Source organism: Herpailurus yagouaroundi, unplaced genomic scaffold (genome assembly GCF_014898765.1).
Source record: "Herpailurus yagouaroundi ecotype Mexico unplaced genomic scaffold, PumYag 67700, whole genome shotgun sequence".
In the NCBI taxonomy this organism is placed as follows: domain Eukaryota; kingdom Metazoa; phylum Chordata; class Mammalia; order Carnivora; family Felidae; genus Herpailurus; species Herpailurus yagouaroundi.
The window spans coordinates 2,859,449-2,931,537 of record NW_024420499.1 but is presented as its reverse complement, the minus strand read 5'-3'; positions in this window follow the sequence as shown (position 1 = coordinate 2,931,537).

The window sequence follows — 72,089 nt, the reverse complement described above, 5'->3', positions numbered from 1 at the left end:
TCTACCTGGCAAACATACTTAAAGTTGCAAAAGAAAAATGCAGCTGGTCATCATGTGTTTGATTGTTATCAGTAGTGAGGAGCATTTAGCCCCCAGAGGGGAAAGGTCACCTATGCAACTTATTTTACATTCAGCCCGCAGGTCAGACTTTAGAAGATGATCCTATTTATGTGTGTAGTTGGGAGCACACACGTGACATTTCAAGTATTTTGTGGATTTATTTGAAAAACAAGAAGAGAGGAGTGGTTTCCCGTTGAAGTTCTTTATCTTGGCAAAATGTAAGGATGATGATGACAGCTGCGGTGTAGACTACGATGACGTAGGGCATCATCTGCTCATTCTTACCTTTTCTTTCACCCTCCTCTTCTTCCTCCTTCCTTCGGTGGCCACGTGTAGAAAGATTAAAGACATTCTTTGTTTGTGGCGTGGGCCCTGTTGATATCCTTCGAAAACATTACTGCACATCAGGCCACTTGAAAACTTACTAAGGGAATTTTCCAACGTTCACAATGTTTGAAGTAAATTAATTAAGTCTTGATCCAACCAAGTTTTATGTAAGTTTAGTTTTGACTATTGTTGACTATTCTTCACACCTACATAGATAATATATAACGTGTGGGGGGTGTATGTGTTAGCATCAAGGGTAAAAGATTAGAAATGACTCCATATCGACCTTGCAGGCTGGCAGTCGCTTCTAAAAGATTGATAGCCATAACCCCCGGTCTCTATCCCTCAGATACCCGGTGGTAATGAGCTGGGATGAAATAGCTTTTCATTTTAAAGCAGATATACAGCTTTATTTTTAAAAGTGCCCCAATGCCTAAGAGAAAAACAGGTACACTTCGATTTCAAAGGATTTACTTGGTGAAGTTGTAAAGCATTCTAATAAAAAATGTGGCTTTGAACCTTATGAAAATGAGCTACACTGAAGCATGGAAGGTGAGTATCAACCTGAGGCCGCCCGGAGAGACAGATCAATCTCTAAGCTCTCTGCCATTTGAGCTCTGGGAGATAATTTAAGTGGAACTTTTTCCATGGTATCAGCTGCTTCCCTCTTTGTCATAAAGATAAACAACATCGCTAGGTGCAATGAAATCCACCTAAAATGAACCGAGTTTAAAATAAACTGATTCATACCATCTTACATGGCCCAAGCTTTTCCAGGCGTCCTACAAAGGGTCACGTCATTAAATAAAAGGGAGCAATTAAAACAGAAGAAGAAGCTTTCTCCTAAGCTGTGAGCTCATTATTCTCTAAGCTCAATCTCATAACAAGTACCTGCTATGCTAACATGAGCTTGGGGAGTGTTTGCTCTATAACCTCCAATGTCAGGTTGATTATTGAAATAACAGGTAGTGTCTATTGTGAACTATTCTATTTGGAGAGACAGAGACGGTGAGAGAGAGGCTGTGTGTATGCGTCTATCGGTGTGTGAACATGGAGGGTGGAGCCTGTGCACTGCAAAATTATGTAGTAAGTAAAGTTTATAATTAGCATACTCTAAACTCCAACAGTTGCGGGTGCCCAGTTTTTCCTGCTGGTTCTGTCCTGTAGCTGCCCGAGTCCTTTGGCTATAGTGCCCCTGCCAGACTTGGCTGGCTCCAGGCAGTGTCTCCTTCTCGTACATTTCTCTGTCCCTGTCCATTATCACAATTTACTATTCTGACCCCGTTAATTAGCTAGCTCTTCCTAGCTGATAGTAAGTGCCTTAGGGGGTTAAAGAAACATAGGAACATAGAAAATCAGAGCTGGATGAGATGTGGCCTAAAGCTCTCATCTTTGACCTTGGGGATCCCGGACCCCAGAGACAGAAATTACTGCAACCAAAGTCATACAGCTGGTTATTGAGGGCTAACAGGTTATCCTTCCCATGTCCTGTTTTATGTACGCTTCAGCCCAAAAGAGTGACTCTAATGGTGGAATTAACTCCATGCTTGATGTGGAAAAATAGATATGAAAGGGTTTTGAGCCATTTTGAGGTTTTCAACGGGAAGTCGTTCCTTCTTCTCTGCTATCGATTTGGCTTCTGTCTCTTGAGGTGCAAAGCATGGGTCCCTGTGCTAGGTGAGCATATATCTAGCTGGTTGCACCTGTGCTGTTTGCCGGAGAAACTACCTCTGGTACCTTCTCTGAAGGTGTCAGAAAAGTGGCTTCTGGGCAAGAGGTGAGCCTATCGCAAATAGTTTTCACCATTTCATTGAGCTTATTTCCATTCTCTCTCTTTTTGCAAATTACTGATATGACTTGCCCACAGAAATAGAAAGAAGCAGCTCTGCTTAAAAATGCCTGGGGCTGTTCCCTAAGAATTTCACAATGGGAAGCCATCCAGGAACACTTAAGAAATCACAGTCATCTTTCTGCTTTCCTTGCTAGATTTTGCTCGGAACTTAATAGGCTAGAACCAAAAAGGCAAAATGGGCTGGTATCAGGGTCCTGTGGGAAACTCACAGGGGTGGAGCTCCTTTCGTCCTAGGCTTGCTTTCTCTTTAAGTGTTCACAAACATAAGATACAGGTTTTGGCTCTCCTCTTCTTGACTAGGCCTTGGTTTTGACCCCTGCCCTGTCTTTAGCCTACTCAGCTTAGTCTTAGGAAAGAATCCTGCTAAGTAAGTAATCCTCCCACTCTTGATATCTAATTACCGTTGAGATCTGATCATCCCTCATTCTTGACGTGTAAGCCCTTGGCCTGCCTTAATCAAGAATCTTGTAAGGCCAATTTAGTAAGAACCCCCTACCCTTGATATTCCTTCTTAGTATTTTTCCATCCATTGATCCCTTCACCCTGCCCATTGGCTACAAACACCCAGCTGTCTTTGCTGTGGCCAGAATTTAGCCCAATCTTTCTCCCCTATTGCAGTAACTCGATCGCAATACTCTTTTTTTTTTTTTAATTTTTTTTTCAACGTTTTTTATTTATTTTTGGGACAGAGAGAGACAGAGCATGAACGGGGGAGGGGCAGAGAGAGAGGGAGACACAGAATCGGAAACAGGCTCCAGGCTCCGAGCCATCAGCCCAGAGCCTGACGCGGGGCTCGAACTCACGGACCGCGAGATCGTGACCTGGCTGAAGTCGGACGCTTAACCGACTGTGCCACCCAGGCGCCCCGATCGCAATACTCTTTGAATAAAGTCTTCATTGCTGTTTTAACAAATGTCAGAATATTTTTTTTTTACTTAACAATCTCAATGCCAGAATTCGACCATACTATATCCCTAATGAGGTGACAACCCAGGCTCAACTTGAATACTTCCAGTGACAGGGAGTTCATTACTTTGAGGTAGATCACTTACATGATGTGCAAGAGGCAAAAGACAGCAACCTATTGGAAAAAACAACAGCTTTGGTGTCAGGCAGGCCTGGGTTGGTTGGCTGCTTTCTTCCTTCTAACCCTCCTGTGGCTTTCGTTCAACAGATATCTTATGAACCCTTCACCAGCAACAGAGGAAAATGGGATAAGGAGTCTATTCTAGATAGAAGGAACAGACTGTGTGAAGGCCACCAGGCAAGAAATAGGCAAGGAAGGAGAGGGCATGGCATATGTTAAAAAATACTTTTCAGAAAAAGGTAAAATCATGATGCTTGTGCAGGTATAAAAATGGATATGTGTTAAAGAATTTATTTTACATATGATACGAGCAAATCAGGCAGATGTTGTAACTGGTATCTAAACAGCACAGATATATATGGAGTAAAGGAATACTGAGATGAACTGCAAATAGAGAAAACCGGTGATTTCACAGGGGTAGAGAGGATCAGCTAAATCACTGCTGGGTAGGACATAACTTACATGTGTCTCCATTATCTACAACTAGCAATGAATTGCAAAATGGCTCAAAGACAACAAATGGGGATAGAATCTGATAACCCAGAAAACTATATTGTAGAGGATGCATAGTTTTCCACTAAAACACATTAAAAAAAAAAAAAAACTTTCTATGCTTACTCATTTTTGAAAGACAGAGAGAGACAGAGCACAAGCTGGGGTGGGGCGGAGAGAGAGGGGGACACAGAATCTCAAGCAGACTCCAGGCTCTGAGCTGTCTGCACAGAGCCCGATGCGGGGCTCGAACTCACGTACCGCCAGATCATGACCTGAGCCGAAGTGGGACGCTTAACCCGCTGAGCCACCCAGGCACCCCAACACATTTTTTTTCCCCTTTGTGTACTTAAGTAATTCAAAGATATTCTGTGTGGCTACATTGCAGTTCCAAGTAGTAAGTGGTTAGAGTGTGGTAAGCAAGGACCAGATCACGAAGGGCCTTTTAAGTGAAGCCAAGAAAATTAAGCAGGGAAGTAACAGAATCCGGTTTATGTCTTAAAGAGAGCATTCTGGCTTCGTTGTTATTGGAAGGACAGGATGAGATATATGCACCAAGTTAGGAGCGTGTTGTAACGCTGGACTCGAATCCTTGCCCTGCTGCTACTAGCCGTACGGTCTTAGGTGAGGTTACTCAACCTTTCTGAGACTCCATTTTCTCTTCTGGAAAATGGATAATAATGCCTTCCTAGTCTAACCCCTCTTGCCTTCTCATATTTGTAGATAGATCTCTTATTTCCCTTAAGTCTTCCTTTCTGAAACTAATCCTTCTCAGCTATTTTATGGTTCCTTCTCTCTCTCCTGGATACTCTCCCCTAGATGAAGTGAGAATCTCTCTTCACTTACAGAGATGAAATGAGCATAGTACTCCAGGTATGGTTGAAATAGTATATAGTAAAGTAGAACCATCAGTTCTCTTGATCTGGATAATAAAACTATTTTGTGGCCTACACTGCATTAGCCTTTTTAGCAACCATGCCATATGATCGGTTCATTTTAGCCTATAGTTAATGAACGTGCCCGAGTGTTTTTCACATGAATTGCTGCTTAAGGGAATTTCCCTTCATTCAGAACACATGCAATGGCATTGTTAACTTATAGACAGGATTTCATTTTGCTTGTATCAGGCTAGCTTTTGTGTGTGTGTGTGTGTGTGTGTGTGTGTGTGTGTGTGTGTGTTTAGTATATACTCATCTAAACATCACAAAATTTTTAACAATGACCAATAAATTTCCCTCCATGGATATATTATGTCTTTTATCACCCTTACGGTGAAGCAATCACTGTTGCCACTTTCTTGTAAATCCCTTGAAAAATATTCTATTTCTGTATAAGTGAATGTACAGCTAAAAATACAAATGATAGCATACCATATACACTTGTCTGTACTTTGTCCTTCACATGTAATAATGCCAATGGGATGTAAGCTCTAGGAAGGAAGGCAGTTTTACTTGTTTTTTAGCACCTAAAAAATGACACATGCTGGAGACTCTATACATATTTGTGAATGCTGATCAACATATTTGAAGATTTTCCATATCGGTATGTTCCAGGGATCAGCAACCTTTCTGTAAAGGACCAAATAGTAAATGTTTTAAGTTGCAGGCCATATGGTCTGTGTCACAACTATTCAGTTCTGCTGTTGTAGCATGAAATCAGCCATAGACAGACAATAAAAAACAAACAGGCATGACTGTGTTCCAATAAATTTTTATTTATGAAAACTGCGTGAAGCCAGGTATGTCCTATGGGCTGTACTTTGCCGACCCCTGCTATATACAAGTCAATCTGGCATTTTTTAAATAGTTGCAGACTATTCTATCACATGAGTGAAAGAAATATAAATTCTTTTTCAGACCTCTGTTTTAAATTTTTTAATCAGATCCCCGTTTTATGCTCATCTAGGTTAGCAATCTTTTGCTGTTATAATCAATGCTGCAGCAGTGTTTCAATGAGCAACCTTTTTCTTTGTGCACCTGTCTGAAAAATATCCCCTAAAATGTAATGGCCAGGTGAAAGAGAGCAGGCACTCGTAATTAAACAGATACTGCAAAACTGCTGTTTCAAGAAGTTGCATTAATCTGTGCTCCCACCTCCAATGTGTGACATTGCCTGTTTCTTCACACCCTCTCAGTGCTGTGCATTATTAAATTTTCATTTCTGCTAGTGTAGAGAGTGGAAACTAGGTGATCATTCATTTTCATTTTTACTTTTGAAAAATTCAAGCACACAGAAAACACAGAAAATAGTATTATAGGTACAGTAACAATTAAATAGATGCTAATATTTTACCTTATTTGCTGCACATCTCTCCTTTCTATTTTTTTAATTAAAATTTTTTTAATGTTTATTTATTTTTGAAAAAGAGAGAGACAGAGTGCAGGAAGGGAAGGAGCAGAGAGAGAGGGAGACACAGAATCCAAAGCAGGGTCCAGGCTCCCAGCTATCAGCACAAGACCCACGCGGGGCTCGAACTCAAGAAACCTGAGATCATGACCTGAACCGAAGTTGGACACTTCCTGAGCCACCCAGGCCCCCTTCTCCTTCTTTCTTTTCAAAGAGGAAATAAAATGTTACAGATATAACTAGAATCACTCTTCCTAGTTATATCTAGGATGCATATATATAAAGGGAGAGGAACCGTTCATCTTCAGAGATAAAGATATATGTCACTACCTCAAAATTGACGTATATCACTACCCATATATATTATAATGTATATTGTATAATAATATATAATATGCATTACAAATACATATAAGGGAATGATATATAATAATATATAACAAATATATCATGTATATCATTCTATATGTGTGTATATGCATATATATGATGTATACACCCACATTAATATGTAGTATCTCTGTGTGTTTTTAAGCTTTATATAGTGGTATCATATTGTCTGCAACTTGTTTTTTTAGTTCAAAATTATTTTTGAGGTTTATGAAACTTGCTTTTATTTATTCAAAATTATGTTTGAGGTTTATGTGGACATATGCACATCAAGTTCATTCATTTTAGCTACTCTGTGGTACTCCATTGTACGAGGAAACCATAGTTTATTTATCCATTTTCGTCCTGTGGGACAGTTAGGTGCTGTAAAGGATCAACAAAGCTGAAAACTAATTAAAGTGGTAGGTATGGACTTTAATCAATAATATACTATTGCAATAGGAAAAAGAGTCCAATGTGAAGTGAACACAACTTCGATTTGTACTGAGGGAATAGGGAAGAGTATAAGGGCTCAAGAGAGTCAGGGAGGTGAAAGATTAAAAAGTGGGAGAGGGACACCTGGGTGGCTCAATCGGTTAAGCCTCCAACTCTTGATTTTGTCTCAGGTCATGATTCCAGGGTCATGGGATGGAGCCTGCATCAGGCTGTGCACTGAGCGTGGAGCCTGCTTGGGATTCTTTCGCCACCCCCCTGTGCCTCGCCCTGTGCACGCCCGTGCTCTCTCTCTCTCTCAATAAATAAATAAACATTTTTTAAAAAGTGGGAGGGATGTTTGTCCCTGTAAAATCCATCTAGATTTGCTACCTGGCACTTACTGAACTTAGGTTTCTATCATCCCACAGAGACTGGGAGACAGGGACCCTATCTTCCGATGTTGGCTGGAATAGTCATTTCTTTAGACAGACTTGATTTTTGCCAAGAAGGAACTTTAAGGGAACATCATCTTAGGCATGTGGCTTTGAGCTCTTAGAAACTATGTTAATGTTTTTGTTCAGGCAACCCTTTATAGGTCAAGGTTGAGCCCTAGTCGAGAAGGGGCTCAGAGGAGCCTGGCTAGAGTTTGGCCAAGGAGAGGATCTTTGTCGAGGATTGTCACATTTTTTTTTTCCCCTGTTAACAGTGCCACAGAGCACACCTTTGTACACATGTGCTCTGGTGTCACAGTTTCTTTAAGATAGAATCTTAGAACTGGAATTACTGTGAAAGAAGGTGTGGCATCTTCAGGATTATCAAATCACTCTCCAGAATAGTTGCACAAATTCGTGTTCCTGTCAGAAATACGTAAGACGTCCAATTTTCCCAAATCCTTAGCAGTCCTTGATCCACCAGACCAGCATTAGGGTTAAGGCAAATGAAATGAGTCATGCAAGTTCATGGTCAGATCCTGTCTTCATTTGAAAGTTTGATACTTTGTTCATCATTGGAATTCTTTTCTCATTAATTTTTTTTTAATTTTTTTTTAACGTTTATTAATTTTTGAGACAGAGACAGAGCATGAACGGGGGAGGGGCAGAGAGAGAGGGAGACACAGAATCGGAAGCAGGCTCCAGGCTCTGAGCCATCAGCCCAGAGCCCGACGTGGGGCTCGAACTCACGGACCGCGAGATCGTGGTGACCTGGCTGAAGTCGGATGCGCAACCGACTGAGCCACCCAGGCGCCCCTTTTCTCATTAATTTTGAGTTTCTAAAATCTTACCTTGACTAGTGAGTTTTTTTGTGTGTTCTCTTATATTTTGTGCCTGAGGAGAGTGCCTCACTTGCCTCACCCTAGTCCCACCCCCACTAGATATTAATTAAATTTATTCCTTTTTGTCATTCTAAGGAGAATAAAATGGTCCTTCATTATCCTAACTTGCATTTTCTGATTGTTACTGAGATCAAGTATGTTTTACCACACTTACTAACCATCTGGGTTTCTTCTGTGAAATACGTGTACATATTCTTTAACTATTTCCTTTGGGGTGGTTTGCCCTCTCTGTAGTAATTTATTAAACTTATTTATATACTCTGCATTAAAAAAAAAAAAAACCTTCATTGGCTATATTCATTAGAAATATTTTCTCCCAGTTTGTGTCCGGCCTCTTAATTTTGTTTATGGTGTCTTTTGTTATGTAGAAAATTTCCCTCTATTTTTTTTAAACCATAAAAGACTCTTAACTTGAGAGACTTTAGAGAACATAACCTAACTTTAGAGAACAAACAGGGTTGATGGAGGGAGGTTGGTAGGAGATGTAGTAGGGGAGTGATGGGTATTAAGGAGGGCACTTATGATGAGCATTGGGTGTTGTATGTAAGTGATGAATCACTAAATAAATTCTACTTCTGAAACCTATATTGCACTATATGTTAACTAACTAGAATTTAAATAAAAATTTGAAAAGCAAAAAAAAAAAAGAAAAATTTAATTTCATTATAGTCAAATTTATCAGTCTTTTCATTTATGACCTGCATTTTTCATGAGTTTTTAAGATATTTTCTCTACCCCAAATCTCAAAACTTTTCCTTCTTTCCTTTGGGAAGTTTTAAGGTTTTGCCTTTCATATTCAACTCTAATTCAGCAAGATGAAGTAGAAATTTAATTTTATCTTTTTTCATATAGATAGCTTGTTGCCTGACAAAATTTATTGACTCATTTATCCCATCTTTCCTTAATTAAATTCTAATGGAATCTATGTCATATGCAAAGCTCAGATATGTAAAGTTGGTCTGTTTCTGAGTTTTCTGTTACATTGTATTGTTCTATATGTCTATTCTTGTACCAATGCACAAAAAATAATGATTTTTTTTCTCATGGCTGAATAATATCCCATTGTGTATATACAGCACATATTTTTTAGCCATTTATGTGTTGATGGGCATTTAGGTTGTTTCTGTACATATATCTTTTGCGAATAGTGTCGCAATAATCATGGGGATGCAGATATCTCTTCAAAATTCTGTTTTTATTTTCTTTGGGTATATATCCAGAAGTGGAATTGTTGGATCATATGATGGATCTATTTTTAATTTTTTGAGGAAACTCCATGTTTTGGGTTTTTGTGTGTGTGTGTGTGTGTGTGTGTGTGTGTGTGTGTGTGTGGTTGGACCAATTTGTATTCCGAACCCACAGTGTATAAGCATTCCCTTATCACCACATCCTCACCAGCACCTGCTGTCTCTTATCTTCTTGAACACAACCATTCTAATAGATGTGAGGAGATATCTCATTGTGATTTTGGTTTGCATTTCCCTGATGATTAGTCATGTTGATCATCTTTTGACGTGCCTGTTGGCCATTTTGATGTCCTCTTTAGAAAAATGCCTATAGAAAAAGAGAGTAAAATAACAGTTACCAGGAGATGAGGTGGGAAAATGAGATTGATACTGTTTAAGGGTACAAACTTGCAAAGAGTAGTAAATGAGCCAAAGAGATCTAATGCACAGTACACTGAATACAGACAACCATACTTTACTCTAATTATGTAATGTGATAAATATTGCTACAACAGCAATCATGTTACAATGTATAAATATAACAAAGTAACATGTTGTACACTTTAAATTTACACATTGATGGAAACAATACGCAAAACTAAAAGTCAACCAACTGAATGGGAGAAGATATTTACAAACGACATGTCCAAAAAGGGTTGGTATACAAAATATATGAAGAACTTATAAAATCCAACACCCAAAAAACAAATAATCCAATTTAAAACAATGAGCAGAAGAAATGAGCAGACATTTCTCCAGAGAAGACATCCATACGGCCAACAGACACATGAAAAGATGTTCAACATCACTCATCATCAGGGAAATGCAAATGAAATATCATCTCACACCTGTCAGAATGGCTAAAATGAACAACACAGTAAACAAGTGTTGGTGAAGATGTAGGGAAAAAGAAACCCTTTTGCACTGTTGGTGGGAATGCCAACTTATGTAGCCATTGTGGAAAACAGTATTGAGATTGCTCAAAAATTTAGAAATAGAACTAGCCTATGATCCAATAATCACACTATTGGATATTTACCAAACAACAACAACAACAACAACAACAACACTAATTCGATGGGATACATGCACCCCTATGTTTATTGTAGACTTATTTACAATAACCAAATTATGGAAGCAACCCAAATGTCCATCAATCGATAGATGAATGGATAAGTAAAAAGTGGTATATATATTTATAATGGAATATTATTCAGCCATAAAAAGAACAAAATCTTGACTTTTGTAATAACATGGATAGAGCTAGAGAGTAAAATGCCAAGTGAAATAAGTCAATCAGAGAAAGATAAATACCATATGATTTCACTCATATGGGGAATTTAAGAAATTTAAAAGATAAGCAAAGAAAAAAAGAGAGGGACAAGTTAAGAAACAGACTCTTCACTATAGAGAGCAAACTGATGTTTTCAGAGGGGAGGTGGGTGAGGGTTGGATGAAATAGGCGATGGGGATTAAGGAGGGCACTTGTCATGATGAGCACTGATGATGTATAGAATTGCTGAATCACTATATTGTACACCTGAAACCAATATAACCCTGTATGTTAACTATACTGGAATTTAAAATGAAATGAAATAAAATAAAAATAAGTTTATACAACATCATGTCAAATCTATTCAATAAAAATTAAAAATAATTATAGCTTAATAAGTTGATTTTGTGGAGGATAAGTCCTCCATTTACGATGATGATGATGATGCAGCATTATCCTGGCTCCTGTTGGCCTTTTATTCTTTAGTATAAATTTTACGATTAGCTTTTGAAGGAAAAATTTTGTTGGAATTGTATTGGATTTATGAAATAACTTGGAAAAAATTATAATCTTTGTGATACTGATTTTCCTATCCATGAATATGTCACATGGACATTGACATTTCTTTATATATTTATCTCATTTTATGCTTTTAATATTTTATAATTTTCTCCATAAAAGCCTTATATTTCTATTGTTAGATTTATTCTTTAATCCTTGTAGTATTTTTCTATTGTAAATAATATCTAGAGTTATTTTATTTTTAAATTAATTGTTGCTGGTGTTTAAGAACATAGTCTTTATACATTAACTCTATATGCGACAACATTATAGTTTTTCTTGGGTTTTCTGTGTAGACAAACATTATGTCCAAATAATGTCAGTTTTATTTTTTTCTTTCCCATATTGAAATAGTTGATTTCTTTTTCTGGCTTAGTTGTGTTGGCCAGATTTCCCAGTATAATATTGACTAAAAACAGTGGCAGTAAGCATTCTTCACTTGTTCTTGATGTTAAAGCAAATATTTCAAAGGTATCACCAATTATAGTTGTTATATATTTTCCAGTAGCTAGCCTTTATTAAGTTAAGGAAATCAACTTTTTAAGAAGACTTTACTTTTTTCGAGTAGTTTTAATGTACAACAAAATTGAGAGGGAGATACAGAGATTTCTGATATACCCCCACACCCACACTTGCATCACATCCCCCATTGTCAACATTCCTCACCAGAATGGTGCAATTTTTACAAAGGATGGACCTCCACTGGCACATCATAATCACTCAAAGTCCATAGTTTACCTGAGGGATTCGCTCTTGGTGTTGTACATTTTATGGGTGTGGATAAATGTATAGTGACACCCATCCATCATTATGATATCATAGAGTAATATGATATCATTGACCCTCCCCAATTCTCTGTGCTCTGCCTATTCATTTCCTCCCAGTAATGAAGTATTTTGTCATTTATTTTTGAGACAGAGAGAGACAGAGCATGAACGGGGGAGGGGCAGAGAGAGAGGGAGACACAGAATCCGAAGCAGGCTCCAGGCTCTGAGCTGTCAGCACAGAGCATAGTTCTGCCTTTTAGGAAATTAACTTCTTTTTTCAGTTTTCTGACAGTTTTTATCCTGAAAATGTGTTGGTATTTATCAAAAACTTTTCCTGCATTTCATCAAATTATTTTTCTGTTTGATCTTGTAATGTTAAAAGACATAGAATATGTTTCTTTCTTGAATGCAAAACCATCACTGTAGTCTGCAGAGATACCAAACTTGGTCATGATGTGGTGTATAGATGGATTGGTTTTGTAATATTTTATTTAGTGTTTTTGTGTTTATGTTCATAATTGAGCTTGGCCTGTAATTGTTCCTTTTTGCTTTGTCCTTTTCTGCTTTTGATGTCAAAACTAAACTAGGCTCATTAAAGCACTGAATGCCTTTTTTCTGGAACATTTATGTAAATTAGATATTATATGTTCTTTGAAAGTTTACTTTTTGAAATTTAGTGGAGGGAGATTTTTAACTATTTATTCAATTTTTAAACAATAATCGTAGAGCTTTTCAGGTTTTCTGTTTCTCTCTGGGTTGGTTTGGAGACAATTTTCCCTAAGATTAATTAGCATAAAGCTCTTTGTAGTCTTCTCTTTTGATGGTTAAAAATATCATCCCTAAAAAATTCATTTAATTACAGTGGTGGGTATCTGTCATTATACATCTGTATAACGCAAAGGCATATTGTATAACGAAAAGGCAAAACTATAGAGACAGTAAACAGATCAATGTTTGCTAGGAGTTGGGGGGTGGGGAGAAAGGATGAACAGGTGAAGCACAGAGGATTTTTAGGGCAGTGAAAATACTCTCTATGGCACCATAATGATGGATACATGTCATTATGCATTTGTCCGAACCCATAGGTTGTACAAACGAAGAGTGAAACCTAATGTAAACTTTGAATGTTGAGTGATTATGATGTACCCATGTAGTCTCATTGACTGTAACAAACGTACCACTGTGGTGCAGGATGTCAATAGTGGGGGAGACTGTGCATGTATAGGGACGGGGGATATGTAGGAACTTTCTGTATCTTCCGCTCAATTTTGTTTGGATCCTAAAACTGCTCTCGAAAATGGAATCCATTACTTAAAAATCTACATTTTATTATGGGTGAAGTTAACTACTTATAAATTTAAAAGCCATTTAAAAATTATTCTGTGAACCGCATGTCCATGTTGTTGGTTCATTTTTATTTGAGCTGTTACTTTTTATTATAGTTTTTAAAGAACTCTTTATATATAAATGATATTAGGTCTTTATGCTATGCTGTAAATATCGACTCATTTTTCTTCAAATGTTTAGAATAATTTTTGCAGTCAGAAATTAAAATTTTCTCAGTATTGAAATTTATCAGTCTTTTCCTGCATGACTTTCCATTTTATGTGTTGCTTGGAAAGGCCTTCCTCAAACGTTAGATTAATTTATAAATATCCTGTCGTATTTTCACTTAGTATTTTTGTCATTTTATTTTTTATATTTAAATCATTTACTATCTATCTGGTATATATTTTTGGGTAGGGAGTCATCCAATTTCATAACAATTGATAACATCAGTTATTAATCAGTCATCAATTCAGTAACATCAGGTATTGAATAGTTAATTTCCTGACAGATTTTAAATACCATCTATATAGCACAAAACACCTATCTGTATAGCTGCCCTTTCTGGACACTTTGTTCTGTTTCATTGATCAGTTTGTTTTCTTATTAGCCAGTGTATAATTACCATAACTTTATAATATATTTTTGAGCACTTTTCTGGCTATTCTTACATGTTTATTTTTTCTCCATGAACTTAATATCTGCATATCTAAATCCCCAAAGTCCTGTTGGTATTTTCATTTGGATCACAAATGAATAGACTAAATTTTAGACTAATCTGTGAGCTGTTATCCTACAACATTCAGTTTTCATATTCAAGAGCAGTGTATCTTTCTAGATGTGCAAGTTTTCTTTTATACCTCTCAGTGATACTTTAAAGCTTAAAGTCCTCTTCATAGGAATCTTACTGGGTTTTGTTTGGTCCTGTTCTAAATAGAATCTTTACTTCCATTAGAGTTTCTAATAAGATGAAAGTCAATGGTTTCCTCATTTGTAAACTGATAATGATAATAATAGCCACTACTTCCTAGAGATATTTCAAGGATTGAAGAAAATAATGTATTAAAGCTCTTGGCACAGTGCCTGACACCCAATAGCCATTTCATATTCATTGGAGAACTTATTCTTAGACATTATGTCATGAACCTACCAGGGGTATACAATACATTGTCACTCAGATATCTGACTCTTCGCCGTAACATCTAGACTCTGTATGCCTTAGAATCCCTATTGGAACATAGGACAAGCAATTCCAATCGCCATTTCAAGAAACAAGTGGTAGTAACAATGAGAATGACTCATTTTTTTTTTTTTTTTTTTTACCATTGGCAATTAAAGCAATTCTCAGGGGCTCTTTCCTCTGTTTCTGTCTTTCTATCTGGAGTACTTAAACAGATCATGGTATATTTTCTCCATAGCCACGCAGGACTTTCTTGATTACGGAGAATATAGTAACATGGAATCTCTCGCTATGATTGGGAAACATTTTCTAAGGTGACTAGTATTGGATTATTATGAAATGAATTTTGGTGGGCTAGACAGATGCTTTCTGCTTTGGAACACCTGTTTGATTTTTCCTCATGATCTGAGCTTTTAATCCTGATAAGACTAATTTTTGAAGTTTGAGGTAGAAAGAATCCTGTCTTCGACTCCCCTGGGTGGAAAGATCTGAGCTTTTTTTCTGGTAGGGTACAAAATCTTAGCTGGCTGGAAAGAACAATTTATCAAGGGCTGTTGGCTATAGTATCTAACTCATCCATGCATATCAGCACCCGCTCACAGGAGCCCTTGAAGGAAATGGATCTGGGTCTTGGAAGCAAGTACAGCTTTTAAGACTGGTCCATCTTTTATGATATTTGGAATTCCAAGGAGACCCCACTGTCCTTTTCAGTTATTCTCTGTCAGCTCATGGAGGCCTTTTAGCCTGCAATTGAGAAATAAGTACACAGGAAAAGGATTGCAGAAATGTGCAGTTAATTCAGAAGGAAAGATGTGTATTAGCTGCCTACATTTTAAAAGAGGAAGGTCTTGAATGTCTGGAGGTGGGGGTATTATATTGGGGAACTGTTACAACAGAGTATTGATAATATTTCTGAAAGGGACAGTTTGGTCCTGTAAAGGCAAATTTCTTTAACACCAAACTTGAATACACACATAGCCAAATTAACGCAGTCACAATCCTTTTTTATATCCTGTCGTTGTTGTTACTGTCTTTACATATCTAGGCAAATGACTCTATAAGGCTGAAGGAAATGAGCATATAAACATAAGGCCTCTCTTTTCCCATCCACTGAAGCCCCATCTTTGTTGCCTCAATCTAGCTATACATAATACATCATCTTACTGAGTCTAAACACAATCGCAGTGAGTTCTTACAGATTGCGGTCTCGGGATCATAAAGAACCCTGTGAATATCTACTTTGAACTAAGCAACTTTGCCTTGACACATAGGCAGGCTAAGGGGCTTATCTAGCCTCGTTCAGAACAAATACTGAGTATTTACTTGATGTAAAGTATAAATTGTAAACCTGGCAACAGCTCCTGGGGGACTCCCGATTTGGTAAAGCCTAACCTAGGTCAAACCTTAGCTTTAAGTCATTTATGAAACAAATTGATGGAATGTCCATAACATACCAGGCACTGTGCAAGGCACTGAGAATATAAGACTGAACAGGTCATGGTCTCTGATATCAAGGACATTATAGACAGATAGGAAGACAATTCTGAAACAGGGGGCTCAATGCAGTGATAGAGAGAAGCATAGGCTTCTGAGGCCTTGGGTTCAGAGATGATCACCCAGGGAGGTCAAAGGTGGAAGTCTTGGAGCACAACAATAGTTGAGGTTTGAGCAGGGCAAGAGGATCTAGAATAGAAATCTAAGGATGAGTGGCCAGAAAAGGAGCAAAAGTAGGAGAGAATGATTTCATAGAAATCAAAAGAGGGGAGAGATGTTTAAGGGTGGAGTAAGCAATAATATCAAATGGAACAGAGAGATCAATTAAGAAAATGACAGATGAGTATCAGTTGAACTTGGAATTAGGAAGATCATTGGTGACCTCAGGGAGAGCAGTGTTAGTGGCACTGTGAGAGATGAAGCCAGTTTGCAATTAGTTGAGGTATTGATGGGAAATCAGAATATTAGAATCGTGAGTGTAGGGGCGCCTGGGTGGCGCAGTCGGTTGAGCGTCCGACTTCAGCCAGGTCACGATCTCGCGGTCCGGGAGTTCGAGCCCCGCGTCGGGCTCTGGGCTGATGGCTCAGAGCCTGGAGCCTTGTTTCCGATTCGGTGTCTCCCTCTCTCTCTGCCCCTCCCCCGTTCATGCCCTGTCTCTCTCTGTCCCCAAAATAAATAAACGTTGAAAAAAAAAATTTTAGAATCGTGAGTGTAGACTGTTATTTCAAAGAGTTTAGCTGGGAAAGAATGGAAAGCAAGAGGATGCCAGCTAGAAGGGGTTGTAGGTTAAGGAGGGTTTTCAATATTGCTTCATGTGGAAGAGACTCGAGCATGCCATGAGGCTGTGGAAAAAGAGTCAGCAGGAGAGGGACAACAGGATCCAAGCGGTGAGTCAGTCTTGGACAGGAGGCATGATAGCTTATTCTTTGGGACTAGAGAAAAGGAGGAAAGTCTCCCTTGATGACCTTGATTTTCTCAGTGAAGCAAGAGGTTTGAACATCTGTAGATAGTGAAGGAAGAGGTGGCGGGAAAATAAAGACGACCAACAACAATAACAGCAATATAATAATAATAATAATAATGATGATAATAATAATAAATATTTGGAAATTCAGCAGTTTGGTAGTTTTAGGCTAGTGTGTACAGCAGTTTCTTTAGCTCCGGGTCCCTACTGGGTTATTGAGGGAAATCAAATTCTTGCTTGGAGCCTTCCCGCCTTCTTCTGGAAACAACTCCACACACACTGAAGGTACCCAAACTTTGAAATATATCTGCTGATAATAATGAGGAGGAGGAGAAGGAGGAATCATTAACATTCAGCCAGTGTTTTCTAAGTGCCGGACAATGTTATAAGCTCTTCACATGCATTAGGATCAGCTAAGTGAGTTAATCCATGGAAATGGATTGATTGCGTGTGTGTGTGTGTGTATGTGTGTGTACATATGTGTATTACAAACATAGAGGTGATATACATATAACCTATGTACTCTACACTATGCCCGACACTTAGCAGTAACTCTTGCTTTTCCTTTCTTTACCCATCTTCCCATCCTGCATCATTCTTAGCCCTCACTACCCATCCCCCCCGCCCAGGACTGGGGTAGGAGAAAGGTGAATACAGAACTTGTCATTTCCTTGAGGAGAGGGGCTATGCTATACCCCGTTTGAGGTCCCCGTGAGCGCTGGCATGGTAGCAGACCCATGGCAGGCTCTAAATAAGCTCTTAGGCTGAGGCAGTTTTTGGCAACCATGACTGGCAGGTTCTCATGAGCACAGAGTTCAGCCACCCAGTAACAGCCCTTTAGGCAGCTCCCTGCTGGGGACAGGGTACCAGGCCTGGAGGCTGAGGACCTGCATTCCAGATGCAGCTCTGCCTCCAGAACCAACCGCGTGACTCTGTGCAAATCCCTGCTTTCCTGGGCCTCAGGGTCCTCACCTGTGAAGTGAAGGGTATAATCTTTTCTCTGCCCACGAGGTTCTGTGTGGATCCAGTTTGGCTGACAGTCATGGAAGTTCTTTGCAAAGGAAAAAGTTTACAGATGCGAAGCGATGTTAAACTCCCAGGGCCACGGCTTGACTCAGAAGAAGAGAGGAAGGGAGAGTCCCTGTGTAACTTGCACATATGGGGGTTTTAATTTGCTTTCCTCCTGTTTAACCAACATCCGTGATTCAAGCTCATACCGCATTGGAACACCGTATCCTTTGAGATCCTCAGGGACAGGATAATTTGTAAAGCAGGGAGGCAGCAACCAGCTCATGGCATAGTGAAAAGCAGATGAAATATGGTGGGGTCCATATCTGTATTTTTTCAAACGTTGCCAGTATAGTCAGACTCTCCAGCTCGGTCCTGAGCCCTCTTCTTTCCATTTTTCCTCCCTTCCTTCCCGCATAATGCCATGCGTTCTCTTAGCTTTGAGAACCAACTCCCAAATCTGTGCCTACAGCCCAGAGCTCTGACCCGAGCCCCAGATCTGAAACCACTTGGATGTCCTAGAGGCGCCCCAGGTTTTCCCTCTCCAAAATCTAACTTCCCACTTCAAACCGGCTGCTTCTCCTTGAGCGTCAGCTATGCGGAAGAGATCCCCTCAGAGGCAAAAAGGGAGATGGTTTGGATTTGAGGACACAGTCCAGGCCCCCTTTGTTGTGCGATTGAGCAGAAATGAATAGGGGTGAAGTCTAGGGAGCTGGATGGAATACAGATGAAGCCTTGTGTTAATGAAGTTCTCTTTATTTTCATGACCGTTCATCTCAGCTGGACCCCTGGTGCTGACAGCCACTCCATTTCCTTGGTCCGTTCATTCACTCTCTCACTCTTTTTACTTTCCCCTCCTCCTCAAACCCTTAACCCCTCCTCCCTAACACCCCCTCCACACCTGCTGACCTTCCGAAGCAGTCAAAATAGAGTTCCCAGAGACTCCCACATCTCCCCACCTACTGCAAATATACCCGTATTCTTTCTCTTCTCTCGTCATTATGAAAGAACCATCTCAGCTCCTAAGACCAACTCCTCTCTGTGTGTACGGCATGCCAACAGCCTCAAGGCTATTGCACTAGTAATTCTCCCCTTGATCTCCCACATCAGTGATTTTCACTCTTTACTGGACCATTCCTACCTCTATATAGACATAGTGTTACTGTTTATATCTCAAAACAAAACAAAAAACCTCCTCTTAACTCCACCTGCCCTGCATCTGTGGCCTCAGTTCTCAGCTCACTTTCTTAGCACAACTCCTTTAAAAAGTTGTCTTTACTTGCTGTCCCCACTTCTCTTATGTGCTCACTCTAATCCGGATTTTTGCTCCATCACTGTGACAAAATTGTTCTTTTTAAAAAAAAAAATTTAAATATTTATTTTTGAGAGACAGACAGACAGACAGACAGAGCACGAGGTGGGGGGGCAGACATAGAGGGAGACACAGAATCCGATGCAGGCTCCAGGGTCTGAGCTGTCAGCACAGTGTCCGACACAGAGCTCAAACCCTTGAACCGTGAGATCATGACCTGAGCAGAAGTCAGATGCTTAACTGACTGAGCCACCCAGGCGCCCCTGTACCAAAATTGTTCTTTGTAAAAGTCACCCATGACCCCCACTTTGTTACTTAAGTGATCAGTTCCTATTCCTTATCTTGCTAGACCTATCAGCAGCAATGAACAGAGCTAATATGCTCCTTGAAATACTTTCTTTGCTCGGTTTCCAGGATTTGGCCCTCCTCTGGTCCTCCTCCTACCTTGCTGGCTGCTCCTGGTCAGTCTCCTTTGTTAATTCTTCTTCCTCTCTGCGTCCTCTGATCCCTGTGATCCCCAGGGTTCCATCTCTTTTTCATCTGTACTCATTGCCTCAGTGATCTTATCCAGATTCATGGCTTTAAATAGTAACTGTACAATCATGACCCCTAATTTGAAATCCCCAGCCTGGACCTCTTCTCGAAGTAGTAGCCTCATACTTCCAAAATGGAATTTTTAATCTTCACCGCCAAACCTGCTTCTCCCATAGTCTTTCCCATCTCGGGAAATGGCAATTCCATCCTTGAATTTCCTCCCCCTCTCTCTCTCTTAATATTCCCCCCCCCCCAACCTGTCCCCACGCTTGTATAAGGAAATCATGTTGGTATTACCTTCAAAATGTATCCAGAATTTAATCAATTCTCACCATTTTTATTGCCAAAACCCTGGTCTAGGCAACACGATTTCACATCTAGCTCATTACAGTAACCTCTTCCACTAGGCTCCCCCTGCCAGCCTTATACCCCTACGTTATATTTTCCATACAGAACCATGAGTGAACCTTTTGAGGCATAAGTCATGTCACTCTTCCATTCAAAACCCTCCAATGGCTCCTATTTGACTTAGAGGAAAAGCAAAGTCCTTACAGCAGCCTGCAAGATCCTGTCTAATTGGGCACTGATCCTCATCTTTTACCTACTTTGACCTCATCTCCCATCACTTTCCCCTTTTGCTCACTTTGTTCTAGCCACACTAGCCTCCTGGCTCCTTCTAGAACAAGCTAGTCATATTCCTGCTTGTGGGTATTTTTCCTTGTTGTTGTTATCTCTGCCCGGAAGGATTTTTCTCCCATGTACACACATAACTTCTTCTTTCAGCGAATGAAAGAAGCAAAACAATGAGAGAATGATAAACAACGTCTTGAAATCTTCAAGACACCTAAGCCCATTAAGGCTGTTCTTTTTTGTCTTTCTATATACTCTCTTTGGGAAGTTTCAACTCTTACCTATAAACTCATGACTCCCAAACCTCTATTTCCAGTCCAGATATCTCTTCTGAACTCCAGATCCACATCTCCAACTGGCTACTGACAGAGCAATTGCCAGTTGCTAGTTCTGGAGGAAACAGTGGTAGCTGGAATCTAGCTGGTACTCTGCTCACCAAGCCTTGCACCAGGCGGCACCATGCAGACTGGATAAAGTGGTGGTACTCTTTTCTTCCCAGGAATGTGCCAGCTGTCTGTCCACTGACCAAGTCTTATGCTCAGGGCTGTCTACCTGGAGAAAGCATCTTGTCCATTGTTAACACAAAATCTCCAAGGAGGTTAGCTCTAACTCTGCCCCCTGGGCATTACTGCTTGAATGTCCCATTGCAACCTCAAACATGATGTGTCCAAAAATGAACTCATCCTCTTCTCTGATATCCACTGTGAATCTACTCTTGTTCTTTACTTCCAAATGTCTGTTAATAAAGTCATCATTTTCCCATTCAAGCTCCAAACTTTATTTTTTTTAATTTTTTTAACGTTTATTTATTTTTGAGAGAGAGACAGACAGAGACAGAAAAAGAGTGCAAGCGGGGGAGGAGCAGAGTGAGAGGGAGACACAGAATCCGAAGCAGGCTCCAGGCTCTGAGCTGTTAGCACAGAGCCCAGTGTGGGGCTCAAACTCATGAACCATGAGATCATGACCTGAGCTGAAGTCGGACACTCAACCGACTGAGCCACCCAGGTGCCCCCCTTTTTTAAAAAAAATTTTTAACGTTTATTTTTGAGAGAGAGAGAGACAAAGAGAGGGAGAGATAGAGAGACAGAGTGCAAGCAGGGGAGGAGCAGAGAGAGAGAAGGAGACACAGAATCCAAAGCAGGCATCCAAACTTTAGACATCTTTCTCCCACTACCTTCTGCCACATTTAGGCAGAGTTTCAGGTTTTGTCAGTTCGACCTGCATGTCATTTCTTATCTGAGGAATCCTAGGATCTCATTGAATCCACTTGACTATAATCACATCCTACCTAATTCTGAGAGCTGTTTAGGAAACTATCTCAGCAAATAGCTGTGGAAGTTGTTGGCCACAGGTGGGTAATTGTCCATTTAAACTACAAAGCTGGGGGCGCCTGGGTGGCTCAGACGGTTAAGCGGCCGACTTCGGCTCAGGTCATGATCTCGTGGTCCGTGAGTTCGAGCCCCGCGTCGGGCTCTGTGCTGACAGCTCAGAGCCTGGAGCCTGTTTCCGATTCTGTGTCTCCCTCTCTCTCTGCCCCTCCCCTGTTCATGCTCTGTCTCTCCCTGTCTCAAAAATAAATAAATGTTAAAAAATAAAGAAAGAAAGAAACTACAAAGCTGGCTTAAGTAGAAAATCCAGGAAAAGACTGCAGAATAGCACCTCTTTTCCATATTCCAGATCTGGATAGAAATAGGTAATGCAGAGCAAATTATAGACTTCCCTGGAGTATTGAGATAGGAATTGGTAGCCCCATTCCAATTTTACAAAGCACACCAGTAAGGCACACCCAACTTTTGTGACCTTTTGTTTTCTCATCTGTAAAAATGAGGTAATTCAAGAAGATGAACTCTCAGCTTCCTCTTGCTCGGATAGCCTAAGTTTCCAGGCCTCTTGCTCAAATGCATACTTCACACCAGAAAGCAACAGGAGAGGGGAACTAGCATTTATTAAGTACCTTTCATGTACCAAATTCATTATATCCATTATGCAACTTAATACTCATGACAATTCTGTAATAACGAGATGCCTGTTTTACAGCTGAAGAAACTGAAGTTCAACCAAGTTAAATAAAAAGGTAGGGTCATGGGGCGCCTGGGTGGCTCGGTCAGTTAAGCGTCCGACTTCGGCTCAGGTCATGATCTCCTGGTCCGTGAGTTAGAGCCCCGCGTCGGGCTCTGTGCTGACAGCTCAGAGCCCGGAGCCTGTTTCAGATTCTGTGTCTCCCTCTCTCTGACCCTCCCCCGTTCATGCTCTGTCCTCTCTCTCTCTCAAAAATAAATAAACGTTAAAAAAAATTAAAAAAAAAAAAGGTAGGGTCACACACTGAATAGAACTGGGCTTGATCCCCGGTCTCCGTGCCTTGAAAGCCAGCCTCTTGGATCAAGATGTAGACGTTGCCCCTGTGGTTTTTCACTTAAATGCCGTTCTTTAGTCCCAAGATACAAAATGATTTATTTTGAAACTAAGTGCACTGAACCAATGTTCTAAGCATTATTTATAATCATTTGAACACTGGAGCTCACGTTTCTCTTCCTCTTTTTGTCCATTTCACTTCAAGCCACATATCGCAGTAATCCGAAAGCATGGTGTTTCCTCCAGGGAAAAACATAACTCTGCGTAGCTTTGTGGCATGAGCAGGATTAATTATAGAGAAGGATAATTAGAATGCTAGGTAAAACCATTTATAACATCATTCATGTCAAATTATTGGCAGCATCCTTAGAGAGGACCCATTCCCTTCCCTTTTCTATAATCAAGTGCCTTTTCTTTGCTGGAAGAACTATCGGGAAAGTCCATCTTTAAGTGAGAACATTTAATTACATCCACGAGGGTCACATCTACCAGTTGGAAGGTGAAAGAATAAACCTGTTTGCTAAGCACTTTGCGTCTCCTAAGGTGCCTCGACTGTTTGGATGATATTTTTAAAAATTACCAGTGGATATTTTTAAAAATTACCGCCTGGGTGGCTCAGTCGGTTAAGCGTCCGACTTGGGCTCAGGTCATGATCTCACGGTTTGTGAGTTTGAGCCCCGCGTCGGGCTCTGTGCTGACAGCTCAGAGCCTGGAACCTGCTTCAGATTCTTTGTCTCCCTCTCTTGGCCCCTCCCCTGCTTATGCTCTGTCTCTCTCTCTCAAAAATAAGTAAAACATTTAAAAAATTAAAGAAAAATCACCAGGGGTGAATTAAAGCTCTTTCTTTAACGTTTATTAATTTTTGAGAGAGAGACACACACACAGAAACAGAGAGACAGAGGGTGAGTGGCGGAGGAGCAGAGAGAGAGGGAGACACAGAATCTGAAGCAGGCTCCAGGCTCTGAGCAGTCAGTACAGAGCCCGACTGTTTTGACTGACAGGAGTAGAATAGTTGAAGACAATACTAGTTATTCATGCCTTTGCTCGGATTACTTCGTAGCATAGTAGCATTACCCAGAAAAATTCCCAGGGAAGGAGACATAGGACAGGCAAACTTTGATGGGAAGAAGAGAGACTATGGAATTTGGGCACTGGTTCCAAGTGCAATGACTGAATTAGCCTATTATTTCATTCCTTTTTTCTGTCCTTCTAGGACTAGGCCTTTCTTTTCTAGATCATTAGCCGACAGGCCTGTCCCGATCGCTGAAGGGGAAATGGGTGGGCAGTTAAGAGGTGGCAGGCATGATGATGTTTGGTGCTTAGAAGTGCCTTCTGCTTGGAGGAAAGAGAGTATACCTGAAGAGAACGGGCTCTCTGAAGCCTTTTTTTTTTTTTTTTTTTTTTTTACTGTATCACAGGCCGTAAAGAAGGAATATTTGAAGGCTAGTGGGCTTTTTTTATTTTTTTTTAAGACCCTTCAGTAACAGAGGTAACTGATGTATTGGGCAGCTGGGCCTATTAGTGATCATAGCCCCTCAGAGGTCAAAAGCACAGTCAAGAATCAATGAGGCACCCACTCTAAGCTGCGGAACTGCTGTCAGAGGAAAAACAAACCAAAAAAAGGAATGGAATAACAGTAGTCCACGTCAGTTAGGGTGTGCTGGAAAGAGATAAGAACAGCACAATGAGACCTGAGTTGATGCTCTCTGATGGGATTAAAGAGAACAGGCAGGGCTTGACTGATTCACATATAAGACAGAGCGTGAGATTAGCAATGACTCAAAAATGGCCCAAAGCCTGAGCTGTTTTGAGATCAATCTTTTGAAAGAAGCCAAGATTTAAAAATATATGTGTATCCTTGACAGTTAGAACATGTTGAAGGCTTGGCAGGAATTGGTATTGACCAAATTTTCCCCCAAAGCCAACTGCTTGTGGTTTGTGCCGTGACATACTCATTCATACAATTAATTGTTTTTGTCCGTGCTTTTTAGATGTTCGCCTATAGCATTACTCTGTTTCATTCATTTACTAAGCGTTTAGTAGCAACTCTTCTGTACCTAGAACTGAGGTACAAGTTAGGAATACTTAAAAAAAAAAGAGAGTTGAAGACATACATGTTTCCTGCCCTTCAGGAGTTTACGATATTGTTTTGGAGACAAGATTTGCAATCATTATACAACTTAAAAAAATCATGCTGACACAGAAGTTTTCTGGAAAAAAATTCACGGAATTCAAAAATTCATGAGTTAAATAGTCATTCTGGTATGTTGTCCCTGAACGACCACGTCTAACATTATTTTCCGTAGGGAAATTGACTGAGTTGTAAATTTAGAATCAAAGGGCTCATTGTGAGTTGAGATTCGTCTGGGAGGCAGATCCTAAACTGGGACTGAATGGATGGGCACGGAGGGAAGGGAAAGCGTCAAAGGTAACTCGGTAGTAGTGAATAGAAAGGTTTGACTGGAATATAGTGTTGCGTCCACACGACTCCTGAAACAGAGTGCCACGGGCACCAGTGACAGTCACAGCAAAATTTATCGTGATGAGAGACAAGGCCAACGGATCGGGACCGACACTCTTGATCAGAGTGCGGCCTCGACCAGCCGGGGTACGGAGTTTTTATAGCCGACCACATCGTCTTATCATCACCTGGGAACAGAACAAAGAAATAGTTCCCAGATGGGGGTGGAAACAGTTCAGACACTCTGCGGTTAAACTACACGCAACCAGTTGACCTGCTTGACCCTGCCTCGGGGCCACTTTTTCAAAGTTCTCAACATGCCCTTGCCCCAATCCAATGAAACACTAATCCAGTTGATTTTCCTTGAACTTTTGTTCCGCTGATTGATAGGACAAGGCTGTTATCTCTTAACCTACAGTGTCAAAACAAAGCTGTTGTTTCTCAAGGCTACAGGTGAGCCCTACAATTTAACCCTTACAATAGGTTTCCTGTCAGGGAGGGAAGTTGGGCTGTGAATGTGGAGACTCTTGAATGTCAACCCGGACATATTGATTTTAATTCTATAGGGCTTTTGAGTAGAAGAATGGCATGATCACTTTTATTGGTCACTTAACAGTGTAGCATACCCTATTTCACACACCACAGTGTCTTGGAAAAGACTGCATTTTAAGTTGAAACAATTAGAGTAAGGTATTAAGGGATGTTCTCTAGACTTTTGTCTTCCAGAGCCCACGTGGCCACTTGGAGCCTAAAATTAGTATTCACAGTTGACGGCATTAAGTATGACACTCTTCCTGACCTAAGTGTGTCACCGTAGCATTTCTATGCCCAGGTGAAATCTCATGACAAAAGAATTCTTGGGGCGCCTGGGTGGCTCAGTCGGTTAGGTGTCCGACTTCGGCTCGGGTCATGATCTCGCGGTCTGTGAGTTCGAGCCCCGCGTCAGGCTCTGTGCTGATGCCTCGGAGCCTGGAGCCTGCTTCGGATTCTGTGTCTCCCTCTCTCTCTGCCCCTCCCCTGTTCATGCTCTGTCTCTGTCTCTAAAAAATAAATAAATGTTAAAAAAGATAAAAAAAAAAAAAGAATTCTTCCGTTTCACGAAGACATTTAAAACAAGTGTCTTCACCTCTCTGAGCCTCAGTTTCTTTATCTATAGAATGGAGAGAAGTGTTCATACCTCATAGGGTTTAGGATTAATTAACATCGTGCATTCAAAGCTTTCAGCATGGTCTCTGGCACATTGCACCTGACATTCAGTAAATGCCATCATTCGTGGAAAATGGTGAGAGTTTTGAATGCATACTGCATGGAAGGTGAGAGTGGGATGGTTAAGATGAGAACATGACTTTTGGAGCTAACTTTCCTTGACCTGAACACCATTTCTCCTATGTGACCTTGAGCAAATAATTTAACCTTTCGATGCCTGAATCTTCTCATCTGCAAAGTAAGGATAATAGCGGTAATTATGATATTGAGTTACGAGGATGACATGAGTAAAAAACACACAAAAAGTGCTAGAACACTGCCGGGCACAGGGCAAACGTCAGCAGGTGCTGGCCACTACTATGTGCCAGGCAATAGGCTGAAGGTTTTACTTGTTTTTTCTCATTAACTCCTCAGATGCCCCATGAGGAGGTATTTTTATCCCCATTTCATAGGAAAGGAAATCCAGGCTCAGTGAAATTCTAGTTAGTAATGTGTCTAAGGTCACACCAGTGGCACATAACCCAAATCCGGCTTGCTTTTTCTAGGAGGAGCATTCGAGTGTGGTATGCCAGAGGCTTATGGGGAGGGGTGGGGGGGGGCGGGGGGGAGTACCAGTCTGGAATGAAAGACAAATTGGATGTGAGATACATTGAACCGGTGGGGCTGGAGGGGACTTTCGGAGGAGGATGTCTTCTCTTTTCTGTGGAAGGATGTGTTCCCTTTAGAAGTCAGCAGCCTGTTCCCAGTCCATGCTGTAAACACTTCAGGGGATTTGCAGTGCTTAATTAGAAAACTTCAGCAGTATTTTAAAATAGTATTAACACAAACTTCTGTAAAGGGCAAAAAGCGAATGAAAAGAAGTTGTAAAATGAAGAGCAAACCTCCTGACTGAGAACGGTCAGTCATGCCAAAAAGTACAATATTAAGGATCCAGCAGGAAACAAGGTTAAGAACGCGAAAGGGCAGAGGTAGGTGGATTGGAAAAGTCTCATAGGTCACACGCACAGCTACAAAGTAGGACTCAGGAGGCAGGGCACCAGCAGGAAAAAAAGATCCTAGGGTCTTAACCACAGTGGTTGGTTAGGGTCTCCCTTTCCACATGGTCTTAACTTGCAGATTAATTCCTGTGCTTCTGTTTTCTTTTAGCATGCGTGCAGTGTGAAATTCTACATTTTGAGATTCATTTCTTTAGCTCTAGGAAGCTTCCTGTGATCAAATAGTAGTATCCTAATAGGGGGATCATAATCATAACTAGACGTAATAAAGCATGTATTGCGAGCCAGACCCTGTTCTTAGTGCTTTACATATATGAACTCATTTAATCTTCACAGCAGCCTTATAAAAAAACAAAATCTGACCGTTGCAGGATTTTTTTTACCTCGATACCCGAGATTCGTTGTCTCTCAGCTTTGAAGAATGAAGAGGTCGACACAAAATAAGCAGCAGGCAGAAATTTATTAGAGTATAAGATCAGAAAAGGCAAATAGTAGGAAAGCTCTCTTTACAGAGAGGGAACACTCGAAAGTGAATGCCTGCAACTCTAGGCAAAGGTCCTTGTTTTATAAGGTGCTGGGCAGCCCTCTCCTCCCTTCCTTCTCATTCCTTCTCAGGTTCTACCCTTACTGGCTGGATAACTCTAGGTGCTGGGTTGTCCGTTCCTGATTGGCTCGACTCCATTGTATGAAGGGTGGTCTATGGCCATATCATTCCTTGTGGGTCATACGTTTTATGGTCTAGTACTTGTTTTTAGTTAGGTCTCCTGAGAGGAACCTGAGGGGAAGTGGGTAGCGTTGTTACATTCTTAAGAGCAACCTTATGCCTGGGGGGCTTTGCTGTGGTCAGACACTCCCAGCACTGTTCCAAAATACGGGGTTTTCCCCAGCCAGGGAGTCAGGTCCTAATCTTTCCCTCTCTTTTTTATCCTATCTTTTCCTATCATATTATTATCATCCCCATTTTATGGATGAGAAAACTGAGGCACAGAAAAATTAAGGAATTTATGAAAATCATGTAGCTGATGAAGGGCAGAGCCAGGATTCTGATCCAAGTAAGTTTGGCATTGGCATCTGCATGCTTCTCATCACATTATACGGCTTTATTGGGCCATTACCTGCTATTGACACATTAGTTAGATCTAGTTATTTCTGCTCTTTTTTCTCCAGGATGACAGCTGTCCAGAAGCTGGGTAGAAAAACATCTTGAAGTCACCTAATAGGGGACCAGCCACAGAGCTAAATAAAGATCCAGGCCTCCTTCCAGGGGAGGATGTGTTGGTGTGGTTAAAGATGGGAGTGTGCCAGTTAGACCAGCCCTGGCCTAGCCTCTGAGTTAACTCTGGTCCTGTCACTGAAATTGTCATGATAGACTCTCAACAGCTTCTTCAGTGAGAGAATTAACATGATATTTAAGAGGCCTCCGAACTGGGGTTCAAACGCAGGCTCTGAAACTTGCTAACCATATGACTTTGTGTAAATTACTTAAGTTTTCTGTGCGTTAGTAGCCCTGGTAAACTTGCGAGAAAACTAGGACCAATCTCACAGGATTGTTGGGAGGAAAAAATAAAATAATCAATGCTTGGAAAAAAAAATAGTGCAGAGTTAGCACTCAGTTCATTTGGCTGTTATTCCCTCTGGGGAACTTTTGGGAACCCCACTAGTTCATTTCTGAGCCTGATTCACCAGCCACTCTTTCCTTTTCCTGTCATCTTTTAGAAGGTCTCCAAGGTCTTCATTCATTTGTCTCTATGGATTTTCTTTCCCCTACATTTGGCTTTCAATTTAAAGTGGACATTTATTGAAACCAGTCAACCTTTTGACAGCTTCAACCGTATTCTTTGCAAAAATGTGTCAGTTATTCCAACCATTTTGCTCAGGGGCAGAAGTGAAAGGAAACATGAACGAGAGATTGATGTTGAAAAGGCACCAAGATGGCAGTACCTATTTTCTTAATGAAGCCTTTCCCAAAGTATGGTCTGTGGAACATTAGCCTCATGAGATTCTCCAGGGGACGAAAAGGTTCACATTGTCAAAAAGTTTGAGGACTAGAGCATGTTGTATCTCCTTCTTAGAAAGTCATACTCCACACTAGTCTATTACAAGCTCTAAATAATTTTGCAATCAGAAATTCAGTTTTCCTCTGTTGTATCCAATACTTAAAACTTATTTTGACCTCCGAACCTCTCAGAGTTGTAAATTACCTTCATGTAATGGTCATCGCAAAGTATGGTACTAGCAGAATATCCTTGAGGTCACGGAGCAGAAGGGTTCACAGACTAAATTAAGATGTTTGAACCATATGGTTTATTGAATTAATTTAAAACGTACAGCAAAAACCAAAGGAAATAGATGGTTATATTAACACATAGGATGTGTGGGTGCTGATATAGTTCATCAGTTCATTAAAATTTACTTATTAGGGGCGACTGGGTGGCTCAGTCGGTTAAGCATCTGACTTCAGCTCAGGTCATGATCTCCCAGTTCGTGAGTTTGAGCCCCACATCGGGCTCTGTGCTGACAGCTTAGAGCGTAGAGCCTGCTTCAAATTCTATGTCTCCCTCTCTCTCTGCTCCTCCCCCGCTCATGCTCTGTCTCTCTCTCCTTCAAAAATAAATAAAAAAATTTTTAAAAAAATTAAAGAAAATTTACCTATTGAATTTATTGTATGTTTTATGATAATAGTATCAAGTAATTAACATTTGAATTACTATTCAATTCAAATGAATTCATTTGAATTACTATTCAATTCAATGAATTACATATTGAATGCTAGGCACTGTTCTACACTTTTTATGTATAGTTAACACAATTCTAGTTGTGCATATTTTGTGGTGGGGAAATGAATAAAATGTTCAGTTCACAAAATACACATTTAGTTTTGTCCTAAGTCAATGACTTGAATAGCTAAATTAAAAAAAAAAAGTTTGTTTGTTTATTTATTTTGACGGGGAGGGGCAAAGAGAGAGGCAGAGAGAGAATCCTAAGCAGGCTCTGCACTGACAGCATGGAGCCCTATGTGGGGATCGATCAATCTCAGACCATGAGACCATGACCTGAGCCGAAATCCATCAGACACTCAACCGACTGAGCCACGCGGGTGCCCTGCTAAATTTCTGATTTATAATTATCCCTGGAGATTTTAATAAAAAGTAAATAAATACTCAGACTTTGGGGGTTAAGATGCTGGTGGATTTAACACATACATCTAATTTCATTCAGTGAGTTTTCCTCATTTCTTGGGTCTAGTGAAAGCTTCTAGTGTAATCCAGAAAAAGGCAAGAGTGCTATACTTAAACTAGGGGAATTGAGTGAATCTATGCATACTGAAATCAGAAACCTCCTGCTTTCTTCCACTACTCAATTCTTCGAATGTTGGCAGCCAGATCTTTACCCTATAGGTAGATTGGAATCATATTTGCTGGGAAGTCTTACCGGTTTTGGAAGAAAGATAACAAAGACACTGTCACTGGAGTGTTCATCAAACCTCCTGAAATGCCTGTAGACTACAATAAAATGATTCTGTTAAAACAGAAGGTCCTAAAGCCCCCAAATAGAAATGAGGGAAGACAACAATACTTTGGGAGACGGAAAGCAAATAGGTCAAGGTTAACAGAATTAGCAAATCTAAGAAACATGAATTCTAGACTGGTAGTGGGGAAAGCTGAGAGCCAAGTTGGTTTACCCTGCAGAATCATCAAAAGGATTACAGCTGAAGGAGCGCCTGGGTGGCGCAGTCGGTTAAGCGTCCGACTTCAGCCAGGTCACGATCTCGCGGTCTGTGAGTTCGAGCCCCGCGTCAGGCTCTGGGCTGACGGCTCAGAGCCTGGAGCCTGTTTCCGATTCTGTGTCTCACTCTTTCTCTGCCCCTCCCCCGTTCATGCTCTGTCTCTCTCTGTCCCAAAAATAAATAAACGTTGGAAAAAAAAATTAAAAAAAAAAGGATTACAGCTGGGGACACCACGTATCTCTGGAACCGGGCGTAAAAAGCAAGGTATTAAAGGAGGATTGATGGAAAGCTGGTTAAGAAATCTGTCCTTAGAGGTACTCCCTCAACTCTACGCTTCCATGCCACTGCCGCTCCTCTACCTCAGTATAAACCTAGAGCTTTACTCTCTACAGATGGCAAGACATGGGATCTCCGGACTGTGGCGTACCATTGTGTTGTTTAATAAGGCCACCCAAGGATGATTTAATTATACATTTATTTGACTTTGATATTTATTTGAAGGACTCAGACTCCGAGAAGTTAGAAATTAACTTACAGATTCTACCCAGTAGAGGCGCAAATAATTTTTGCCCAGCAGAAAAGATAACTTCAAAGAGTATCGTCTTCATTGCCTTGTTGTGCAAGTTTTCTTTTATACCTCTCAGTGATACTTTAAAGTCCTCTTCATAGAAATCTTACTGGGTTTTGTTTGGTCCTATGCAAAATGTTCTTTGAATCTGCCTGACCCGTGATTGGCATGTGAGTCTTGTTTTTAATTTTTTTGAACGTTTTATTGTGGCAGTTTCTCAAATATTGGCAGTCAGACATTTACCTTTAGGTAGGAAAATGAATGGGTATTCCCTGGGAAATTTGAGCAGCCAAAGACGAAGAACCTAAAGATACTGACATTCAGTTTCCTAACAAATGGCCCAGACAGATCACCCTGTGTTTCTGATGACCAATTATGTTATCATACAAAGTAGGACGTTTTTGAGAGTAAAAGGAGGCTACATTAATAATTGTTCTGGGGCAGTGGCTATAACCTGGGACTGTCCTAGTAATACCAGGACATATGTCCATGCTACATATAGTGAAGCTCTTGGTGAACAGTCTCACTCATGCTTTCAGAATTTCCAATCAGCTCTTTCCTCTGTTAATATATGAGCAGAGAGCCAAGCATTACAACAATTTGCTGAAAGCCTCTACCTTTGAAAGATAATGATCAAAACAAATAATTAAAGGCAACATGGAGGAAGCAGAGACCATACGGGGAGAATAAAATCCCTTGCTCCCAGAAAACACTACCATCAATATCATCAGAGAGCTAAAATATGTGTTACATTTATGAAACGAGGGTTATGTCAAAAGGGAAAAAAGGAGCAAAGGAAACACACACACACACACACACACACACTCAAAACCCTTTGGAATTTTAACACAATGACAAAAACAAACAAAAATAAGTGGAAAGGGTGGATGACAATAAGGTACAAAAATCTCACAGAAAGTAGAGCAAAAAAACAAAAGGTGGAAAATAGGAGACAAAAGGTGAGAAAATTAAAGGGCCAATCATGGAGGCCCAACATCTTAATAATAGGAAATGCAGAAAGAGACAGATGTTACAACAGAGATAATGGAAAAGAAGAAATTATCTGTGAAATAATATAAGAAAAATTTCCCATGGTGAAGAAAACGAATTTCTAAATTTAAAGGACACAATTAGTGCCTAGCACAATGAATTAACATGAACCCACAGCATGGCACATTATTATGAAATTTCAGACTATTAGGGGAAAAGAAAAGATTCCACAAGCTTTTGGGATGGGGTAGAGAAAAGTCACGAACAAACCATCAAGAATGATTTTGGACTTTTAAACAACAAAACAGGAAAAGAGAGATGATGGAGACATGCTTTTAAAACTCTGAAGAAAAAAAAATATTTCTAACTAGAAACCCCAATTATATCACTCATTCTAGGAAAAATAAAAATTTGTGCAGCAAAATGAAAATAGTCAAAGATTATTACATTGGCATCATGTAAACCCTGATCTAAATTTAATTATATTGGGAGTTCAGAGAGATGGGAGATGTATATGTTTGTGATAAGTAGAGAAAAGAAAGAATAGCAAATTTTCATCTTTGAAACATGCAAATCAATGGATAAGCCTAAAACTGAAAATTCTTCAGTCAGCAATACAAGCATGTAAATTTAGACATATTGGGATATGCATCAAAAGAATCAATGGAAAGTATTCAAAAGTGGCTTCCTAACAGGAAGGAAAAATGGAACGTGGGAAGGGGAACAGGGATGGTTGCTCGGCCTAACAAAGCTTGTAGAATTCATGGATTTATTATAATAGGTGCATGTGTAACCTTGATTAAAAAAATGAAAAAAAAAATAAAAGGACTAAAAAATCATTTTGTTTGGGGTCTCGTTCAATAAACAGTTTGGAAAATTATGTACTTGGTTTCAGCTTTGATGTTTATATTTTGATAAGAGATTCTGGCTCATGGACTTCATTCAAAAGAACCACGTAGAAATGTTTTTCTCTTTCATAGAAGCTATTTCAGCTCCTGGAATCTTAAATTAATTTTTATCATATGTGAAAAAAAAATTGTTTTGAGGTAGTGTTTTCTTAAATAATGTCCACTTAGGAGGAAAAGACTTTGGTTTTTTGTTGTTGTTGTTGTTGTTTGTGTTTTTTAAAATTTTTATTCATTTATTTTTATTTATTTTTTATTAAATATAATTTATTGTCAAATTGGTTTCCATACAACCCCCAGTGCTCATTTTGAATATCTGTTCTGCCACTGAATACTGTGCTATGTTGAACAAGCCATTCACCTTTTTTGGACATTAGTTTCCTCAGCTGTCAAAGGATATATTAAGAGAAGGTATGTCTACTCTCATGTGGTGGGTCAATAGTCCTCTCTTCCAGAACCCTGATCCCAATGCCAGAGAGATGTAGAACTCTCAGAGAGAAAGACTGATGGGGTAAAAAAGAATACCAGTGGTTAGCCCATTTTTTTTTAATGTTTATTTATTTTTGAGAGAGACGGAGAGACAGAGTGTAAGCAGGGGAAGGGCAGAGAGAGAGAGAGGCACAGAATCTGAAGCAGGTTCTAAACTGTCAGCATAGAACCTGACGCGGGGCTCGAACTCACAAACTGTGAGATCATGACCGGGGCCGAAGACAGACGCTTAACCGACTGAGCCACCTGTGTACCCCAAGCCCATTTTGAGTTGGAATGGAACCTTAACCCTGCAGAGGAGAACACAAACCCTCCCCCAGGGATGTAGTGTTCCCAACAGGATCACAAGCTTCAGGGATGTAGTATTCCCAACAGGATCAGAAGCTTCTTGAATAGATCAGAATACAGCTGTTGAAAATAAAGACACAAAGTTCCTATAGCAAGTCTACTGCACTTTGAGATCACGTAGGATCCACTGAGCAACAGAGCTCTCCAGACCACAACTTAGCTCCAAACTGAGTAAATAAAATGCTCCTTTTGCTTTGCATCAAATTAATTTTTCTGTGCCTTCCCTATGCCTTTCTCCCACTGTGCTTTTGTCCTGGGACAATTTTCTCACCTTCTTGTCATGTCAACCCCACTCTGACTTCTCCTTTATCACCCCTGCCCTGCAGACATTTCATAACCAGCTCCTGTGACCGTATCTTTGCCAGAACTTGGCTTTCATCTCTAGTCTCGATTCTCTACTAATCTAGTACATACCTCAAAAGGGTGAGTAGATCCTCAAAGGAACAATTTCATGGTATTTTTAAAAAAAATTTTTTACAGTTTTGAAAATCCTAGAAGTTCATAGTGATGCTTTAGGATCCAAAGAGTGGCTGGGGTGGGAGGTGGGAGGCAGACGTGAGGTTTGGTTCATAGAGCTCCAGGCTTCCTTCTCTTTCAGGCAGATCAGCTCCACATTTGGGGCAAGAAAGGTTCATCTTCAAAAATTTTAATTAAATTTAATTGTCTGACTTAAGATATGAAAAAATATTGCTTGGATTCAAATCCCAGCTTTTTCACTTACTGATTGTGACTATTTGATTATGGGTAAGTCATTTAGCCCTCTCTGAACCTCATTTTCACCAACTGTAACATGCTATGTACATTATAAAAAAGCAGAATCCAAAGGGATTGCTTATTTGTTATTATTTTTGCATTCTCCCTGAACTTTCTCACCCTAGCATCTCAGGGGGTCGTAACCTTCAACAAACCTTCTGTCCTCCGCCCATGCCAAATTTATGGGTCAGCATGCAAGGTTCTCTAAACTATGAAGGGCCAAAGCACTTAGGTGGTTGTGTGTGGCCCAAAGGAATCTTTGCCTGGGTCAGGCTGTAATAATTATTTAATGGCAAAGTGCCACCTTTCCGTTTTTCCTTTAGGGCATGACTCACAAGCACCTGGTACCCAGGCTTCTTTTTTTTTTTTAATTTTTTTTTTCAACGTTTATTTATTTTTGCGACAGAGAGAGACAGAGCATGAACAGGGGAGGGGCAGAGAGAGAGGGAGACAGAGAATCGGAAACAGGCTCCAGGCTCTGAGCCATCAGCCCAGAGCCTGACGCGGGGCTCGAACTCACGGACCGCGAGATCGTGACCTGGCTGAAGTCGGACGCTTAACCGACTGCGCCACCCAGGCGCCCCCAGGCTTCTTGTATGACTCCTCCGTTCACACTACTTAATTCCCGACAGCTTATTGTGCCTCTCACACAAAAGAGAAATGTTGTCCCAGGTGTCATCAATTTAGCATATTTCAGTTGCCCACTCTGATCACAGAGTCACTCTAGTGCCTTCTTAACTGCTGAAAATTAATCTGACTCCTTATGCACTCTCAGATAGAGACAAATGGACCCTGAATAATTTAAAGGACATTTTCTTAAAGCATCCAACAGAGTTGAAGTCTCCTGATTTTTCATTTCTCCTACAACCTAAGTCAAACAAGCTAAATGACAAATATCGATGCTCCCATTTTATCTAAAAACAGTGGCTCAGTGTGCATGCCCAGGGATCACAGTGTATTTGCTTATCAAAGTTGCACATCCATTTTGGGTAGCTTATATCTATGGACCTGCCTCCGGTTGGGTTCCTGACACTGAAGAGTGAGAATTGGTTCAAGTTGTCCTAAACTGTTTCAAATGTGCTGTAGTTAAAAAGAAGGAGGGACAATCACAGAGAGTACACTAAATGAAGGCATTTCATTTAGATCTAGTAGTTACAATGGCATTTGCCTGAGTTTTAATATTAATGGAATTCCTAACAACAGTTATCTTCATAGATTTCTTAAGTAACTCCAAATCATGAACCATAATAAACATTGTTCAGGCATATTTTCAATGGATGGATTCTTCCTAAATATGGCTCATCCCTTAGAAGATCCAGAAAGATGTTACTCTCCGAGGGTGGGTTTTATTTTGTATATGTAGGAGTAGTTGCCTCTTTTTAACCCAGCATTCTGCCAAATTAGGACAAACCTTCTGGAAATAGACATTTAAAAGCCAAGTAAGAATTGGGAGAGGCTGAAGGAAAAAGATTAAGGAAGAATGATATCCATCATACTGGTCTTTAATACCGTTGATTGCCATGACTCAGTCCTGGGTCCTCTCCTCTTTTCACTGTACAGTCCTTTCTAGTTTACCTCATCCTTATCAAGTCTCATAGCTTTAAATACCATCTCTATGTATGCTTATGGCTCTCAAATTTCTGTGTCCAACTTGATCTGAGCTCCAGATTCTACTATGCAACTGCCTACTAGACATCCCAGCTTGGGTGTCCCCAAGTCATTTCCAAATATTATAAATATGTTTCTGACTTCTGGGGTTTATATTTTATTGGTAGGGACTCATAATAAAAAATAAATGAAAAGTTCAGCTTTTTTTTTTATATATAACATGTACATTGAGTATATGGAAGCAAAGTCGACTAGGAGGTACAGAGTAATGGGGAACATACTGTACTTGATAGAGTGATCAAGGAAGGTGTCTTTGAGAAGACATTAATTTAGGAAACCTTGAACAAAAAGAAGGAATAAGCCGTGCAGATATCTGGAAGAATATTTCACATTAAACAGCATGTGCAAATGCCCTGAGATGGGGATATACTTGATGTGTTTGAGAAAAAGCATAATGGCTGGAGTAATAAGTAAAAAGAAAAGTTTTGAGAAATGAGGTCATAGAGGTATCCAGGAGCCAGATCATATATGGGCTTTTAGGCCATGATAAGAAGAGTTTGATTTCCTTCCAAGCGTGATGAAAAGTCATTGTAGGCTTTTGAGGTGAGGAGAGGCATAAGTTGATTGAGATTGTGGAAGGATCTCTGGCTGTTGTAATGAGAATAGACTGTAGGGGGCCAGAGTGGAAGCAGGGAGACCAGTCAGGATGTTATTGTGAAAGTCCAAGGGAGAGATGATGGTGGCTTGGACTAAAGCGATAGCAGTGGGTATAGTAAGAAGTGGTTAGATACAGTATTTTGTAGGTAGAGCCAACGGATTTGCCTAAGAGAATGGCACCGCCTTCATCGTTCCAGTCCGCCATGAAGGTTGAGGGAGGAGTTACACAAGGTCATTCTATGTGGTGATATTTAATCTCAGATGCTATTTTTCAATTAGTTTCTTGAGAAATAGTCTGTGGTTTCAGTGATACTGCTCCTCTCTCTAGCTGTCAGCAATGCTCCTCTTTCTAGTAGCAGTATCAATGAAACCAGAGACTATTTCTCAAGAAACTGATTGAAAAATAGCATCTGAGATTAAATATCACCACATGGAATGACCATGTGTAACTCCTCCCTCCACCTAAATTGTGTTAATCCCATTTCATGCTCCCACAGTTCCTTGTCATTTTCCTTCATGACTCTTATCACCAACTGTGGGTACATATCTGGTCATTGGATTATTTATTTCATGTTTGTTTATCTGACTATCCCAAAAGCTTAGGTGAACGCAAGGACCAAGTCTTACTTTGTATCTCTAGTGCCTAGTACAGAACCTGGCTCATAGAATATACTCAATGTCTGATAAAAGAATACACGAGTGAGTGACTATAACCATAGAAGGGTTATTGTAAAGAGAATGCTGATAATCTTCTACAAGTGATTTAGAGTACCGATGACGAATGAGATTAGACATAAGAAAAAAATGTCTTGACCAAAATATTCTTAAATCCTGGAATGAGCCTAAGACTAATAGCGTCACATTTCTTGTAGTCAGCAAACGAGAGATTTCCAGGTAGTAGTACAAAATAGGTTGGTTCCTACATGGACTAAATGCTCCCTTCTAGGAGCATAAGATTCTGAGAAGTATAACTGACAAACCACTAATCTAGGGAGCATTCACTGACTTATTGGTTTGACAAAAAATAAAATGAGTACCTACTCTCTACTAGGCACTGGACTAAGCATTGTGGACTCAACATTGATTCACATTCCCTACTCTCAAGGGGCCTGCATACCAGTAGGGACATTCACTTGAAAGATACGCATGGTAGAAGTGGACATGATTCCTTTCTTCCAGGTCTAGGCTTAAGTGTGACATCTTAAGCACTGACAACAAATTGGCCCATGTGGTTGTCACAGTTTTCTGAGACAAAGGTACCAGGATGAGATTTAATGTCCAAGGATTTTATTAGGGGAAATGCCTGTGAGAGAAAATGGGGGAGAGGGCCAGCAAAGGCTGGGATTGCTGTCAGACTACAATTTATGTCCGACCCTGAGTAAAGGAGACAGGGAAGGCAAGTCCAGTGAAGTGTCCTAGACTTTTGAGCAGTCTAAAGAAGCGTTGATGAGGCCTTAGGGAGTTAGCCATCAGAGGAGTCCTGTGTCCCCCAGGGATGAGCCTGCCTAATTTCTCTGCCACATGTAGTCGGGAGTAGCCTGTAGGGAGTGTGACTTGGGAGCAAATCCTCTGACATATTTCAGAGGGGAGCAGCTAGGCCCCTTGGTCAATTATGCTTATTGTAGTTAGGAGTGTGTAAGATTCATTCTCATGGCTGCCACGGCCCACTCTCGAGTTATGATGACTTATGTAGACCACGAATATTTACTTGGAAAATGTACAGTGCATAGTTTCCCAGGGAGAACATTAGAAGTCCATTTTTATGGAGAGCAGCCGAAAGAAACAGTGCAACATAAAAAATTGATTACTAGGTTGCTACTGAAAGAAGCACTCAAGCTTTGCTCTCCTGGTTTATATGTTCACTGGGTCTATGCAGATATATGTATACAGTTTTATTGTACCGGTGTTTGTTTTTACTGACACTCTATAATGAAGATGCTACCTACTCTGCTGAGAGTACTGCTATAGCTATGATTGATATTTAGCATTGTTTCCCCTCAAGCGTGCTCATATTCAGCCTTCCAAACCCCATTAGTTAATTGGACAGCTATTGGTAAATACATAGCAATGGATGCAAAGGAGAGTGGGATACTGTTTTCTTATTTTCCTCTTTTAACTCTATCAATCAGGATATGCTAGATTATGCTGCAGTGAGAAATAACCTGAAAGATTATAATGGCTTGAATTGGTAGAAGTTTCCTTTTCATACTCCTTGTGAGTCGCCTGGGGCTCCTCTCTATGCCATCCTTATTCTGGGACTCAGACTAATGGAACAGACATTGTTAAAACATTGCTGCTCGTTGCTCTAGAGGGAACATAACAGGTAGCCACACATACTGTAATGTAAGTCTTTTAAATTTTTTAATGTTTATTTATATTTGAGGGAGAGACAGAGAGAGACAGAGCACGAGCAGGAGATGGGCAGAGAGAGAGGGAGACACAGAATCCAAAGCAGGCTCCAGGCTCTGAGCTGTCAGCACAGAGCCCGACGTGGGGCCCGACCTACTCAATCTCACATACTCCAGATACAGCCGTGACAAAGTATCAGGCCTGGTCCTGAAGAAATCCCAGCCAGGTTTCAGTTATGAGAAGGGACAGAGTTATAGCTAGAGTTGCCCTGATGGAAGTGTCCCAGAACTCATAGTTCATCTTTTCTATATTGTTCAAGTGGAGTAGACACATGAAAAATCCAGGATAAATGAACATGTGTATCACATTAAACAACAACAACAAAAAAATTAAAAAGCTTGAGATCATCTGTCTGGTGCAAGACAGACCCAGAAACCAGTAACTGCAACATGGCCTCTGCACCATGTTGTAGGCATGCACAAGAGGAAGTGATTAATTCCACTTGGGGTTGAGGAAAGGTAGAAAATGGGTAACATGAAGGACATTATCTTCTTTTCTAGGATTCTTATGGCAGGTGAGACAGAGCTTTCTGGAATACAAGAAAAGACAGTCACCACTGGAAAAGGAACAAAGATGGACAAAATCAGTCATCATTCCTTCAAATCCTATTTTTTCAACTTAAGAATATCTCTGGTAGAAAAAAGACTGAGGAAGAGAAGGCAAAGAAAAGGGATTCCCAAGAGGGAAAAACCAAGAAGGAAAATAAAACAAGAGATGAGGGAAGGAGTCTTTGAGGTCATACTAAGAGATAGGGTGGGGGAGGTGTTGTAGGAGGAGGTCGGGGGTGCGGATAGTGAAATATAGAATGGAGTAACGCTAAAAGGGCCTTGCTTGATTCTGCCTTAACTCCTGAGATGCACCCAGGAATTCTAGAGTGGAACCAAAGTTGAAGCTGAGTCTTAAAATACACATAGGTATTAGCCAGGTAAAGGGGAAATGGGCCAATAGCATGAATTAAGGCAGTAAGGCAACTCAGAGAATAATAGTGTTGGTGAACTTCAGGTCCTGTGGTGTGGCCAGTTTTAGGGTGCATAGGGGAAGTGAAGGAAGATAAGACTGGATAGAGAGGAAGGCCCAAGGGTAAGATAAAGGGTCATATACCATAAGGCAGGCCTTGGCAGCTGCCCCCACAGGGCTTTGGCTTCTCTGAAGAAAAAGCACTTCGTCCTTCCACCCCTCTGTAGTGTGGTAAAGGACAAGCAAGGAAATAGCCACACAGTTCATTCCAGTATAAAGGAATATATTTCAGCATCATTTTGTGGTAATATACTTCAGCAATGTAAAATACAACTGATTATTGTCACTCACCTGATTTTGGAATTGGGGCAGTTGGGTACAATCTTCATGTACTTTAATATAAAATACTCTAGACAAATTGCACAGTGATTCCAATGGAAAAAAGAATGCAAACGTAATGAGCTGTACTCGGAGTGCTTGATGATGTTGGCATTATAGACGATGAAGGCAGGAATGGAAATAGACCCATTAAGCTCACTTTTTCTGGGATGCTGCCCATCAGCCACAGCTGAAAATGATTGGCCATAAAACCCCAGAAGCTCAAGGTGGTGAGTTTGGCTCTGAGGCTCAAAGTTGCAGAAGGGACAGGAGGAAAACGGGTATGGCTCTGGTATGTGTCACTGGCATGTGTGGGCTGTCCCTGTGGCCCCTGATGTTCCTGTGTCCTGCCCCCAGAAGGCAGGCTCCTGCAGTAAGGGCCGGTGATGTTCTTGGTTTGGCCCTTTGAAGATTAGGGCTTATTGAAATCACATGAGAGCAACAGGTGAAGAAGAGAAGCTGAGTGTCTATGCTTCAGGTGGGCATGAAGAAAGTAAAACTTCATGGGAAATACCAAAAAGCATAATGGCCAGGGAGATGTTAGGAGGATGAAGAAGGCAACAATATCAAATGGAGAGCCGAGATTCTCAGTGGCAAGAGACTATGAAGTGAGATGAAAAAGAAAAACATCAGCTCTTGCCTGGAGATGTTTAATTCAAGGCTTCTGTGAGCCTTCAAAATCATGGATTCTTGGATGATTTTTGGACGATTGCTTCTGGATGCTCTTAAAAGTAATAAAGGCATTTTCGAGGAGCAAATAGCTCTCATGTTGCTTCCATAAAATATTCTACTGAAACTCATGGGCATACTGAGATTGAAATGCCCTTAGCTTTAGGGGGTAGCCCTTGAAGACAAAAAGAAAGTATGTTGTAAAGTTAAATTATATATGTAAAAAAAGTATTTGTAGCAATACATAATTACAGTGGACAAACCATTTCTTGCTCAGAGATTGGCTGGTATGCAATGGATCTACTAGAATATACACGAGAGTGTTAAAAGAGGCCCATCTAGTATTCAGCAGTCCAATCGGGTATTGAGCTTGCTAATTACTAATGAAATGAGCTTCCTGTGATGTTAAACATGTAAAAAAAAAAAAAAACACCAGAGAAGCTACGATGAACATGCTATATATTCCAAGAAGACTAAGACTGAGTTAAAGTATTAAAGTTAAATGTATTGTGAGATGTCAAACTATGTAACAGATTCACAAAAGTTCTGCGGAACAAATGGTTGCTATTTTCGATAAATCCCAGAACACACTAAAAACATTTGATCCACTGCCCCCATTTCCCAGGTTCTGCCTATATTGTGGGCCCAAGCCTCCTTAGCCTAACATATTATCTAAAGCGGCACTTACAAGATCTGTGTAAGTCCCCATGATTTTCTTCGAAACGTGTGCCTATAGATATTTCTCTGGAGAGAATCAGTAGCTTTTAGGTCATTGCCAAAGTGGTCAAAGACCTCCTCCCCCCAAGATGAAGACCCACTTCTAGACTTATATAATTTAGGAAGGTTTCCTATTAGTAATTGCTATTTTATACCTATCAATCAGTTCTAGACACTTAGCCAATGGGACAGCACATATGGAAACTGAGTTTGGAGTTTCTGCTCAAAACTAATAGAGTTAGGGAATTTGGCTAAGTCACAATTTAGCCTGTTGCCTAATATTCTGAACAACCACCAAGTCCCTATGGGTACTATTTCCATGTCCAAACACTGGGAGGCTGTTTTATAGACAATATAACCTTAGTGACAGTTTTGTGACCAGGAAATACAGAGTAGAGACTAGTGTACTTTTACTTAATAAGATTTCTTTCAGTGCCAGAAAGGAAATTTTTTTTTAATTTTTTTTAGAGAGAGGGCTAGAGCGCGTGCACATGCGTGCATGTGCGCAGGCACGCACACACACACACACACACACACACACACACACAAGCGGGGAAGGGGCAGAGAGAGAAGGAGAGAGAGAATCCCAAGCAGGCTCCATGTTGAGTGTGGAGCTGGATGCAGGGTTTGATCCCACAGCCCTGAGATCACGATCTGAGCCAAATTCAAGAGTCAGATGCTTAAGCAACTGAGCCACCCAGGCACTCCAGAAAGGAAATTAATTTTAATCAAGAACCATTTTAATTCCCTTTGTTCCATTCCAAGGAAGGCATAATCTCACCAGACACCCTGCTATTCAGGTGACTGCATGGAGACTGTCACCTCATTCTTATTGATTAAAATTGTAAAAGTTATGAGCAGATGATGTTCAGGCAATACTAGCAGGTAACCATATCATCCCTGAAATCTCACTGGAAGTATACGATTCATTTTAAGAAACTGAATGGATAAGGTGTGCCGTATTCTTTAGAGCTGGTAACCAATGGACAAGAATAAAGCAAAAGTTGGGGAAGACGAGGAACATGTCTATTAGTGGCGTGCGTGCTTTCAGAATTGGGTATGTGACTATAGATGGGGGCCGTTAATGGAGATCCTCTGTGACTCAGCCAGCTACGGAAGGAAGATGAAAGTACTCCCAACAGAAGGAACAGCTTGTCATATCTATCTCCTTAGCCATCTTAGCCACATAGGCAATAATGACCATCCCTGACATTTCCTTTGAGTTACAGAAAACAAGAGTTATAAGAAGAAAATCAAAGAGCTGTCGGAGGTCCAGATTGGCTTGTCCTTTGATTCTCTGCAGGCTGCCTGTGTCGCCATTAGCAATTCTTAGGACAGAAGCTTTCACAAGCACAGTAGGCAGAGCAAAGGTGCCCTCTTTACGCAGTAGATGCGTTCTTGGGAAGTCAGATGTAACTCGAAGACTGAAAATCAATGAGTCAACGAATAGTTGGTGCTGTTAAAAGAATGTTTTGTTTTCTACTAAGGTCCTATTTGAAAAATTATATATATAAATTATACACACACATATAAATTATATAACATATATTTAGGTTTTTTCTTATTGAACAGAATATATATATTCTGGATTGAGCTATTTTGCTCCATACATCAAGGGGTAAAAGCTTTAGGTTGGTTCACAGTCCAACAAAAATACATATTGAGAGGTACTTAGATTGTGAATTGAACAAACTAGCATTTTCTAAAATTTTCATTTTATGGAATTTTCACATAGTTGGTTTTGTCCACTAGATCCTATATGAAATGTCTATTTAGAGGAAACCTCTGGGCTGGGAATCATCTTTTGATAATTGTGATGCTAAGCACCCACATTTCATAATACCATATATTCAGATTTTGCCTTATTGGGTGCTCTTGGATAAGCAAAATACCACATGGTATTCAATGTGGGGAATAGGCTTCAGAGGCCTTTGCTGTGCTAGGCATTAGCCAGAAGCATTGTCAGTTTCCCTAATTTGGGGAGAAGGGCCACAGAGAGATACAAGACCACAGGTAGTTTTTCATTCTCAAATAGCAAAGAACAGGAAAAAAAGCAAAGGACAACTAAAGGTCTTATGTCTTATATCTCCTTGGCCAAGAAAATAATTATGGTCTGGGCTCCTGGCTGACTTTCAGCTCTGGGGGTGGGGTGGGGGTGGGGTGGGAGCATCAGAAGTGGCAAACACATTTGGATATTTTGAGAGACTTGAACAGAGGCAAAAAGCGTGGAGAATACAGAAAATGCACATTCATTCCAGAGGTTATTGACAAGATTAATTACCTCATAACTGCTTTAATAAAATGACTCCAAGCATATTGCAACTATAATTATCCATAAAAATCCTAATGAATTCAATTTCTCCAGAAATCACCCTGCTGCAACTGGTGAGTGTAGTTTGAGAAGTAGGGGGAGGAGGAGGTCCAGCTCCGGGGGGGGGGGGGGAAAGCAGGAGGGAAAGATAGGGAGAGATGGTTGGTAAAACTAGCAGGTGTCTAATTAGGTCAAGTCCTTTCTGGTGAATGGTGTTTATTCTGGCTTTTGCTCTATGATGTTTTGTAATGATCTATGGACCCTATTTTGACATGCCAATGTTTCTCTTGAAAACAATATCCCAAACATCACTCCTGCCCTTTTCTCCCCACCACCCCACAATTGTGTGTTTGTGTGTGTGTGTGTGTGTGTGTGTATGTGTGTGTGTGTGTGTGCACATATACACATATCTATATTCATGAATTTGGCTCAAATCTTCTTTGCGAAATGCACACTGTAAGAAACTGAGCCAACCCTCATCTTGGTCAAACTGGTTCTGGTCAAACTGAGGAAAGAAATGTTGCTCAATGGTGCTCTCCACACTTTCTACATCCTACTACCTATTTGGGTACCTGTCCCACCTCCAGGCCCCTCATGCTGCCTCTAGACTATTTAGGGGCCTTTTCCAATACCCTTATCCCAAGCAAGGACTGACTCAAGAGCTGGTCCTGCCTCCCTCTTCCTCATGTAAAATGTCCCCATCTTCGGTTCTATTCCCACAAAATGATGCTGTGACCCAGTTATCTTACTGAAAATGTGATGACAAAGAAATTCATTTTAGACTAGAAGTCAGAATGATCCTATACCACTTAATGGCCATGTAATTTGGTGGAAAATAACTTCATTTCTCTAAACTTTCATTTCTTTCTCCAAAAAAAAAAAAAAAGGCTCAAAAATGAAACTGGCAGTGCCTACTTCATAGGTCAGCTATGTGCCCAAAGTTATCCAGCTAGTATGTGACAACAGAGGCGTATGGACAGAGGTGCACAGACTCTCCGTCCAGCGCTCTTACTAACACGTTACTAAATGGTACAAACGGGAATGCGCAACACTCATAAAAAGTATTAATGCCACTGTCCCTATTTTATTACTGTGTGAGCAGTTTGTATAATGATTTCTTAAGACAACTCTTCCTCTTCAGTCAGCACTATCTGTCACTGTCATTACCTCCTCACATCCTATGCCCTGGCTCACTTCTCTACTTGAAAAGTTTGAATCTTCAGGTTCTACCTCTTCCATGAGGACTTCCCTCATGATGTCGCTCTGTATTGATAGCTTCCTTTTTTGAAGACCTACAAACCTCATCTCTCCCAGGAAATACAGTAGTTGTTTATAAATGCTCTCAAGTTATTTTCTAGTCACTCATTACCAATTAATAATAGCCTTCATTTTTTTAGTCTTCTCTGTATTCCAAGGCAATGACTTTAATAATCGCGGTACTTCCAATACTCCACAATATTTCTGGACCTACTTCCAGTTCCATAGCCTACTCTCTGACATATCCACTTATGCCATGTACAGTCTTAACTATTTAATGTTGTCTGCATGTTCCATGCTTACCCACAGCATAGCATTGTGATTAAGAGTACAGACCCTAAGATCAGGATGAGGCTACTTGAGTTCAAAAGTCAAGTCCCACTTACTAGCTCTATACCTTGGGTAAGCTACAAGGTGCCTCAACTTTCACACTTGTAAATAGGGATGATTAATAGTACCCATCTTACTTACTTCACAGGGTTGTGGTAGAGGTTAAAGGTATATATACATGTATATGTGTATATATATATATATATATATACACGAAACCTTGAAATGAATATTGGAAGTGTGTGTGTGTGTGTGTATAATGCACACACATACATATACACACGTCTAGAAACGTGTTGGTTAGTTGGTTGGCTGGTTAGGTGGATAAAATAACATAGTTTAGTATTTTAGAATCAAAGTGCCTGCATCCCAGCTTTGCCATTTACTTTCAATGTGATTTGAGGCAAGTTATCTTATCTCTCTCGGCATGAGTTGCCCCAAACATTAAGCATGGATATAATACAACTCAGAGTATTTTTTGTTTGTTCTAGCTTGCATTTATTGAGTGTCTATTACATACTAGACACTGTACTCACTGCATTACATGGATTAACTCATTTAATCTTCCCCATGAGGATTAAATGGATTAATCCTCCCCATGAGGATTAAATGGGTTAATCCTCCCCATGAGAATTAAAGGGAATAATTCTCCCCATGAGAATTAAATGGAATAAAGAATGTAGATAGTCTAGCATATAATAAATCCTCAAAACTGTTAGTTATTATGAAAGAAAGACAACCTAGGCATAGCTGTGATGTTCTACCTCTAAAACATAGCCTGAATGACCTTAGAGGTTCAGGCTAGCTCTACCTCTCCAATGTTCTAAGTTAGGCCTCTTCTTCTTAGGATCCCTTATCATGTGGGCAACATTCTTTGAGGTCTTAGGGTCCTATTCTTGAGGTTTTTCTTTCTATAGGATCTCCCTATATTACTTATTCCCTAGGAACTTGAACCAATGTTTGGGCAGAAAGATGTATGGTCTGGGTCTCATTAATTGCTTCCCTACTTGATGGTTGATTTAGTGTTCTTGATCCCAGACTTTGCCTGACTTGGTTGAGCCTAGCCGTTGCAGCCCCAGTGACTGAGTGCAAACCCCAACTTGATGAGAAGTGGGGTTCTTCAGGGACCCTCTTCTGTGCGAGACCTCAGAAGCAAGGTGAACTTTTACTTCATGGTACCAATGGCAGAAGAAGCTCTTTAAACTTTAATCCAACGAATGACTGCATCAACCAACCCTCTGTGAAACATACTGACTGATGCCCATGACACTCTGTTCTGAGTCATGTAAGTGGGCTCAGCTGTCTTTGAGTCATTGAGTTCTCAGTACCCTTTGTGCCCTTTCCTTTTTTGCAGACTTTACCTGTTAATCACAGGACATTCAAGACAGGGCACTCAACACTGGCTTTTTAACTTTGAGTTTTGAGAGTTGGTTGCTTTAGTCCTTTAAACACTCCTTTCCAACTGGTAAATTGAGACATACCAATGTGCCCTTCTTAGTGAGTTACAGGTGTGCTGAGCTAGTCATCCTTCTAGGTGGTCTGCTAGTTACTAAGGCATCCAGAGTCCTTGGGCAGATTTTGCTTCTGGCCATAAGCAAACTTAACCATTCTGTTTTGATATGCCATGCAAACTCTATCGTTTTTCACCTGTTCCATGCCTGGGAAAATCAGGAAGTATTGTGTTCCGAATATCAGTTATCACATGCCTTTTAACTACGGAGCCTCAAAAATGAGTCAAGTTAAAAGTGAATCTGCTGTCCTAATATCACTGAACTGCATGCTCAACAATGTTTGAGATGGTAAATTTTATGTTGCGTGTATGTTACAATTTAAAATTATTTAAAAAGTGAATCTTCTTTGAGCAAAATGGCAGCCAGGCAGTGGAAACTTGGCATCTCTCTCAGTACCCTCTGAGGGCCTCAGGGAACACAGCTGAGAAAGCGTTGATTTAGAGGACGAATTGGAAGCCTCACTCTCCCCCTTGGGCTCTAGGGTCTGCAATAGTGGGTCGATCTGGAAAGCCAGCCTTCATCAACTCTGCCATGGAGCAGAGTTGCCTCCTGGGCCTTCCCAGGGGACATGTTTACTCTTCTTGACAGTGTGTCCTCTATCAACCTTCTTGGGCACTCAGTGCCAGTATAACTTGTCCCTGCCTTTCCTTCTCCACCATGTTGAAAATGTCCTATCATAAATATGTATAAATATTTAGTGACAAGGTTTTTCATCACCATACTGTATATATGTGTATGTATTGCATAAGACAAAATATTCAATCCTTTAGAAAGGTATAAAATTAAGAAAACAAAAGCCTCTTCCTGCCCATTTCTAGTCCTATGCCTCTCCAGGTAAAACCACTGATAACAGTGTTGTATTTTTTTATATCTATATGTCTTTCCAGAAAAATCTCTGCACGTAAAACCATCTACTCAAATTAGGTACAGGCCATTTTTACACATGTGATGTTGCAGCTTTCTCTTTTTACTTAATGACATATCTTGGTAATCAATCCGTATCATCACTTAGCATTCTACATGAAGCTTTGTAACAGCTGCATAGCTTTCTATTGAATGGTTGTACCATTTTTATTTAATTACTTCTCTAGCAATCACATTTAGGTTGCTTCCAGTTTGTCTGAATAGCAAAGAATTTGAAATAATCTAGAGGTTCAATATTTTAAAAACACATTAAATCACCTCTCTTGTCTGCTATTCTATGATGTAGTCTTTTAAAAATGATATAAAAGCACATTCAGTGCCATAGCAAAGTGTTCACTATGTCTTTTTTATAGGAGCAGCAAGTTACAAGTTAGTTTGAATAGTTGAGCTCTGATGGGTAAAATCTGGGTAAAATCTATGAGCATGTATGCATAAAACTGTTAAACTCTTAACAAAAATTTTCTTTAGGTAGTTAGATGACAGAGCTTTAAGTATTTTTCTCCATTTTGCTTATGCCTATTTTCCAAGTTCTTGACAGTAAATATATATTGCTTCAGTAACAGCAACAACAACAACAAAAGATTCACCTGCACCATGTAGCATTGCAGCCACACTCTCCTGTCTTTACTGTACTTGTGGCATTCTACTTAATGGTGAAGAAATAGGTATCAGAACCAGCTGTAGGGGAAGAAAGGTAATTTTCCGTCTACCCTTCCAGGTTCTTGACTGCGACTCTGTTGTAATAAACGATGAACAGAAGAAAAACAAACAGAAGTTTAATAGCATGTGTACCTCTTGTATACATGAGAGAGACCTAGAAAAACTGAAAAACTCCCCCAAATGACCCAAGCCACCACCTTTTATTTTTTTCTTTTTTTTTATTTTTTTATTTTATTTTTTTTATTTATATATGAAATTTATTGTCAAATTGGTTTCCATACAACACCCAGTGCTCATCCCAAAAAGTGCCCTCCTCAATACCCATCACCCACCCTCTCCTCCCTCCCACCCCCCAACAACCCTCAGTTTGCTCTCAGTTCTCAACAGTCTCTTATGCTTTGGCTCTCTCCCACTCTAACCTCTTTTTGTTTTTTTTCCTTCCCCTCCCCCATGGGTTCCTGTTAAATTTCTCAGGATCCACATAAGAGTGAAACCATGCTTTCAGATCTTTATAACAGTGAATAATTCTTTTTATAAGCTGTTGAATTTGATTTGCTAGTATCTTATTGAGAATTTTTGCATCCATATTCATCAGGGATATTGGCCTGTAGTTCTCTTTTTTTACTGGGTCTCTCTGGTTTAGGAATCAAAGTAATACTGGCTTCATAGAATGAGTCTGGAAGTTTTCCTTCCCTTTTCTATTTCTTGGAATAGCTTGAGAAGGATAGGTATTATCTCTGCTTTAAACGTCTGGTAGAACTCCCCTGGGAAGCCATCTGGTCCTGGACTCTTATTTGTTGGGAGATTTTTGATAACCGATTCAATTTCTTCGCTGGTGATGGGTCTGTTCAAGCTTTCTATTTCCTCCTGATTGAGTTTTGGAAGAGTGTGGGTGTTCAGGAATTTGTCCATTTCTTCCAGGTTGTCCAATTTGTTGCCATATAATTTTTCATAGTATTCCCTGATAATTGTTTGTATCTCTGAGGGATTGGTTGTAATAATTCCATTTTCATTCATGATTTTATCTATTTGGGTCATCTCCCGTTTCTTTTTGAGAAGCCTGGCTAGAGGTTTGTCCATTTTGTTTATTTTTTCAAAAAACCAACTCTTGGTTTCGTTGATCTGCTCTACAGTTTTTTTAGATTCTATATTGTTTATTTCTGCTCTGATCTTTATTATTTCTCTTCTTCTGCTGGGTTTAGGCTGCCTTTGCTGTTCTGCTTCTATTTCCTTTAGGTGTGCTGTTAGATTTTGTATTTGGGATTTTTCTTGTTTCTTGAGATAGGCCTGGATGGCAATGTATTTTCCTCTCAGAACTGCCTTTGCTGCGTCCCAAAGCGTTTGGATTGTTGTATTTTCATTTTCGTTTGTTTCCATATATTTTTTTTATTTATATATGAAATTTATTGTCAAATTGGTTTCCATACAACACCCAGTGCTCATCCCAAAAGGTGCCCTCCTCCATACCCATCACCCACCCTCTCCTCCCTCCCACCCCTCATCAACCCTTAGTTTGTTCTCAGTTCTCAACAGTCTCTTATGCTTTGGCTCTCTCCCACTCTAACCTCTTTTTTTTTTCCCTTCCCCTCCCCCATGGGTTCCTGTTAAGTTTCTCAGGATCCACATAAGAGTGAAACCATATGGTATCTGTCTTTCTCTGTATGGCTTATTTCACTTAGCATCACACTCTCCAGTTCCATCCACGTTGCTACAAAAGGCCATATTTCATTTTTTCTCATTGCCACGTAGTATTCCATAGTGTATATAAACCACAATTTCTTTATCCATTCATCAGTTGATGGACATTTAGGCTCTTTCCATAATTTAAGCCACCACCTTTTAAATACCATCTCCAGCTAAAGACAAAAGAAAGATGTTGAGGGAGGGAGTGGGAGATATAGTTATGGGAGGTGACCAGGAAAAGCAGACTAAACAAGGGTAAGGTCATTATGCATATTTAACTCATTGCCTTCTCCATCGTGAGAGTTTCTAGAGATTTGGTCGTCTTCCTCTTTCTGGTACAGAGAGAGAGGCACCCTTACAAATGAATTTTTTTTTTATAAATGTCCCTTAGAAAAGAGCAACTTCTTTGTTTTCAGAGCTTTTCCTCCGTCTGCTGTTTCTTAAAAATAATTAGCTTAATACAATCCTTATGCCAAAGAGGCATATTTGGTGGTGGCATATTTTGCCCCCCTTCCCGGTGCATCTGGGTCTTGCACTATGTGAGCTCCCACTCCAACCAGTGAGAGCGCTGAAGGCATCTATACCAGAGAAGCCAGAGGCCAGTGTAGGAGAAGTAGAAATTGACAACTCTTTGAGGCTCACACATGCCGTGCTGAAGGGGACCTATCACAGGGAGCAATCAAAGGAGTAAAACAAGAGTTAGGGCAGGCTTCATGGAGGAAGTGGAAATTGGGTCGAGTATGGAAGAAGGGTAGGATTTACAAAAGCCAACAGGAGGAGGGTGGGATTTCTTCAAGCCCTGACAATAGTTGATAAGGCAGCAGTAGTAAAATCTGCTACTTTGTCATGTGGGCTGGCTTATTAGCTAGTCATCAGTGGTGTGGTAAGTGACTGAGATCCTTTACTCTGTAATCTGACACACTGAGTCCAAATTTCAGCTCTATCATTTACTGGGTATTTGCCTAGGAAAGTTAGTTAACTTTTCCAAGTCTCAGTTTCCTTATCTATAAAATGGGAATCATAACAGTACATACTTCATTCGGTTACTGTGAAGATTAACTGCAATGATGGATGTTGATAAAAAACAAAATTCCGCTGAGGAAATTTGAAGATCTAATTGGCTTTGTGAATTGGTTCATGAATCAAGCAGCATCCCTTCTCGCAAGTAGAGGGGAGCTCCAAGTTGTACCAAATGGAAGGTTTTTTATAGGAAGGAGGGTGGGGTAAGAAAGTTATTAGCAAAAGAAAAGGATTGTTCCAGGCAAGATCACTTCCCTTGGAAGGAAGAACAGAAAGTCTTTTATCATGTAGATTACTTCCTCTTCCCTTGGAGGATGGAAAGGGCCCAAGTGGCAGATTATTTTGTTGGCGCTGATCAGAAAATTCCTGACTGACTGGTTAAGACTATGTCTGAAGGGAGGTTGGAACTGCAATTAAATTAGGTTTTAAGCACCAGTTTGATGATTTGGCCTAAGTGACACCATTTTGGGCCTGTGGTTTTCTTTTCAACAATATAATACTACGTAGCACAGTGCCTGATTGGCACATAATGAAGGCTCAACATTTGGTAACTGTAATTATTATTGATGCTAATAAAGAAAACAAAGTATGTCATAATATTTAAAGGCTTGGCCTAATAGTATTAATGATATCATGTGCAGGGTATTCATAGTTCTCAGAAGCAGATGTTGTCTTTTTTTCAAGGTCTCTGACATGAAGCGTCAGAAAGTTCTATAGCCTATAGAACCAAACAGGTATCTGAATTTTTAAATGAAAGAAGAGAAGCATCTATAGGATGGAAGTTAAAAACATTGGGTTTGGTCTCAGGAACACAGAGGTTCGAGTCCCTTTCCCTGACACATGTACTGTATAATGTTGGCCAATTTCCTCTTTAATTCTAGGCCTCAGTTTCCTCATCTGAAAAATGAGAATGACACCATCTACCTCATAGGGGTTTTAGTATTAAGATTCAATGAGATAACACAGATAAATTGGTTAGTGTCTGCTACTCAACTTGTGCTCAATTCATTGAACAAACCTTTGTCGATCATTTACAATGTGCTGAGCTTTGTGCTCAGACAATGGCAATACATTGCTGAGTGAAACAAACAGGAACCTTGCTCTTAAGTAACGTTTTCAGTAAATGAGAACTACCACCACCCCCGCTACTACTCCTATATAGATATCCCGTGCTATCTGAACTCTCCCTATCTGGACAATCATTATAACAAGTTACAAAAGTGTTTACCCAAAATTCACCTTTCAAAACAAAAGCACTCAAATGACACATTTGAGTGGTATGGAAGTCCCATCCAAAGGACATAGAATGTAACCCTCTCTGGACAAGATGGCATCTTGGGTTTCAATTGAAAACATTTTAATAAAAACATCACTATCATCTCCCTCACATTTTTCCTTGGAGTTTCTCCCTCCATGAGTTCCAGTATTTGCTTATTTACAGTGCCTGGGGATACTATCAACTGGGGTCCATGTGGACAGTATCTTGAGAATCTCTAATCTATCATTTCATTGTATATTTGAATTACACTATATGTTCATTGAAGTTTAAAAAGGAAATAGGGGCCCCTGGGTGGCTCAGTCAGTTAAGTGTCCGACTTCACCTCAGGTCATGATCTCACGGTTGGTGGGCTCAAGTCCCGCATCGGGTTCTGTGCTGACAACTCAGAGCCTGGAGCCTGCTTCAGATGCTGTATCTCCCTTTCTCTCTGCCCCTCCCCCACTCATGTTCTGTCTCTCTCTCTCAAAAATAAGCATTAAAAAAAGGAAATATAATTTGTTTCTGAGATTGTAAATTATTGTATACCAAACATAAAAATACGTATTGATGAGGGGAGCCTGGGTGGCTCAATTGGTTGAGCGGCTGACTCTGGAATTTGGTTCAGGTTACAATCTCACAGTTCATGAGATCAAGCCCCACATTGAGTGCTATGTTCACAGTGTGGAGCCTGCTTGGGATTCTCTCTCTCTTTCCCTTTTTCTCTGCCCATCCCCTGCTCGTGCTCTCTCTCTCTTTCTCTCAAAATAAAATATGCTTAAAAAATACCTATTGATGAGTTTATAAAGTGTCAAATAGATATTGAATAGATTTTAAATAATTAGATAATTAGATATTCGATAAATTTATTATTGATAAATACTTAGTGTATTGATATATAGTTATTTAAGAGTGTTTAAGTACTATTTAGGAGTGTTTTAATGATATTCAATATTGGTTGGGGCTTTGGGATGAATTGGGAATGTGCTGTTCTTTTCTCAGTCAAAACAATGAAATATAATGTTGCACTTTATGTTAACTCACTATAGAACATGTTCTGAATAATATTTTATATTTCGATATGCAGGGATGCCTGTTACTGCAATCGCCACTGCAATATTTCCACCCACTAAGTGGCACTGACAAAGTAATAACTGTTACCTGCTAAGTTCTACCAACTACTAACACCAGCATTTCACTTAGGATCTTTACAAATGCTAATGCTGCCCTCTTCCTCTTTTTTGAGTATGGTCATGTGGTTGGGTATAGAGCCTAGTCCTCAAAGTGAAGGATCTGGACCTTGTTGTGGCTGATAGCCAAGGAAGGCTGCCTGAAGATAAAGGGCACAACTCCAGTCCTATCTCTTTGTGGCTCTGAGGCCATGCTAGGAATACAGCAATGCCCAGAGCCAAGAGTGTTAGCAATGGGGAAGGAAGCTTCACGTCGGTAGGTGGCCAAGATGCCCTTCTCTAAGGTACCAACCAGCCTGGTGTGTGTGTCTGTGTGTGTGTGTGTGTGTGTGTGTGTAAGTATGTCGTCTCCTAGGGTATTGCAAATGTATGTGGTTGTTTTGGAAGGTGTTGATAAGCACCTGAATGGATAGATGTAGACTGGAATTCTAGTTTTACTACTAATGAAAAATATTTTAAAAGGACCTATTCCTGATGAAAGGACCAAGGGCATGTTCCCTAATCAAAGAAGTGTGGGGGAACACTGTATACATTATCTCGTGGGGATGTGGTCAACATATAAAAGACCCCAAAGGGTCCTGCCGTAAAGAAACCTGATTGCACTTTGCTTACCAGAGTTTTCCCACATTATTTTGACCCACAGAAATATTTCCTGTGTGGTAGCCCACTGAACACTATTCCACAACACACGTTTCAAGAAACACTCTCGTAGATTGTTCTAGAATAAGACATAATAACTGTTAGTAAACTTCCCTCCCCGCCCATTATCCTCTTACTCCCGGCTACCTCCTCTCTCCTCATGCTTCTCTTCTCCCACCTGCCCTTCCACATCTCCTTCCCTATCTCTCCTTACTTCCCTTCCACATACACTGACTCTGACCTTCACCGAAAGCATGTCAAGAATCCCTTTTGTATCAGGAACAATGCCAAGGGCTGTCAAAAGGTGGAAAAAAAAAAATACTCCCTGCCCCCAAGAGCTGTTAGTAGCTCTATATCTGGGCTGGGTGGATATGCAGATTCTTGGTAACATAAATAATCTACATGTGAGCAAATGGCTGAACACATGGCATGTTCATGGAAGGGATGGGGAGTAGTCATAGTGAATTACAGCTACACCTTTTTCGGTACCAACAACTTGCCAAATACCGCTCAGCAGGGAGAGAAGAAACGCAATTGTTATTCCCTGTATAATATATGCCATTGTACAGCCAGTGCTGTACTCTCAGAGGGACATTGTGCAATTCTCAGATTTTGTCACATGCTGCCTCCTTTGGAAAGCTGCACAAGAATTAGGGACATTGGTTTCAACTGCCAGCTTAGTCATGGATTTGCTGTGTGAACTTGAGCAAGCCACTTAGCCTCTCTGGTCCTCAGAGAAGTTTTCATTAGATGACCTGGAGTGGTCCTTCCCTTCCCAGTCTGAAATTCTATGATTGGTCTGACGAGATGGCTACCCCCTTGGTGGTGGCTTGGAGTGAGGTGAGGTGGGAGACGCAGAAGAGATGTTTCCCTTCAAAACCTCTTGCTGGTTTTCAAAAGCTCCTTGCCAAATGTCATTGGGAAGAGAAAGAAGGACAGATTTGTGAGAGCTGATTATGGGTGGGTGTTTTTGTGTCCATCTCGATACCTTCCCCCCCTCCCCCAAATTCCAGCATTGTTCTGCTCAATGAATATTTGATTTTGAAGCACATTTGTTCAGCTCTCATTGACATTCTGGGAGGGAGCCAGGATGTGCTGCAAGTCAAGAGAACAATGTGTGACAATTGAATAACCATAGCAATCACTTATCTAGAACTTAGACAGAGGCAGGGCTCCAGGAGAAGAACATAACATGTATTGTCTCACTCAAGTCTCACAACAATCCTGTAAGGAAGGTAAGTTCTCAATATTCTTATTTGACAAGTGAGAAATCCAAGCCTTGGAGAGATTCCATGACTTGTCCAAGGTCACACAAGTAACTGGAGAAGCAGCTTTCAAACATAGCCAGGCTGACTTCAGAGCTCTTCACCAGCATGGTTTTCTTTGACACGGATGAAACAAGTGTCCTGGAAAGCAATTAGTTATGAAGAGGGGAGGGACAGAAGCAGGGAGGCAGAACCGCTTGCCCTGGTTGGGCGAGCTCTGGGTTTGGCAACCGTTTTCTGTCTTATGCTGGCTTTATGTGGAAGCATCGGATGCAGCGGAGACCAGAGTGTCCCCAAAACATTTGGCACTCCCTGCCACCTCTGTTGGAAAATGTACTCCCTGGCAGGCTGGTGGGAGCAGGGAGGAAGAGCTTGTGCAGTGGTCACGTCGGGAATCTTGTCCCAGGGCTATCTGCACACCTGACTGGCCAAGAGCTAAGTCCTGAAAGATAAGGAGCTTGTCCTTGGCACTTTTCTGTGCTTCTTTCAGTGTCCCTGTCCCTCTCTGCCCAGCACCTATTAGAAACCTTGTGTGCACGTGCCACCTGTGGGATCCCAGGTCCCTTCATGCTGGCACTCCAAACCTCAACCTGCCCTGCTCAACAGTTCCCAGTGTTCCAGACCTATCCATCCTCATCATACAGTTAAAATCTCCTGGTCCTGTTCCTATCGCTGACTAAAGTGGTAATAGGAGAAAACCCCACAATAATAGCTGACATGTATTGATTATTTTCTATGTGTGAGGCTCTGTTCTCAGCACTTACATGCAGTTGTCTCGTTTAATTCTTACAAGCCTGTAGCCTCTTGGTAGTCGAGGATGCTGAAGTTTAGGGTTTAACTTGTTCAAGTTCACCCAGCCAATAAGTTGCTGAGAAAAACTCACACCCGGGTTTTCCTAACACAAAAACCCATGTTTATGTCCATGCCCACTAGTCCAATACTACCTCAGAAATAGTATGTCAATTCCCTACATCTCCAGTCTGCCTAGTTGGATGTTGCTTTCTCATCTGAGGAATTAACTCCATGGCAAATCGTCCCACTGCAAATGATCCCTTTTCAATGCCTTTGGGCTATTGTACAGGCCTTAGAGGATACACATGAGAAGATTCCTTAAGGTTTTTTTTTTTTAAGTTCTCTCTCATTTTCCTTCCATTTCTCCCTTCAATTCATCTCACCCCGATTCCACACATTTTTCTTGTTGCCTCCTCAGTTTACATTCACATGTGATCATCACTGTGCCATACCTCAGTTAATTTGAACTTTGCCATAGCTTGGTTAATTTGAACTCTGAGGACTGTTAAAGTCTCTTAATCTCGCCCTGATATTCTTTCTGTTGCTTTTCCATCTTTGTTCTTCTCAATAAGAACTGCCTGGGATCTGCCCTCAGAATTCTCTTACCGGCATCTCCTTTTCTTCATCTTCACTTACACATATAGGTGGACTCACTTGCTCCAAACTTTCCCTGTGAGGCAGGCATCACCACTTACATTGGCCACCTTTGAGAGGTGATAAAGCTGAAGCTCGGGTGGTTTAGGTGACTTGCAAGGAATCACAGTCTCCGCTCCAATTAGAACGTCTTCCCTAGTACTATTACACACAAACAAAAGTAGGTGTGGGGAATTCTTAAGATATGTGGAGGCTTTGAACGCACAATTTTGACTTAAAATTGCACCATATTCTGGGTGTTTTTGCTAAAGCACCAGGATTAGAATGGAGTAAGCTGGTTTAGAGATCTCTAAGAGGTCTCAACCGCTACTCAACTGGGAGAAGATAAGTTTGATACTTGGAGTATCATTCAAATATAGCAAAATAAATCAACTGCTACTCTGAGACAAAGCCAGGATAAGACTTGGTAGCTTTGGTTTAATGATCTTTTTATTCCTGGGTTGGATCTTCCTGATACCATAATGAATGCAAATAGTGAAGGCAAACACATAGCTAACAGTGTGCACAAATTGGCACTGTGAAAAATGAGCTATTGTGGAGAAGGCCCCACTTTTTCTCAGCACTTAGCTTCACAATATTCTGTACGTAGCAATTCTAGTTCTCTGATTGGACAAAGGGCCAGTTAAGTAGGGAATTTGAGGACAGGTTGAGCACAGGGGAAAAAGAGCATCTTCCATTTTCTCCTGGATACATTCACAGCTTCCTGATCTGATTTCCCCGTTTAAGATTCTGTTTAAATTCTCCCTGAATATTCAATATCTGGACTATTGCTTGGCACATAGTAGTTAAACGTTTGGTAAACAATGGTTATCTAGGTGAATGAGTGGATTTGGGCAGTAGCTGTGTGTTGATTGCTTGTTCTGGATTAATCATTCAATGTGCTAGCCTATGCTGTTCTCATCATGGACTCGTTGGAGCCAGTATTACTCAAACCCTAGGTTGAGTAAACACTTCACATGGTATGGAAATGCAGGAGGTTTAGGGTGATTCTACTAAGCCCCAAACAAAACTTCCTCCTGCTTTCAGTACCTTTCCAATCCATCTCTGAATACCACCACACTGAGGGGTAGGGTTTCAACAATATGAATTGTATGGGGGTTGCAGTTCAGTCTATAACAATATCTAGTTGATTGAGATTCATATAACTTTATTTTTTTTGATATGAAATTTATTGTCAAATTGGTTTCCATACAACGCCCAGTGCTCATCCCAACAGGTGCCTCCTCAATGCCCATCACCCACCCTCCCCTCCCTCCCACCCCCCATCAACGCTCAGTTTATTCTCAGTTTTTAAGAGTCTCTCATGGTTTGCCTCCCTCCCTCTCTACCTTTTTTTTTTTTTTCCTTCCCCACCCCCATGGTCTTCTGTTAAGTTTCTCAGGATCCACATAAAAATTTTCTTTTGTTTTACAACAAAACTGAAGATAGCAAAATGATTCCAGTCTTGCGCGACAAAGCACTTTGGGCTATATCTCTGACATTGCCCTGGGGGCTATTTTTCCTTCTCCCCTGCCTAGGGATGCTCAAAGTGAGTTTTAAGAAGGACTGTCAAGGCTGCATAAGTTGCTCCAGTATGAATGGAGCCACTTGAAGTTGTGTCCTGAAGAAGCCTTAAGGTCTGTGAAGCTGTTAAGAGTAGGTTATATGTGGATGTGAATGAGAGATCTGAGAGGAAACTCTGGTGACCATGAATGGAAATAGGTGTTATAAGGCTGAGAACAAGTGAGCACTGAAGAAGAAGGGCCAGAAGTGAAAACTGAGAAGCTGGGGCCCATGATTATTCTCTTCCTCAGTTTCAGTTTGTTGAGGGGAGGACTGGCCTTCCTGTGACCTCTTTCCCATATGATTTCCTGATGATTTCCTAGACTGTTAGCTGTACTTCTAAGAGGGTCCCCAGAGGAGTTCTAGGGAAATGGGTGAATCCTGGGATCTGAACAGGTTTCATTTCTGACAGGAGGAATGGGGAGCGCCGGACAAGAATTGTGATGCAATAACCGTATTTAAACTTTCTACAAGGCACATGTGGTCAACACCACTGAGACTTTTTTCTTCCTCCCCTCCATATTTAGAAAGCAATATCTAACGAGCTCACATTCCTTCCTTTACACCACGTTAACCACAACTAAGTACAACTTAAAAGGTGTTCTCCACCCATTAGTGTATTCAAGATTTCCTGAATTTTGCTTTGAAAATCTTCCTTGTAGGTGACCTTGCCAGTCTCCTAATTCACCCTACTTCCTTGATTTGTCCAAGTTTTTACATTCACTTCCATTCTGGCCCTTTATTCCCTTTCTGTGCTTTCATAGACACCTTCCCCTTTAGTACCCCCTGTGCACTTTGGAAGACTTCTTGCTCAACTCTTTACTCTGATCTTTCCAACTCAAACCAGTTTTTTTTGTAAATTTCACTCACTAAAAATAACTAATACTAGACATATAGTACCTTATCCACAACCAGCGTTCCTTTAGTTAACTTGAATGAACTGCTTCCTTTCTAAAAATCCATTCACTCTCTTAGCAATAATATTAACAATAGCAACAACAGCCACCGTTCATTGAGCACCCTTAGTGTTACATTTCTTTTCACATTTAATCATTCAGACAACCTTGTGTGGCAGGTATGAGTATTCTCATTTTAATGTTGAAGAAATCAAGGCTCAGAGAGAAGAGATTTATTTACTCACAGTTTCTGCTAGAGATAGTCCCCTACTCAAAAACCTATCTTGGGACATGTTTATATTCTCAAGATAAATAACCCATTAGTTTCTTCCTAGGCAGTAAAGTTTAATAATTTAAGGCACAAGTAAGTCATGGCATTGGATAGATTTGGGTTTGAATTATGGCTCTGCTGGGTGACCTTGGAAAAGTCACTTCAACTCTTGATGTTTCTTTACCTGTAAAACAGGGACAATAAGTCCCATGTAACAGAGTTATTCTAACTAGTAAATAAGATGGTATCTGTAAAGTGCTAACAGAGTAAGTGTTAAATGACAGCTCGTCATTAAAAATCTAAGATTCGGATTGTAAATGATACAGATCCTGCCAAATAAAGAGCAGAATTTGACTTCCAGCTGTAGAAGAAGTTTATGCATTTTGAAGAAAATACCTCAGGACTCCTGGGAGAACACAGTTAAAGACTGTGTTCTTTACCTTATGGAATGAGGTAGTGGGTTTAGAAAACAATTTGACTTTGTTTAAGAGATATTACTGCATAGTTTGAATAAAGCCCAGTTTCATCATGGCCCCATCTCTCGCAGTGTTCCAATCAAAGGAAAACAAGTCCCCCATCAAAACTAATCAAAGAGCAGCTGGTATCTTCACAGCAAGCTCTTTCTAAAGTTGCAGTGCCTAAGACAGAGTATATTCATAAGGAATAGAGAGAATTCTTCAAAATCCCCTTTGCCATTTCCTGCCCTGTCAGTATTTTCCACACACCACAGCTGCTCCCAGGTCCCATTTCTCCCCAGCTGTGTCTCCCTAAGCCTTTCTCCCAAATGAAGTCCACAGAGACTCTTGTGGTTCTGTCCTCCCCCAACCCTCTTCCCTAGATCAGTTCTTTATTTTGTATTTTATTTTACCTACATTTCTACATCAAAAAGGAGAGCTGATGAGATGCTCTTGATGACCTGACCTCAGCTAGGGAGGAGGGGGAGCACAGAGGGGAGCATAGTGTGTGTGGGGGAGCACAGAGGGGAGCATAGTTTGAGAGGTAGATTGTGAACACTTATCATTTAATGGCTTCTAGATTTGGAGCAATTTAAATCGATTGAAATTTGACATTTACTAAAGATATGGTTCCTCAGACTAAAAAGTACCTTTTTTTCCTCTTTTGGCTGGAAATTTAGCAATTCAAAGATGTAATACTGACCTTTGGAATTATTCTGATTGGTAGCTATTTTGTTTCTTAGAAAAGTGTAGTTACCTTATATATTTCAGTACAAAAAACCCTCAAAACTCAGGTTCCAGAGTTGTAGTGGTTGGAGAATATAATAAGATGAGCTTTATAAGAAGGTAGTAAGATGGTAAAATTTTGGAAACCTCTGATGTGCTTCCTACCTTACATATGATATCATTCAGTCCTCATGATGCCCCATAAGGTGGGTATAATTATTTATCCATTATGCAGGTGAGAAAACTAAGACGTATGGAAATGAAGTCTGTTGCCTAATGTCAATCAGCTTAGAAGGGATGAAGTTGGAGCTTGGTTCCAAAGCTGTATTACTCCAAAGTGACCAGAGGAATAAAGGAAAGTTGGTCCATAAAGTTTTTCTCCCTCTCCCTCTTTCTCCCCCTTTCCCTCCCCCTTTCTCCTTCCCCTTCTCTTTTCCCCCATCCCCTCCCTCACCCCTTGCTTCCCTCCCTATCTTTCTCTTTCTCTCCCCCTTTAGAAAATCCATCTCTGATCTGAGAGGAGTAGACTGAAAACAAGTATGGTAATATGAAGGCCAAACGGTTATAGAGCTTGCAGATAACATTGCTCCGGAAAGAATGGAGGAGAAAGAGAGTGATTAAGGTGCATAAGAACCAGCAAAATTTGTCCAAATGACAAACTCATAAAGATGGATGCTTCCATAGCAACCATTTATGTACACATTACCTAGTGTAAGAAATAAAACAACAACACATTTGAAGCCCCTGTGTAACCCTGCTGCCATCTCAGGAATAAACACTGTACTGAATTTGGCTTCTTTTTATCATTCCTCCCTGCCAAAAGAAAAAGAGAGAGAGAGAGAGAGAGAGAGAGACGGATGCCAATGGGAAATTTGAGCATACCAAAGGGAATGGGCAGAGAGGTAGAGTAGACGAATATTGTCAGCATGGAATTTAGAGGGGAAAGAAATACCAAAAGGAAAGTGGTCAAGGTTTGAATGCCTCCATACAGCAAACACTATAATATGTATAAGTAATGCCTAGACCATACTAATACCTTATCCACATATTGCTTATCTCACAGAAATCCTATTAAAAAAGCTAGGTTCGTTATCATTTTAAAGATTTTAGTTCTTCAGACATACGAATGCCAGCTCTATGCCAAGCACTGGCTAGTGTGAGGAAACTGAGATTCAGAAGAGTTACATTTCATGCTACTCTATGGCAGAGCCAAGGCTTGAACCCACGTCTAACTGGTTCCAGAACCTACTTTCCAATACCTACTGAAGTTTAAAAGTTGAGAAAATAGGATAAAACCGTTCAAGCAACTCCTGGTGCTACTTTTCCTGGAGTTATATGCAACTCCCTAAAACCATGTGTGATCCGCGTGATGAAAACTTTTTGGCCCCGGTTGACAGGAGCTCATCTCCCTTTACTGTTTTCTTGGAGGTTAGGATAGATACTATAGAGTGACAGAGATGCTGATACCTATCAAATGAACAAAAGGGCAAGAAAGTAGATGGTTCAGTAGTGATGAGGAAGGTGATCCAGATGAAGGATTTTTGAGATTGTTGTTATTGAGAAAATGGTAGGCGATGTCTGTTGGAAATTTTATAAGCTTTGGCAACTAGACAGATTGTAAATATGAAAATACTTAAATGCTACGGTTAGCTTGGAACTTTACACTATTCCCACATCTGCTCTTTCACTGGAGCCTCACAAATTGTTCTTTTGTGTTCCTCATCAGTGTGCTCTTTATAAACATAGGACATTGTTACTAAAGAACCTGCCCCCGTGGCCCAGCTTTTCTCACACTTGTCTACAAATTTTTAGGCCCGCCCAAGTTCTCCTATTCCATGCGCACTCCATTTCTGACCAAGCTCCTTTGGGTGATCTTAAAAGAGAGGAGTCCCTGTTTTTTTCTGTCTTCCTTGTGCAACTTCAGATGCTTAATTCCATGCGCCCAAATTCTGTGCTCTGCAGCTGTAACAACATTCGTTTTTATTGTAAAAGTGGGAAGTTGTAAAATAATTGTGGACTGTCATTGGTTGTAATTAATATTTTCCTGTTGCCTGGGAAGTGAATACAGAGTGGCAGTCCTTATAGCATACTCGCCTGGGAGAAACCAGCGGGAAGCAGAAGAGGCCTTCATTCTGCTGAGAAGAGAAAGCTCCAGAAGTCTGAACAAGGGTGGGGACAAAAGTGATCAGGGCAGAGAACTCTCCCTTCAGGAACCAAATAACAAGGAGCTGAAAGTGGGAATGATAGGAAGCAGGTCCAACAGGCTCCTTTGGCTTCAACATCTCTTCAGGGAGTGTTAAATAGAAGGTTGTTAACGAAGACACCAAGGTGGTTCAGGGCCTCTCAAATTCTTCCACCAAAGTGGCCCTAAGGGCAGAACCAATAACATCTTCTGTGCCACCCCACCATTATGCTCCACAAGATTGGAGACAAAGTCCAACGTGCGTCTCAAATAGAACATTTATTTGAAATCTACTGTTTTCTTTTAAAATGTATGTGAATCTGGCATTCTATCTCTTGTTTATTTCATTTTAATTTTATTCCCCCTTTAGCCTCCTCCCCCCCTTCCCATTTTCTTTCCCCAACATATGTAACCGTGCTCATGTGCTTTTGGGTATCTTTTTACTTGAATGTACTCTTCCAAATGTATTGTTTTACATGCATGCATTTTAATTTATGTAAATGATATTTATTTTGTATCTTCTTTTAGTTATTATACTTTTTTTTCCCTCTCAACATTATGGATGTAAGAGCCATCCATGCTCTTTGTGTGCGTCTAACCTGATGCTACTCACTGGGGCATTACACTGCAGTATGTACATCCATCACATGTTACCTCTCCACTTTCCCAGGAATGAACACTCAGCTGCCAGTTCCCTGCCTCCCTGGGCATCGATGCAGGGAACATCTTTGTACGTGTCCCCATATGGACCCCTGTGAAAATTCATGTGGAGTATATACCAGGGAGAGAATTGCTGGGCTATAAAATAAGTGTTTTTATCATTACATTAAGTTGTGCCAGATTGTTCTCCAGAATGACTTCATCATCTTTGACTCCCACCAGCAGTGAAGGAGAGTCCGTTCCTTTTTACCCTCATCCCTTCCTATCCTTAGCAATATCCAAATTTCTGGTTTTTGTCAGCTTGAGAGGTGTGAAGTGATAGTCCGGTGAATATTTTAACTTGCGTGTCCTGATTATGAATGATTCATGTTTATACTAAATGACCAATCCATGGTAAAGCTGATGCACCAAGAGTCAACAAAAGTCAAACTGATCTTGTTGTTCCTGGTTCACCTCACACACCTGAACCTGCTTCCTGGGTTAGGCATATACTATTTGGGGGAGCACAGTTACTAGCTGTGTGATGTTAGGAAAATTGCTATCTTCTCCTGATCTCCATTTCCTCCTCTCTAATGGAAGATGGGACTAGATAATCTCATAAAGCCCTCCAAGGTCTAAAATTTTGTGACTCAGTGATGTCATCTTGAACCATTAAACACTGTGCTAACCCCTTGTATATTAAACAGTCCATCAGCCAAAAAAAAAAAAAAAATCCATTCAGTTCATTTTCCTATATAGTAGCAATTTACTCTCCACTAACAGTCCATATCTTTCCCTCCCACTTCTCCCAACCAGGGAAGTAAACTGCCTTTTTACACTCTCTCTCTAGCATGTGAACAGAATGGCACCAATTTGTTCCTGCTGTTCTTTAGTCTCCCTCACAGCATTTGCTCAAATTACAGACCTATCAAACTTGGCTGCCCCCCGTCAGAACAAGAGGAAGATAAAAGATAAGCTTGAGTTCAGCCACATGCCGCTGTAAATATGAAATGCACAAAGGGCTAATAATATGACATTACCATCTGACAGTCACATGGTACTCATCATTCTTGGCACCAAATAAACATTATTTATGCCTTTATTTGCAGGGGAATGGGGAAGAACAAGTAATCTAACCCTCCCCCGATTCAGCCCTTAAGGAAAGAAAAAAAAACTTTTAGAAGTCTCATAAAAATCAGTAATGATGTAGTAGGTTGAACGATGTGAAATCACAATTTTTGTAGGTAAAAACCAGTCAATATCAGAACGTTCATATGGTTCAACTTAGTAGATGTGGCATAATCAAAGTCTTTTGAAAATCCCCAAGGAGTCATTATCAATGATTTCATCGGTGCTACCCTCAACCCTTTCCAAATAGGACTGGCATATACCCTTTGCCAAGTAGGCAGGGCTTAAATAGAGCAAGCCCTCCTTCCCCCAGCTCACTTAGCCATGGGCTGTCCCTTCCCTTGCAAATTTTTGAGTGTTTGCAGCCCATGTTGCTCACCGTGGCACTGCCCCCCACCCTGGGTTGTTGTGTGAATCAAATGTGATGATGTCAGGTGAATTCGTTTTTTCGGTTTTAAAGCACAAGACACGTGCAAGGAATGCGAGGGGAGCTACTATTTATTAAGTATGTGTCAGACGCGGTGCTTGGCATTTCACATGCACCATCTATTATAATCTTTGCAAATGCATGAGAAAGTCACTTTTATATTCATGTGATAAATGAGGACATTGGGGCAGAGATTAAATAACTTGCTAATGGTTGCACAGCTAGTAAGTAGCTGAAAGGATTGGGGCTGAAACTCACTGGTCTGACTAAAGTGTATGCTCTTTCTTATGCTGTGTTCCACTTCTGAACACAGTCTTCAATCATTTCTAACAACTTTATTTGTGGCTATTGCTTCAACAGTGACATAGGAAGTTGCTAAGTGGTGAGATCTCTTATACCTGGAATGAGCTGACCTTTGGTGCCCATTGTAATTACGCACAGCATTTATTTTACGAATATTTCTTAAGCATCTATGTGTGTCCAAAAAAAACCACCACCCACAAAAACTTGTACGAGCAACCCTAACTTACAGTTACCTTTTTGACTTGGGTTTTACTTCGGCCCTGCCTACCCACCCCCACGGGTTGCGTTCTGCTGTGTATACCAGGACCTGTCACAATCTTCCTCAATTCTATGTCCGAGACTTGGAACTTTCTCTTCCAGTCTCCGGAACACTCTTCCCTTCAAGCCAAATGTTACCTCACCAGAGAGGCCTTCCTTAACCACCCAATCTGATATAGAAGTCTCTGTCACCCCCTCTCTTCTACCCTTCTTTATTTTTCTCCATTGCACTTACCACCGTCAGATTCGTACAATGTCTATTTTGTTCAACATGTATTTCCAGCTTTCTGAAGCAATCCCTGGCACATAATAGGTGTTCAATGTTTGTGGAATGAATGAGCAAATAGTTTTCACAGTTGAAGGAGATTACATGTGCCATCATCATTTTGATGAGTGAAACAAAATATGTGTGATTGGGTTATTATATAATATTAGTAATAATGTCAGGTAGCTCTTGTTAAGAGCTATTTTTTCCTTACTGAAATACCTACACTCCAGCTTCTTCTTACTCTTTATATGAGTTCTGTGTTACCAGCTTCTCTAAGTAAGACACTTGAATTACATGGTGTACTCATTATAGATGATGTGATCTCATAATCACCCCCCCCCAATTCAGACACTGTGCCTTAATTACTCTTTATAAAAAGCACACCTTTTAATATCTACAAAAGATACTTTTCTTTCAGAAAGTTTCAAGCCCAGAGTTATTGATTACTGACAGCCAGATTTCATAACAATCTATAAATAGGGAACTGAATGAACTTAATATGCCTATAATCAGCCCAGGAGCAAAAAGTGAGAGCAAAGAGAGAGGGAGAGAACATTTTAAAGTCTTCTTCATTCTTCTAAAGGTCAGCGCTATATACCAACACCACGAGTTCCTACATGAGAGTTCAATAAAGAGTTACTGCAGGCTTGAATGGAGCTAGGCATGTGCATGGGGCCTGTGTGTGGGTTTTTTTGTGAAGGCGAGGATCCAAAAATCAACCTTTGCAGCCAGATCCAGTCTTCGCAGACTAACAGCTTATGATAAACATACCTAATCTTTGTATGTCTCTTCTGGCCCCATGAAGAGCGAGAAATAATGAAGTCTTAGAATTTGTAAAGTCTAGTTCTGTCCTATACAACGTGCAAGTACCTGCTATTTAGTCAGATAATAGATTCCCTTCTTCCTTCCCTACCTTTCTTCTTTTCCGTTTACTTCTCTTCTTCTTCAGTTGAAAGACCATTCACATTTTCAACAGCATAGAAAAGGTTGATGGGCATACTGAAGTACCTGTACACTATGCCCTTTACTCTGTGTATAGAACATTCTCCATGGTGATAAAGGTTAGGCAACAAAACTTTAGGGAAACCATTAAGTAATTTGTTGGGTGAGTAACAAAATGATATCTTAGACAAAGTAGATGTATGTGATGAATGGTGGAGGTAAAGAAAAAGAAAGAGTGAGATGATTAGAGTGGCAGAAACTACCCAAAGCTGTTAGTTGGAATGTATCTGGAGTTCAAAGTAATATCTTCGTGACTCTAACTATAGCTAATAAGCTTATCAACTATAAGCTTCAGTGCATGACATCAAATTCACATTTACACAATTGTTTTAAACTCCAGTGACCTGCCTCCTAACCTAGCATCAACGAAAAGTCGAATCTTCTCAGCTTGTCCGGAAACATCTCCAAGTATTTAATTGTGTAGAAAATGGTGTAGCTTTGTTTCCAAAAGAGGGTGGGAAGCAGGGGCATGAGTGCCACACAGGGAAGATAATGGTTATTACGGAGTCATTAAATAACAGAGGAAGAATGACGTTGCTGTCAAAACTATGCCCACCGCATTGTCCAAATCCAGTGTGTTGGGTTTGTAAGACCTACTATCAAGGAGCTATTTGCTTCTCTCTACATACCATGGTGACCATTTGCTGGATGGTATTTTCTGGGGATATGGACTCACAGACTGAATAGGGAGGCTTCCCTATGCATGTTGGAAAAAAAAATGATTAGTATGCTTCGCCATTCATCTGACACTTCTGAACCTCTTGCCTCCATTTTATTAAAATACCAAATGAAACTACACCTACTGAATGCCTGCAAAGACAAAGATATTGGGCTGCTTTTATATATGGCATCTCATTTAAGTTAATTCTCCAATAACCTTACGAGATACTATTAAATTCACTCTTGGATGAGGAAACTCATGGACAGAGAGATTAGTAACTTGCCCAAAGTCAAACATCTAGGTAATATCAGAATTGGAAGCGAACCCAGGCATTTTGAGTCTAAATCCCACACATTGTCTTTCCTATACACTCTCCTGTTAAGCAATACATCTCGATAGATTGAACATTTAAAACATTATTTACATGAATAAAAACTCCAAGCCACGATCAGAAAGCGCATCATTATATCATCAATGACTAATTTAATTGAACCATGGTTTCTCTTCCAGGCTAAAGTATAATACTTCTTCCAAACCTTAATTTTATAGAATATTCAGGATTCTGAGTAACTTGAAATCAAAATCTTGAAAGTTGTAGCTATTCCCACCTAATAGCTTTGGGACATTTGCAGTTACTTAAACAAGTATAAATTTTCTAGGTAAGTTCTATATGAAGCTTCTTATTGTATCTACAATCCCTTCGGTCAAAATCATTTTCCCCCAACCAATTCCAATATCATAATATCAAAGTAAAATAAGTGTGTGACATTTTTACCAATGACTTGCTTGAAGTTAAGCTGTTTTCAGTTTTTTTGTTGTAGGAGGTTTCTTAGAATGATTACATATGTCTCCTCATTTTGTACTACTAGAGTCTAATAGTCTTATATAATAATGATTTTTAAAAATTTTTAATGTTTATTTTTGAGAGAGAAAGAGACAGAGCATGAGCAACGGAGGGACGGGGGAGGGAGACACAGATCTGAAGCACGCTCCAGGCTCTGAGCTGTCAGCACAGAGCCCAACATGGGACTTGAACTCACGAATCATGAGCTCATGACCTGAGCTGAAGTCGGACACCCAACCAACTGGGCCATCCAGGTAGCCCAATAGTAATTTTTTTTAAAAAATTTATGATCTTTTCAGTTCGCAAAGCATAGTAAATTTGCATTTGCTTTCTTACTTGACCCTTAAGCCAGCTATGGTGAATAGGTGATTTGTCCAAGGTAACAACAGTCAGGTCTCCTGATTATCATTCTCTTGGTATAGTTCTGCTACCATATATCAAAATGAAGACCCTACAGATGATGATAGCTAATGTGTATTGAGAGCTCACTATATGCTTGGCACTTTTTTCTGCAATTTATATGTGGTTTAACCCTCAAAACAATTCCATAAGGGAGGTACTGTCATCTTTCTTATTTTATACATATAAACTAACGCACAGAAAGAATGGGTAATTTAATTATGATCACAGAGCAAATAAGTGGCAATGCTTGGATTTGGAACCAGGATGCCTGATTATAGCACCCAAGCATATTGAATGCTTAGTAAGACAGGAGGCTGTATTTAAACATTTTAGTAAGATTTTCATTAACAAATATTTAAAACAAAAATATATAGGGGTGCCTGGGTGGCTCAGTTGTTTAAGTGACCTATTGGATTTCTGCTCAGGTCATGATGTCACAGTTTATGGGTTGAAGCCCTGCATCAGGCTCTATGCTGACAGCAGGGAGCCTACATGGGATTCTATCTCTCTCTCTCTCTCTCTCTCTCTCTCTCATTCTAAATAAACATTTAAAATATATAGATGCATATATAATTTTATACAAACGTGATCATAATTTGCAAGTTTACTTCCCCCTTTCTTTTTGCTTGCTCTCCCTTTTCCTCATTTTTACTTTATATTAAGTAGCCCATGTTACTCAAATACATCCTTCCATATTTTCTCATGCTCATTCATATACTCACATATATGGGATTTTGTCATTATTTAGTGGGGTTATATTATACATACTTTTTTGCATATTGTTTTTCTAAATCCAGGATACTTTTTGGAAATCTCTCCTAGTCATCTGAAGTAGCATCACTGCGTTAATTTTTTTTTTATCACTGCGTTAATTTTAACTGTATAATATTCTGTGGAGTAGATATATAATAATTTATTGTCTTCCCTATAGTATAGGGTATTCTCTAATTTGTTTTTGCTTTTGTCGGTTTATCCGTGCAAGAAATGCTGCAATAAACATCTTTGCACATATGACTTTATTACAATGAAATAAACTATAAGGAATGGGACTGATGAGTTAAGAAGCAAATTAATGTTTTATTTTAATAGAGGTTTCCAGATTGCTTTCCAAAATGGCTGTAATATGTCACATTCCCATCAGCAATATATGGGCAGTATTGGTCTTTAAACTTTACCAGTATGATGGATTTAAAGTGTTACCTCATTTTTACTTTACTTTGCATTTCCCTGACTGCTAGTCAATCTTTTTGTTTTACTCTTCTATGAAGCTATTATTTATTATTACCTTTACCCATTTTTCCATTAAGTGGTTTGTTATTTTCTTTCCAGTTTAAAAGAGCTCTTTGTTTATAGATAGTAATCCTCAATCTTTCATCAGCGTTATGAATTTTTGTTTATGGCCTTTTTATGTATGACATTTTACCACATAGAAGTTTTTAGTTTTAAATGGTCAAATATATCTAGCTTTTAATTTAAAGATTCTAGCTTTCCTAGATTTCCCATATACTCTCTACATTATAACATGTAGTACCCTAGATTTCTCAGAAGGTTTTCATTATATTATTACTATTACTATATTGAGATATAATTCACATACTATAAAATCCTCTCCTTTAAACTGTACATACATAATGTTTTCAAAATTCCTCCGTGTTGTGGCATGTATCAGTACTTCATCCCTTTTTATGGCTTAATTAATATTCCATAGCATGGATTTGTTAAGCCGTTCCTCAGTTGGTGGATATTTGTGTTATTTCTACTTTTTGGCTATTATGAGCAATGCTCCTGTGAATATGTGTATACAAGTTTCTCGGTGACCGTATGTTCTC